The sequence below is a fragment of the Orcinus orca genome, chromosome 13, assembly GCF_937001465.1.
Source record: "Orcinus orca chromosome 13, mOrcOrc1.1, whole genome shotgun sequence".
In the NCBI taxonomy this organism is placed as follows: Eukaryota; Metazoa; Chordata; class Mammalia; order Artiodactyla; family Delphinidae; genus Orcinus; species Orcinus orca.
Genome location: NC_064571.1, coordinates 25077498 through 25142042, shown reverse-complemented (window position 1 = coordinate 25142042; position 64545 = coordinate 25077498). Strand labels below are relative to the sequence as shown.

Genomic DNA, 64545 nt, shown 5'->3' with positions numbered 1-64545 from the left:
AATATCCATGTTTTGTGTAATTTTCTAGAAATTTGTGCAGAGGAAGTACACATAGTTGGAGATCAAGATTTAGCTTTAAGGATACTGGCGACTGTATAACTTAAAATAACAAAATAGGGGAACTCCATACCGTGGGTCTGCCTACCTTGTACCAGGGTCCAGTCAGGAAGACAATCGACTCCAGTTATTTCGAACAGATTTTAACACAAGGACTTGGTTATGCAGGTGATAGGAGAGCTGAGAAGTCCCACAGTATAGAGGAGCAACCCAGAGATTAGCAACATCAAAAAAACCCACTTCTATCCCAACGGCTGGGCCAGATTCCGAAAGCTGGAACCACAGAGCTGGAGTGGGAGGTGGTTAGAAATACCCTGTCTTCTCCCTCCCACCCTCTAGTTTTCTGCAGTGTCTCCCGTTGACTGACCCTACCTGTGAGGCAGGGGAGGGTGGGACCTGGAGCTAAATAATAAGTGAGGTGCATGTACCCTGTAAAACCATTACTGTGTTACTGAAGGATATTTGGTATCATAGAAAATGTTGACAGTATGCTGAAAGTATGTTACAAACAGTATGGGGCCTTAGCCCCATTCCTCAGCAGCCGTCTGTCAGATTTCCCCACCTCTGCGACTTGGGCACTCCTGTGGGGCTCTGGAGCAGGCCACTCTGCTGGGCCTGCCAGCTTCAGCTGCCAGCTGCTCAGGGCAACTTTGGCAGCACCGCCCTCCTTAGGTCGCTGCTGCTCCATCACAGAGCCTCGGAGAAGAGCCCTCCCTTTTCCCAGTGGGGCTCCTGGGTGGACATAGACCCTTACTTCCCCATAGATTATAATACTAGACAAGATGCTCAGAAGGGAGTTTTCTCAGGTTTCTGCGCTCAGAGACCCTGAAAGCCTCTGGGCCACCCATACTCATGGGTTTCCCACAGTCTTCTCCCTACCCAACTCCCACCTCCTCTGTAGGGCTCCTCACCACTGGGAAATCTATTTCCTGCACCCAGGTTGCTTCCAGCTTGGAAATAGCTTTTCCAGCCTCTGCCAGCCTGTCTTACCTTTCACTCCCTTCTTTGTTGCTTTGTTTTCATTTTTGGGGGGCACCAGGGGCAGAAGGCTAGATTACTTCACACCCCGCCCCCCCTCAATTCAAGGCATTTTCTAGTCTTTGCAAGGAGCCTTCTTGCTTTTTTATTTTCTTATTGCCTTTTATCCTCTTGTCCATTCTCCACTCACAAGTGGCAGCCATGTTATTGTATTGATGTGCAGTTTATTTGTGTGTCTTGTGTGCGTGCTTTTTTAAAATTAATTTTTATTGGAGTATAGTTGCTTTACAATGTTGTGTTAATTTCTACTGTACAGCAAAGTGAATCAGTTATACGTATACATATATCCCCTCTATTTTGGATTTCCTTCCCATTTAGGTCACCACAGAGCACTGAGTAGGGTTCCCTGAGTTATACAGTAGGTTCTCATTAGTTATCTATTTTATACATAGTATCAGTAGTGTATATGTCAATCCCAATCTCCCAATTCATCCCACCCCCCTACCGTTCCTCACGTCTCTACAAATGACCCAATTTCTTTCGTGTTTTTTTTTTTTTTTTTTTTTTGCGGTACGTGGGCCTCTCACTGTTGTGGCCTCTCCCGTTGCGGAGCACAGGCTCTGGACGCGCAGGCTCAGCGGCCATGGCTCACGGACCCAGCCACTCCGCGGCATGTGGGATCTTCCCGGACCGGGGCACGAACCCGTGTCCCCTGCATCGGCAGGTGGACTCCCAACCATTGTGCCACCAAGGAAGCCCCAAATCCTTTATTTTTATTATATGTTCTTGTTGATTATTACAAGGATTCTTGGCCTCAGCACTGTTAAGATTTGGGGCTGGATGTGAGGGCTTTGGGGCTTTGTTGTGAGGGCTGTCCTGTGCGGTGTAGGGTGTTAGCACCATTCCTGTCTTACACCATCAGATGCCCATAGCAACCCTTCCCTTCAATGTCTGAAAATGTCTTCAGACATTGCCGAAAGTCCTGTGGGAGTGAGATACCCACATAAAACACTGAACCCAATATTTTGTCCCAATTATTGTATGGGACATGTTTAATTATTTATTTCTTATCTAAAATTCAAATTAAACTGGGTATCCTTTTAAATGTTATTTGTCCAATTTATCAGTCCTACCTGAGAGGCAAAATCACTCCTTGCTGGGAATCACTGGTGTAGAGAAAAGTTAGGAATTTGTGTATGTTGATCTTGTTTCTGATAAACTTGCTCAATTTTATTATTAATTGCAGTAGGTTATTTATTCTGTTGTTTTTTTCTATGTAGATTACCATACTTTTAAATAAATAATTTGTTTTATTTTTCCATTCAGTTGCTAAAACTTTTTGTTTTCTTTTCTTACCACATTGATTAGGATCTCTAGCACTGCTGTACAGTAGCAGTAATAGTACACTTTTTAAAATTTTCTTTTTTATTTACTTATTTATTTTTATTTTTGGATGTGTCGGGTCTTAGTTGTGGCACACGGGATCTTTGCTGCCGCACGCAGGCTCTTTGCTGTAACGCATGGGCTCCTCTCTAGTTGTGGTGAACGGGCTTCTCTCTAGTTGTGGCATGTGGGTTTTCCTTTCTCTAGCTGTGGCACATGGACTGCAGAGTGCGTGGGCTCTGTAGTTTGCAGCAAGCGGGCTCTCTAGTTGAGGCACGCAGACTCAGTAGTTGTGGCGCGCAGGTTTAGTTGCCCTGCGGCACGTGGGATCTTATTCCCCTACCAGGGATGGAACCCCTGTCCCCTGCATTGCGGGGTGGATTCTTTACCGCTGGACCAACAAGGAAGTCCCAGTAGTACATTTTTGTCTCCTTCCCAATCTTAAAAGAAACGTGCCTAAATTTTCTCCATTGAGAAAAATGTTTGATGTCGGTTTTAGGGTACCAATTTAAGGAACTTCTTTTTTCTATTCCTAGTTTGCTAAGATTTTTTTTTATTATAAAATGCAGTAGATTCTTCACAACATTTGGATGCAAGAAATGTCACAGTACTGAAATTAGCTCTGAGCCCTCCCTCATCAAGAGAATGAGATGTCCAATGTCAAGTATTATTGGGGTGCTTTTCCCCTCCTAAGGATGAAGCAGGAATCCCTGGGAGGGGACAGTCCAGTGTCACCTGAGAAAGGCCTCTAGTCTTTAAGCACACTGCTTTCTGAGCCAGCCCAGCCTGTTGGAGAACCCCTGCTACCTGGAGCCTGTCACAGCCCTGTCCAGGAACCCATCCCATCTTGCACCAGATGCTGCCCAGACCCTGCTGAACATATGGCAGCCCTGGAGGACATACTGGCACCCTATGCCTGGGCTGTCAGGAGCTCTGCCTCAGAGACACCCTGTGTGGTTGGCTGTGGGGGCATGTGGGGACTGGCCCCACTGCGGGAACCATCCCACCGTTCTCTTGCTGATGATCCCTGTCCCAAAATTCCTCTTTGGGTCTCTAATTCACTTTCAAGACTGGAAGCTGCTCCAGCCTTAGGCACTGGATGGATATTTTTTATTTAGATTCTCCAAACAAGCAGATTGATTTAAAATTGTGTGTGTTTCCTTTGCTTCCTACATTATAGACAAGATTTCAAAGGAGGAGGGGATGGAGAAGGGGGGAGGGAGGAAGAAGTTGCTAAGAAGGCTTGTCCCCTCCTGGTGAGAGTAGTGAGGTATAGGGAGAATGGGCAGAGGGCTTTGTCTGCCATGTGTGTTCAGGGCACTGTGCAGCTGCTCACTCCACCGTCAACTCTAGTACCTCTGGGTTCCCATTTTGCATATCCCCATCCTGCATAGGTGCTCCCAACAGCACCCATCTACAGCTAGAGAGGACTGAATATCTTAAAGAGATGGCCAGACTTCTCAAGGTAGGTGGTTCACCCTGGACAGTCTAAAAGAAAAGCCACAGTGGTGTACTGTAAATCAATAACAACTCAATAGTCAGTTAGGTTTATTGTAAATCAATAATTTAGATTTCCCACCTGAATGCTGTAGTGGGAGCAGAGAGCAGGCTGGCTCTGAAGAAGTGCACTCTGTGAAACTCGTGCCTGGGTAGCCTAGCCTCTCACTGACGTGCTTGGGGCCTCGCCTGGCTTTGTTTTGAATACAGAGACTTTCAAGTTCTCTTCCCTCTGTGTTTGTGGAAACCCTAGAGTTCTCATTTTTCTCCTGCTCACACTGTTTCTTTCGCCTTTATATCATTGTCTCTTCTGGCTCTCTAGAATAAATTTTTTTTGCTGATGATTCAATGCTGAATCCTTACTTATCTGTAAATTGGATGAGGGATACTTTTGTAGAAGGCTAGGAGAGGACATTTAATCAGAGTGTAGAACGGGGAGAGCTATGTAATATTTCCCACTGGCAACACCTCACTAGGCAGAGTGAGGTCAGGGATCAGTACCACCTCCACCAAAAGCTAAAGGAGAGGCCTCCAGGCCCCTCACTGCACAAGTCCACTGTCGCTGGGCAGAGCCTGCCCCAAATAGGCAGAGCAAAATCTTCTGTCCACTAGCTCCAGCATCCACCCTGCGTAGGGTCAGTGGGAAAACACACCTCACTTGACAACTCTGATTTCATCAGTCAGTGTTTCAAACATTCCTTTCCTAGAGTTCTTTTCTCTTCTATAGCCCCAACATCTTCAGACTGCCCAGAACTTTCTTTCTCTGATCTAATCATTCACTCCTTCCTCCTCTCAACCCTTCCTCTAGGCCCCCTGGAACTCCACAACCAGTAAATTACTCCAGATGGCCAACCTCATATCCAGATGTTCCCTCTCCCTCTTGCCTCAACTCATTCATTCATTCAGTCATTCAACACCCAGGTTAGAGAACCTTCAGGTGATATGCAATGTCTGCATATGAAACTTGATTTAGTAACTCAGTCTCATACCTTGAATGAATGGGCTTTGTGGTAGTTGTGATAATATTATATTTTATAGCTCATGTAATCATCTTTCTAGCCCCTGCCTCTTCTTATGGAGTAAATGAATGCACACAACAGGCATTACTCCTTGCCTTGAGTGTGGGGCTGTGAAACTTTTCAGATGTATGATTCTTGGTTATATAATAATCAAAATACAGTGATATTTTGAAATACTTGGCAAATAATTTCATTTATCCAGGAGGATAGCTGTCACTGATAAGGAAAGCCTTCGGGCAGTCAATACAAATGCAGTAGGGTATCGCTGGAAGCCAGGTACTTTTCATATGCCATATGCCATTCCATTTATTCCTGTCAACCACACTGCCTCCACCCTGTCCCCACACAATTATAGCAGAAGTGATTTGCCTAAGTTGAGCTCTGTTACAGAGGGATGCTCTGTCTGAGGATTCTCTCCAGTCTCTCAGCATGATTTTTAAAAACTGGATAAATGGATACAAGAAAGAATGAAGGACAGATAACAGCCCTATAGCAAATAGAAGGGTGATAAACAAAAGTCAAAAACTCAGGCACATGGACACCACAAAGCAAAGGACTTTAAGACACTTTGGAGGGGAGGGGTGGCAAGCAGCTCCACTTTATATAGCTCACTAGGTTCTGAACTTATCCTTACACTAAATTAGGGTGGAAAATGTGCCACTAAATGATGAAAATTACAAAGAATCAAAAGAAATGAGATGATTATTGATGTACTCTGTTTAAGAAAACAAGAGCATAAAGAAAGAAATCAAGAGCATGAGTTTTGACATTAAGAACATTTTAAAAATGATTATTAAATTAAAGATATTTTACCTTTTAAGCCTCTCAATAAATGTAGCCACCTTCCCCTATATTTAAAAAATAAATATCATTTAATACATGAAAAAATTATATGTCTTATAAATTATATGATAAAGCTACTTTATGAAGAGGAAGATAAAAAGGTTTTGTACAAGCATATTACCTTTATCTAAATGAATATAAAGACTAAATTATAAAACTTCTTGATAGACAGAAATCATACAACTGTATTGAGTTCTATAATGCAGTTTCCCCGTAGCATAATACTAATTAGAGACAATGTATACAATGCATTGTCTGCACCAGACACTCAATTATGGAATATGATCTTCATTCTGAATTCAGCTCCAATGGTAATGCATAATCTCTAATTATTTTATGTTTCATGGACCACTAAGGAAAGTACCAAATTCTGAATTCTAAAATATTCATTTTAGCAATTTTACTTTCTTGAGACAAATCATGATCACTCTTTTCTCTTCATTTTGAAATGAGGTCAAGTCATGTTTATAATAATGGGAATAAAAATATGGAATATAATATGGAATAAAAATAAAGTGAAAATATTTTTAAAAAAAGACCTTACAAATCATTGTCAGGCCGTTGGAACTTGCTCCAAGTGAAATGAGAAGTCATTGGAAATGGTTTTGAGCACAGTAATGCCAAGAGCTGAGTTATGTTTTTAAAAAGAGCACATTTGCTGCCATGTAGAGAATAGGCAGACACAGAAAAAACAGTTACGAGGCTATTGAAATAAATCAGGTGAGAGATGATAGACCAGGCAGGTAGCAGTGCCAGAGGTGAGAAGCTGTCAGAGTCTGGATGCGTTTTGAAGATAAAGTCAATAAACTTGCTAGTAGAATAGATAGGGAATGTGAAAGAAAGAGAGGATCAAAGCTGACTCAAGGATTTTGGCCTAAGTAACAGGAAGAATGGAGTTGTCATCCACTGAGATGGGGAAAGCACTAGGAGAGGGGCAGGTTTTGAGGAGAAAAGAGATCTATTTTGAACCAACTCAGGAGCAACAGTCACCTTAGCACCCAGATTATGGTCTTCAAACATCATGTCCCAGGTTTGCTGATCCCAGATCAGGGGCAGGAAATGCAGATGATCCTGGGGCATCTTGAAACATCAGGTAGCCAGGAAGTTATCAAAGACAATTATGATCCTGGCAGAAGGACTAAACCATTTGCTAAAGGTGGGATAATGGGAGCATCAATAAGGATCAGACTGCAATGGATTTAAACATCATCAAAGATGTTTAAAACAAAGATGTTTATGATGATATGAAAATTGTTCTCTTAACTTGTTTGTGTTGGAAAATGATAGGGGACCAACCCATTATTCTGAAAAGTGGTTAATAAAAGGAAAGAATCAAGCATTTATCCTGCTTTTCCTATATAAACTATACCATAGGGTAACAAAATAGTAGATGAGGGTAAGTTTCTCTTCACAGAAGTATCCCAGCTAATGAATGAAAAAGAATAATAGAATTTGAATATAACCATTTGACAATATTAATGAGGTATTAGGCCCAGGCAACGAGCATAAACTGCTCTGAATATGACAAAAAGAGAGAGAAACAGACATTGTGTGCCTCCTGATGGAAGGCTGAACCTCCATGCCTAGAATCCAAATACCAATTTGCAGGTAATACAGAAGAGTGTGGGACATGTTAAACTAAACCATGGGGTGCATTCAGCAAAATCCAAAATGAGGAAACGTCTGTGGAAGAAATGGCCTTGTTTCAACAAGTAAGTTGAAAAGAAAAAGGACAAGAGGAAGAACCTGTAGATTAAAAAAGACTTAAAATATATATCAAAAAATCACAAGGCAGCCTCAAGATGGCGGAGGAGTGAGACCTGGAGATCCCATTCCTCCCCAGAAATACATCTGAAATACATCTACATGTGGAACAACTCCCACTGAACACCTATTGAACGCTGGCAGAAGACCTCAGACCTCCCAAAAGGGAAGAAACTCCCCACGTACCTGGGTAGGGTAAAAGAAAAAAGAAAAAATAGAGACAAAAGAATAGGGACGGGACCTGCACCAGTGGGAGGGAGCTGTGGAGGAGAAAAGGTTTCCACACAAAAGAAGCCCCTTTGCAGGCGGACAAGGGGTGGGGGCTGGGGGTGGGGGTGGGGTGGTGACGGGGAAGCTTTGGAGCCACGGAGGAGAGCTCAGAAACAGGGGTGCAGAGGGTAAAGCGGAGGGATTGCTGCACAGAGGATCGGTGCCGTCCGGCACTCACCAGCCTGAGAGGCTTGTCTGCTCACCCGCCGGGGCAGGAGGGGGCTGGGAGCTGAGGTTCGGGCTTCGGAGGTCAGACCCCAGGGAGAAGACTGGGGTTGGCTGTGTGAACACAGCCTGAAGGGGGCTAGTGCACCACAGCTAGCCGGGAGGGAGTCCAGGAAAAAGTCTGGAACTAAGAGGCAAGAGACCATTGTTTCGGGGTGCGCGAGGAGAGGAGATTCAGAGCACCGCCTAAACGAGCTCCAGAGACGGGTGCGAGCCACGGCTATCAGCACGGACACCAGAGATGGGCAGGAGACGTTAAGGCTGCTGCTGCAGCCACCAAGAAGGCTGTGTGCAAGCACAGGTCACTATCCACACCTCCCCTGCTGGGAGCCTGTGCAGCCCGCCACTGCCAGGGTCCCATGATCCAGGGATAACTTCCCCGGGAGAACACACGGCACGCCTCAGGCTGTTGCAACGTCAGGCCAGCCTCTGCCTCTGCAGGCTCGCCCCGCATTCTGTACCCCTCCCTCTCCCTGGCCTGAGTGAGCCAGAGCGCCCGAATCCGCTGCTCCGTTAACCCCGTCCTGTCTGAGTGAAAAACAGACACACTCAGGCGACCTACACGCAGAGGCTGGACCAGATCCAAAGCTGAACACTGGGAGCTGTGCGAACAAAGAAGAGAAAGGGAAATCTCTCCCAGCAGCCTCAGGAGCAGTGGATTAAATCTCCACAATCAACTTGATGTACCCTACATGTGTGGAATGCCTGAATAGACAAGGAATCATCCCAAAATTGAGGCGGTGGACTTTGGGAGCAACGATACATATATATTTTTCCTTTTTCTCTTTTTGTGAGTGTGTATGTGTGTGCTTCTTTGTGTGATTTTGTCTGTACAGCTTTGCTTTTACCATTTGTCCTACGGTTCTGTCTGTCCATTTTTTCTTTTTTAGGATAGCTTTTAGACCTTGTTATCATTGGTGGATTTGTTTTCTGGTTTGGTTGCTCTCTTCTTTCTTTCTTCTTTTTCTCTTTTTTTTTATTACTTTAAAATTTTTTATTTGTGATAATTATTTTTTATTTTAATGACTTTATTTCTTTTTATTTTATATTTTTCTTTCCTTCTTTCTTTCTTTTTTTCTCCCTTTTCTTCTGAGCTGTGTGGCTGACAGGGTCTTGGTGCTCTGGCTGGGTATTAGGCCTGTGCCTCTGAGGTGGGAGAGCTGAGATTAGGATATTGGTCCACCAGAGACCTCCTGGCTTCACGGAATATCAAATGGTGAACTCTCCCAGAGATCTCCATCTCAACACTAAGACCCAGCTCCACTCAACGACCAGCAAGCTACAGTGCTGGACACCCTATGCCAAACAACTAGAAAGACAGGAACACAGCTCCATGCATTAGCAGAGAGGCTGCTAAAATCATAATAAGGTCACAGAAACCCCAAAACACACCACCAGAGGCTGTCCTGCCTACCAGAAACACAAGACCCACCCTCATCCACCAGAACACAGGCACCAGTCCACTCCACCTGGAAGCCTACACAACCCACTAAACCAACATTAGCCACTGGGGGCAGACACCAAAAAAAACGGGAACTACAAACCTGCAGCCTGTGAGAAGCAGACCCCAAACACAGTAAGTTAAGCAAAATGAGAAACACACAGCAAATAAAGGAGCAAGGTAAAAACTCACCAGACCAAACAAATGAAGAGGAAATAGGCAGGCTACCTAAAAAAGAATTCAGAGTAATGATAGTAAAGATGATCCAAAATCTTGGAATTAGAATGGAGAAAATACAAGAAACATTTAACAAGGACTAGAGGAACTAAAGAGCAAACAACCAATGATGAACAACACAATAGATGAAATTATATATTCTCTAGAAGGAATCAATAGCAGAATAACTGAGGCAGAAGAACGGATAAGTGACCTGGAAGATAAAATAGTGGAAATAACTACTGCAGAGCAGAATAAAGAATAAAGAATGAAAAGAATTGAGGACAGTCTCAGAGACCTCTGGGACAACATTAAATGCACCAACATTCGAATGATAGGGGTCCCAGAAGAAGAAGAGAAAAAGAAAGGGACAGAGAAAATATTTGAAGAGATTATAGTTGAAAACTTCCCTAATATGGGAAAGGAAAGAGTCAATCAAGTCCAGGAAGCGCAGAGAGTCCCATACAGGATTCATACAAGGAGAAACATGACAAGACAATATTAATCAATCTAACAAAAATTAAATATGAGGAAAAAATATTAAAAGCAGCAAGGGAAAAACAACAAATAACATACAAGGGAATCCACATAAGGTTAACAGCTGCATGCCAGAAGGGAGTGGCAGGTCATATTTAAAGTGATGAAAGAGAAAAACCTACAATCAAGATTACTCTACCCAGCAAAGAGCTCACTCAAATTCGACAGAGAAATTAAAACCTTTACAGACAAGCAAAAGCTAAGAGAATTCAGCACCACCAAACCAGCTTTACAACAAGTGCTAAAGGAAATTCTCTAGGAAGGAAACACAAGAGAAAGAAAAGACCTACAATAACAAAACCAAAACAATTAAGAAAATGGTAATAGGAACATACATATCGATAATTACCTAAAATGTAAATGGATTAAATGCTCCAACCAAAAGACATAGACTGGCTGAATGGATAAAAAAGCATGACCCGTATGTATGCTGTGTACAAGAGACCCACTTCAGACCTAGGGACACATACAGACGGAAAGTGAGGGAATGGAAAAAGATATTCCATGCAAATGGAAATCAAAAGAAACCTGGAGTAGCAATTCTCATATAAGACAAAACAGATTTTAAAACAACGACTATTACAGGAGACAAAGAAGGACACTACATAATGATTAAGGCATCAATCCAAGAGGAAGATATAACAATGGTAAATACTTATGCACCCAGCCTAGGAGCAATAAATAAGGCAAATGCTAACAGCCATAAAAGGGGAAATCGACAGTAACACAATCATAGTAGGGGACTTTAACACCCCACTTTCACCAGTGGACAGATCATCCAAAATGAAAATAAATAAGGAAACTCAAGCTTTAAATGATACATTAAACAAGATGGACTTAATTGGTATTTATAGGACACTCCATCCAAAAACAACAGAATATACTTTCTTCTCAAGTGCTCATGGAACATTCTCCAGGATAGATCATACCTTGAGTCACAAATCAAGTCTTGGTAAATTTAAGAAAATTGAAATCATATCAAGTATCTTTTCTGACCACAACGCTATGATACTAGACATCAATTACAGGAAAAAATCTGTAAAAGATACAAACACATGGAGGCTAAACAATACACTACTTAATAACCAAGAGATCACTGAAGAAATCAAAAGGGAAATCAAAAAATACCTAGAGACAAATGACAATGAAAACACGATGACCCAAAATCTATGGGATGCAGCAAAAGCAGCTCTAAGAGGGAAGTTTATAGCAATACAATCCTACCTCAAGAAACAAGAAACACCTCAAATAAAAAACCTAACCTTACACCTAAAGCAATTAGATAAAGAAGAACAAAAATCCCCCAAAGTTAGCAGAAGGAAAGAAATCATAAAGATCAGATCAAAAATAAATGAAAAAGTAATGAAGGAAATAATAGCAAAGATCAACAAAACTAAAAGCTGGTTCTTTGAGAAGATAAACAAAATTGATAAAGCATTAGCCAGAGTCATAAAGAAAAAAAGGGAGAAGACTGAAATCCATAGAATTAGAAATCAAAATGGAGAAGTAACAACTGACACTGCAGAAATACAAAGGATCATGAGCAATTACTACAAGTAACACTATGCCAATAAAATGGACAACCTGGAAGAAATGGACAAATTGCTAAATTTGAAAATAGAAAATAGAAAAGCAAAACCTCCCAAGACTGAACCAGGAAGAAATAGAAAATATAAACAGATCAATCACAAGCGCTGAAATTGAGACTGTGATTAAAAATCTTCCAACAAACAAAAGCCCAGAACCAGACGGATTCACAGGCAAATTCTATGAAACATTTAGAGAAGAGCTAACACCTATCCTTCTCAAACTCTTCCAAAATATAGCAGATGGAGGAACACTCCCAAACTCATTCTACGAGGCTACCATCACCCTAATACCAAAACCAGACAAAGATGTCACAAAGAAAGAAAACTACAGGCCAATAACACTGATGAACATAGATGCAAAAATCCTCAACAAAATACTAGCACACAGAACCCAACAACACATTAAAAAGATCATACACAGTGATCAAGTGGGATTTAACCCAGGGATGCAAGGATTCTTCAATCTACGCAAATCAATCAATGTGATTCACCATATTAACAAATTGAAGAATAAAAACCATATGATCAACTCAGTAGATGCAGAAAAAGCTTTTGACAAAATTCAACACCCATTTATGATAAATACTCTCCAGAAAGTGGGCATAGAGTGAACCCATCTCAACATAATAAAGGCCATATATGACATACCACAGCAAACATCATTCTCAATGGTTGAAAGCTGAAAACATTTCCTCTAAGATCAAGAAAAGACAAGGATGTCCACTCTTGCCACTATTATTCAAAATAGTTTTGGAAGTCTAGCCACAGCAATCAGAAAAGAAAAAGAAATAAAAGGAGTACAAATTGGAGGAGAAGGAGTAATACTGTCACTGTTTGTATATGACATGATAGTATACATAGAGAGTCATAAAGATGCCACCAGAAAATTACTAGAGCTGATCAATAAATTTGGTAAAGTTGCAGGATACAAATTTAATGCACAGAAATCTCTTGCATTCCTATACACTAATGATGAAAAATCAGAAAGAGAAATTAAGGAAACACTCCCATTTACCATTGCAACTACAACAAAAAAAATAAAATGCCTAGGAATAAACCTACCTAGGGAGATGAAAGACCTTCATTGAGAAATCTATAAGACACTGATGAAAGAAATTAAAGATGTTACAAACAGATGGAGAGATATACCATGTTATTGGATTAGAAGAATCAATATTGTGAAAATAACTATACTATTCAAAGCAATCTACAGATTCAATGCAATCCCTATCAAACTACCAATGGCAATTTTTACAGAAGTACAACTAAAAATTTTAAAATTTATTGGAAACACAAATGACCCTGAGTAGCCAAAGCAATCTTGAGAAAGAAAAACAGAGCTGGGGGAATCGGGCTCCCAGACATCAGACTATACTACAAAGCTACAGTCACCAAAATAGTATGGTACTGACACAAAAACAGGAATATAGATCAATGGAACAGGATAGAAAGCCCAGAGATAAACCCACACACCTATGGTCAACTAATCTATGATGGAGAAAAGACAGCCTCTTCAATAGGTGGTGCTGGGAAAACTGGACAACTACATGTAAAAGAATGAAATTAGAACACTCCCTAACACTACACACAAAAATAAACTCAAAATGCATTAGAGACATAAATGTAAGACTGGACATTATAAAACTCTTAGAGGAAAACATAGGCAGAATGTTCTTTTACATAAATCACAGCAAGATCCTTTTTGACCCACCTCCTAGAGAAATGGAAATTAAAAAAAAATAAACACATGTGTCCTAATGAAATTTAAAAGCTTTTGCACAGCAAAGGAAATCATAAACAGGATGAAAGGACAACCCTCAGAAAGGGAGAAAATATTTACTAATGAATCAATGGACACAGGATTAATCTCCAAAATATATAAACAGCTCTTGCACCTCAATATCTAAAAAACAAACAACCTAATCCAAAAATGGGCAGAAGACCAAAATAGACATTTCTCCAAAGAAGACATACAAATGTCCAAGAAGCACACAAAAAGGTGCTCAACATCACTAATTATTAGAGAAATGCAAATCAAAGCTACAGTGAGGTACCACCTCACACCAGTTAGAATGGGCAACATCAGAAAATCTACAAACAACAAATGCTGGAGAGGGTGTGGAGAAATGGGAACCCTCTTCAACTGTTGATGGGAATGTAAAATGATACAGCCACTTTGGAGAACAGTATGGAGGTTCCTTAAAAACCTAAAAATAGAATTACCATATGACTCAGCAATCCCACTACTGGGCATATACCCAGAGAAAACCATAATTAAAAAATACACATGCACCCCAATGTTCATTGCAGCACTATTAACAATAGCCAGGTCATGGAAGCAACCAAATGCCCATTGACAGAGTAATGCATAAAGAAGATCTGGTACATATATACAATGGAATATTACTCAGCCATAAAAAGGAACGCAATTGGGTAATTTGTAGAGATGTGAATGAATCTCGAGACTGTCCTACAGAGTGAAGTAAGTCAGAAAGAGAAAAACATTATTGTATATTAATGCATGTATGTTGTACATAGAAAAATGGTACAGATGAACTGGTTTGCAGGGCAGAAATTGAGAAACAGATGTAGAGAATATACGTATGGACACCAAGGGAAGAAAGAGGTGGGAGGGGGCTGGTGGTGTGATGAATTGCAAGATTGGGATTGACATATATACACTGATATGTATATAATGGGTAACTAATAAGAACCTGCTGAATAAAATAATAAATAAAATAAAATTCAAAAATTAAAAAAAAAATCAACACTCATTTTTGATAAAAACCCTACAGAAAGTAGGCATAGAGGGAACTTTCCTCAACATAATAAAAGCCATATATGACAAACCCACAGCCGACATCGTTCTCAATGGTGAATAAATGAAACCATTTCCACTAAGATCAGGAACAAGACAAGGTTGCCCACTCTCACCACTATTATTCGCCATAGTTTTGGAAGTATTAGTCACAGCAATCAGAGAAGAAAAAGAAATAAAAGGAATCCAAATCGGAAAAGAAGAAGTAAAACTGTCAGTGTTTCAGATGACATGATACTATACATAGAGAATCCTAAAGATGCTACCAGAAAACTACTAGAGCTAATCAATGAATTTGGTAAAATAGCAGGATACAAAATTAATGCACAGAAATCTCTTGCATTCCTATACACTAATGATGAAAAATCTGAAAGAGAAATTAGGAAACACTCTCCTTTACCATTGTGCGAAAAAGAATAAAATACCTAGGAATAAACCTACCTAAGGAGACAAAAAACCTGTATGCAGAAAACTATAAGACACTGATGAAAGATATTAAAGATGATACAAACAGATGGAAAGATATACCATGTTTTTGGATTGGAAGAATCAACATTGTGAAAATGACTCTACTACCCAAAGCAGTCTACAGATTCAATGCAATCCGTATCAAACTACCAATGGCATTTTTCACAGAACTAGAACAAAAAATTTCACAATTTGTATGGAAACACTAAAGACCCCAAATAGCCAAAGCAATCTTGAGAAAGAAACACGGAGATGGAGGAAGTAGGGTTCCTGACTTCAGAATATACTACAAAGCTACAGTAATCAAGACAGTATGGTACTGGCACAAAAACAGAAATACACATCTATGGAACAGGATAGAAACCCAGAGGTAAACCCATGCACCTATGTTCACCTTATTTTTGATAAAGGAGGCAAGAATATACAATGGAGAAAAGACAGTCTCTTCAAAAAGTGATGTTGGGAAAACTGGACAGTTACATGTAAAAGAATGAAATTAGAATACTCCCTAACACCGTACACAAAAACCAACTCAAAATGGATTAAAGGCCTAAATGTAAGACAAGACAGTATAAAACTCTTAGAGGAAAACATAGGCAAAACACTCTGTGACATAAATCACAGCAAGATACTTTTTGACCCACCTCCTAGAGAAATGGAAATAAAACCAAAAATAAACAAATGGGACCTAACGATACTTAAAAGCTTTTGCACAGCAAAGGAAACCATAAACAAGATGAAAAGACAACCCTCAGAATGGGAGAAAATATTTGCAAATGAAGCAACTGACAAACGATTAATCTTCAAAATTTCCAAGTTGTTCATGCAGCTCAATATCAAAAAAACAAACAACCCAATCGAAATATGGGCAGATGCCCTAATAGACATTTCTCCAAAGAATATATCCAGATAGCAAGCAAAGACATGAAAGAATGCTCAACATTACTAATCATTAGAGAAATGCAAATCAAAACTACAATGAGGGAGCACCTCACCCCAGTCAGAATGGCCATCATCAAAAAATCTACAAACAATAAATGCTGTTGAGGATGTGGAGTAAAGGGAACCCTCTTGCACTGTTGATGGGAATGTAAGTTGATACAGCCACTCTGGAGAACAGTATGAAGGTTCCTTAAAAAACTAAAAATAGAACTACCATATGACCCAGCAATCCCACTACTGGGCATATACCCTGAGAAAACCATAATTCAAAAAGAGTCACATACCACAATGTTCATTGCAGCTCTATTTACAATAGCCAGGACATGGAAGCAATCTAAGTGTCCATGGACAGATGAATGGATAAAGAAGATGTGGCACATATATACAATAGAATTTTGCTCAGCCATAAAAAGAAACGAAATTGAGTTATTTGTAGTGAGGTGGATGGACCTAGAGACTGTCATACAGAGTGAAGTAAGTCAGAAAGAGAAAAACAAATACCATATTATAACACATATATATAGAATCAAAAAAATTGGTTCTGAAGAACCCAGGGGCAGGACAGGAATAAAGACGCAGATGTAGAGAATGGACTTGAGGACACGGGGAGGGGGAAGTGTATGCTGAGACAAAGTGAGAGAGTGGCATAGATTTATTTGTACTACTAAATGTAAAATAGCTAGTGGGAAGCAGCTGCATAGCACAGGGAGATCAGCTCGGTGCTTCGTGACCACCTAGAGGGGTGGGATAGGGAGGGTGGGAGGGAGGGAGATGCGAGAGGGAGGACATGTGGGGATATATGTTTATGCATAGCTGATTCACTTTGTTATAAAGCAGAAACTCTCACACCATTGTAAAGCAATTATACTCCAATAAGGATGTTTAAAAAAATCACACTGTGTAGGTCTTATTTGGATCCTGATTCAAACAAACTTACCAAAAAATTATTAGTCTATTGGAAATGCGAATACTGACTGGCTATGACATTAAGAAATTGTTATTTTCTATGACTGCCTATTGGTAAGATGATCGTGTTTAAAAATGAGGCCTTATCTTTTAGAGATAAACACTGAAAGAAGCACAGTTGAAATGATGCAGTATCTATGTCTGGGATTGGCTTCAAAATAATACAGGGCTGGAGGGAAGATAAACAAGATTGCCCACAAGTTAGTAATGGTTGATCCTCTGTGATGGGTGCATGGGGATTTGTTATACCAGTCTGTCTATCTACTTTTGTGGATGATTGAAATTCCCTATTATTATAAGTAAAGAAAGAAAAGATAAGAAAGAAAGAGAAGAAGGTAGAGAAGAAGGGAAGAGGTAAGGAAGAAAGGGAAGAAAGGAGATAAGTTTTGTTTTGGGCATGTGGAGTTTGAGCTGCTAATTTGATATCCAGACAGAGATGTTGAGTCAGTAGTTGAGTATGTGGGACTGAAGTTCTGGAGACAGTTAAGGTGAGGGACAACAGTTAAGAAGTCCTAAATTAATAAATATATGAAAATCATGGGACTTGATGAGATCACCTTAAAAATGAATAAAACGTGAGAGAAAAAAGATGTTACAGACTAAATTTTAAGAATTTCCAAAGTTGAGAGGCCTGGAAGATGAGGTAGGAAAGGAGCTGCACTGCTGACCATTGCATTTTGCAGAGGGAGGTCATTGCTGATCTGGATGGTCCGCAGCAGTTTGAGGGAGGGTGAGGTGTTTTCCAGAAGGCAGAGAAGGAGACCAGAGGCAGTGAGCATAGTTGAGTCTTTAGAAGAGTTCTGTAAGACAGCAGCAGGGAAATGAGACAGAGAAGTGAGTGGGATATAGGACTGACAGGTTATTTTTCAAGATGGGAAGAATTGCAGCATGTTTTAATTTTTTATTTATTTATTTATTTTTAACATCTTTATTGGAGTATAATTGCTTGACAATGGTGTGTCAGTTTCTGCTTTATAAAAAAGTGAATCAGATATACATATACATATATCCTCATATCTCCTGCCTCTTGCGTCTCCCTCCCACCCTCCCTATCCCACCCCTCTAGGTGGTCGCAAAGCACCGAGCTGATCTCCCTGTGCTATGCAGCTGTTTCCCACTAGTTATCTATTTTACATTTGGTAGAGTATATATGTTCATGCCACTCTCTCACTTCATCCCAGCTTACGTATCTCCCTCCCTGTGTCCTCAAGTCCATTCTCTACATCTGTGTCTTTATTCCTGTCCTGCCTCTAGTTCTTCAGAACATTTTTTTGTTTTTTTAGATTCCATATATATGTGTTAGCATATGGTATTTGTTTTTCTCTTTCTGACTTACTTCACTCTGTATGACAGACTCTAGGTCCATCCACCTCACTACACATAACTCAATTTCCTTTCTTTTTATGGCTGAGTAACATTCCATTGTATATATGTGCCACATCTTCTTTATCCATTCATCTGTTGATGGACACTTAGGTTGCTTCCATGTCCTGGCTATTGTAAATAGAGCTGTAGCATGTTTTTAATATGATGAGAATGACCCAGTAGAGACAGAGAGTGAATAAATAATGATGGAGGAGGGAAGGGAAATTGCTAGCTGGGGGTCTTGGATCTTCCATGTGAGCCCAAAACAGGTTCATGATCAGGTTAATTACGACGCATTTGGTGTTAGGACTCATGGATCAGCAGAGTGTGCCTTTGTGAGGTTCTGTGACAGCCCAGTTTGAGCTCATTTTGGAGAGTGAACTGACTCAAGTGTGTTGAATGCTGCTGACAGTTCACCTAAGATGAAAACTCTCAATGGGGAGTGATTATTGATCACAAGAAAAGCAATTTTGGTGGAGTTGTGGGAATGAAATTGATGAAATGGATTCAAGAAAAAATAAGAGGAGAGAAAGTGGAGTCTGAGTAAAATAGAGTGGTGATGGTGGGGTGAGATTTTGGGGTCAGGAAGTTTGTTTGTTTTAGGATGGGGGAAATTATAGTGGGCGTATGTTTTGGGATATGATTCAGTAGAAAAATAAAAAATTATTCAGGTGGTCTGAGATGAGCCAATGGATGAAGTGGTGGCCGTGAGTAGGCACAAGGTTGGGATCCAATGGAGGCCTGCATTTGGGAACTGCAGCCTCATCCTTCCTGGGCAGGGTGGGGGGAGGCAGAAATATAGGTACAGATGCATGGGGGTTGATGCAGTGCCGGGAGCATGGGTAGAACAGGGGGTTGTTCTGGATGACCAATTAGTTTTTTCAGGTCTAAAAATTATCTCAAAAACAAACTTTTTATTAGAGTCTCATTGTCAGCTCTTTCCTAGTCTTCATCTTGCAGATCTGACAATCATTAAATACTGTTGGTTCCACCTACCAAGCAGGCCTTGACTCTACTCTTACCCACTGCAATGCTGCCCCTTTCACCAGCACCCCTGGCTTTGCTCATCCGCTGAAGAGCTCAGGCTCCACAGCTGGCTGACTTTGAACTTAGCTTGAATCTAGTGGGCATTTGATGGCTGCCTGTTTTATCCATTGGTAAATTGGAATAATGATAGTTCTTAACCAATAGACCAATTTAGAGGATTAAAAATAAAACTGGATATCAAGCGCTCTCTCTGCATGTCTCTGGCACATATAGGTTTGAGCTGTTAGCTTTCTCTCCCATCTTCACTTCTGCATTTCGGAGTGAGCTTTCTATTGCACAGAGCTCTGCTTTAGAACCTCCCTGCTGCCCTTTGGATCAGGTTTGAACATTTTCACCTGTCAAACCAAGCCCTTCAGGACCTGACCACACCTCCTTTTCCAGTCCCAGGTCCAGCACTACTTCTCTTCTGTGTTTCTTTTCTTCAGACACAGAAACTTGCCTCTCTCCAACCCATATCCTATCTTTTTGCTTCCACAATTTTACAGAAGATACTCCTCCCCCACCTCCCAACCTGGCAAAATCCTGCCCATTCTTTAAGACTGGAAAATTGGAAAATTTCCCTGACCTCCCTCTGGACACCTCTAATTCCTTCTTAGCTCTGTCCCTTGCAACCAAGTCCAAGCTCCTACTGCTCACTACACAACAGGCCAATAAATTGAGAGACAAGGTGTTGGGGCAAGGAATCATGACTTTATTCGGAAAGCCAGGAGTCCAAAAAGACGGTGGACTGTGACATTACTGAAGAATCATCTTGCCAGGGTCTCGATTCTAGTTTCTTTTATAGAACAAAGTGGGGAGATGAGGAGGTACAGTGAAAAGGCCATAAATTGTTGCAACTATTTCCTGGTTTTGGCCAGACTCCAGGAGGGGATGTATTAATTTCTTCTTCCCTGCAGCCATTCACAGGTGGGAAGGGTCAGGAAGTTTTCTGTGAGCTGAACAAAGATATTTTAGTTTAACATTCAGGCATGGGGGCAGGATTCCAGAGATGGACCATATGTATACTTTAAGGTATAGACAACATCCCTTTAGTGATTAACTTGTAGCAAAACCATCAGAAAACAAAGATTAAAGTAAAAAAAAAAAAGATCTAATATGGAGTCAGATTTGCTGTTTCCTATTACACCTTACCTCTAAATTTGCTTGTCTGTCCTCCACACAATGAGCTCCCTGGGAGCAGGAGCACTGTTTCGTTCCTTTCTTTATTTTTATTGCCTTGGACTGTCTCTGGCACCAATAAACTTCTCGGGGAATGACCGTGTTAGCTATTCCTTCCTTTATATCTGTCTCTTTTCCAGCCCTTGGTATTGCACATTTGTTGAGGGTTTGTCTTCTCCATCATGCCATGAATGCCGTGGGAGAAGAGACGTTATCTTTACTTCTGCCTACATTGCCAGAGCTTAACACACAGCAGTGGCTTAATAAATGATTTAGAGGATGAAATAGAATGAAAGGACCTTGCCACCACCCGAAGTGCACGTGGCATCCCCGCAGATTCTGAGGTGGCCTCCAGATGGCGCCCGGTGCTCACAGGTGGTCCTGGGCAGTAGTCCCCGTTGCGCCGGCGGGGCGCACAGCCGGCGTCAGGCAGGTCCCTGGCAAGAGAGCAGCCTGGGCCCCAGTGGACGCACTGCCATCTCTGGGACAAAACATAGCTGTGGCAGGGGGACTTCGCCTCCCCGAGCTCTTGGGCCTCCTTGCAGATAGCTCTGGAATGTTAGTTGGGGAGGGAGAAGGGGACTGCTGCCTTGCGGTGCCTCTTGGGTGATATCTAAGCCTCTCATGCCAACAGGTGAAGGAGTCACACGTCTGCTGATGGCTGACAGTTGCAACACGCCCACACACAAAATGTTATTTATCTGTGTGGACTAAGAATGCCACCTACATATCAGTAAATAAAGGATGTTGCAGCCATCAAGCCATCAGCCACTGTAGCCACCCCTGAAGGTGAGCCCTGAGGGAACTCAGGATGGAAACAAACAGGCTGCCCAGTGGTCACACACTGCAGCCACCCCCAGTGGTGCACACCGAGGGGACTCAGATTGGGAAAGCACAGGGTGCTGGCCCCAGATAGCTAAGGTGGGGCCTTAGCTATTATTCAAAGGAATGATTTCCATGAGCCCAGACTCTAGTATTTTCCCATACATAGAAAGCACTAAATTTCTTAACTTGAGATGTCTGATTTTCTTTAATTAACAGTAATCTTTTGATGTTCTGACTCCCTGGTCTTTGTTTCAAAAAGCCTTAGATAACCTGGCTCCTCCCTTACCTCTTTGCAGCAGTCCTTCAGAGCTGAAAGGCTGCTTCCTGGGCTTGAGTCCTCAGAAAGTCTGCCAGATAAAACACAGCTCTCAACTTTTAGGTTGTGCATTTTTTTTTTTCAGTTGACATCTATCATAATAACGATACCAGCAAGTGCGTGGCTTTTCCAGCACACTTACTAGGTGTCAAGAATTGTTCTAAGTAGTTTATCCACATTACCTCAAAGGTACATAATAAAATAATTTTTAAAATATAAATTTCTGTTTTATAGTGAAGAAACCCAGGTACAGAGGTCTAAGATTGCTCATTTAGAAAGTAGCAGAGGTAGGGCTAGAACCCAGGCAGTCTGGCGCCAGCATCTGCAGGCTCCCAACTTGGCAACCCTGTTTCCCTCTGTTGAGCTGAGCAGTGTGGGGGAGGGGGAAATTTCTCCCTCCGCCCCTCCTGAGTCCTTGTGGCTGGCCAATAATAACACTGACACAGACAGATTAACAGGAGAAAAATAAATAAAGTTTAATTAATGTTCATGGAGGTCTCACTGAAATGGGACCTAAGAAGTGGCCAAAGCAGGCAGCTTTAATACTTTTAGACAAAGAAAGAATACATTTGTGAGGAATTGACAAGACAAAAAAAGTTAGGTTTTGGGTGCCCAATTAGTGAAAAATCTCTATACAGAGTTTGGGCTTGGGGTAGTAAATTAAAGAAGTAATAAGTGTCAACTGAAAAAGTGCACAACCTAAAAGTTACGAAATATGTTTTATTTGGCAGGCAAAACTGAGGACTTCAGCCTGGGTCTCAGCCTCTCAGATGTCTCTGAGGGACTGACCTGAAGAGGTGAGGGAGGAGCCAGGATACACAGGAGATCTGCAACAAAGACCAGGTAGTCGGGACATCAAAAGATTACTGTTAATTAAAGAAAATCAGACATCTCAAGTTAAGGAATTCAGCAATTTTCTATGTATGGGAAGATGCAAGAATCTGGGCTCACTGAAATCATTCCTTTGATATGGACCTCAGCTATCTGGGGCCAGTATCCTGTGTGTCTCATCCTGCATCTCCTCAGGATGCACACTTGTGGGGTGGCTGCAGTGGCTGATGGCTTGATGGCGGGCATCCTGTTTCTATTCTGAGTTCCCTCAGGGTTCACCATCAGGGTGACTGTAAGGTCACGGCTTGATGGCTGCAATATCCTTTGTCTACTGATATGGCAGGCAACACTTTTTCACTCATACAAGGTTTGTTTATACAGGCTTCTGGGCCTAAATTCCCTGTCTCTGGAGATAAGGAACTTTACCTTCAGAGGCAGGAGTGCACCTTTATTTCCTGCCCTCAGGGAGACAGAAGGGAGGGACAGAGTGTCCCTCTTACACTGGGCATTTCTTAAGTAACTTTAATTCAAAATAACCAATAGGACATTGAGGCACATTTTGCAGTAGACTGCCCTGTATTCCAACAATGGCCAGGTAGTGCCCAGCAAACCATTTCTCAAGCACCTACTATTTACCAAGTACCTTGTTTGCATTGCGGATGAGCAGGTGAAGGAGAAACTGTCTCCCTTTCAGGAGCCTCCAGGCTGTGAAGGGAGACAAAAGTGTTGGGAGTGAGTATGCCAGGAAGGTTCCCAGGAGAGAAGGGAGGAAAATGAACTTGGCTGTTCTCTGACAGTGCTTTCTTATTCAAACCTCCCCTTTCCCTCTGGTTGGGAAGGAACAGGAGAGGATTCTGTCCCCTCTGCTCAGTGCTGGTTCATGGTCCCATGCTCCCTGGGCATCTCCTACCATTTTTTCCCCCATTTGAACCTTTAGCACTCACCTGGTCTGGGCCACAGCCAGGTCCACTGTTGTCCTGTCTCACATTGTGCTCCTGCCAGGGTCCCTCCCAAAGCACCACAAGCGATATTTAGGAGACAAGGAAATGAGAACACTGAATGGATATTTGATGATATTAAAGAATTTTTATCTTCCTTAATAGAGGCATTGAGGTAATTTTTTAAAAGAATCAATTTAAAGAGATATACACTGAAATATTAAATGATGAAACCAAATGATACTTGAGATTGCCTCAAAATAACACAGGAGGGGAGAAATAGATGGGATTTTGGATAGAACAAGTTTGGGGTGATGGGTACATATGGGTTCATTGTACTCTTCTATCTACTTTTACCTTTCACTGAATTTCTCCATATGAAAAGTTTAAAAAAGATATATTAGGCACTAAAATGAAGGGTTGTAAATGCAAGAACTCTGAACCTTAAGAGAGTATGGTGGTGGTGGGCAGAACTGGGAAAAGACTTAAAACTGACAAGCACAACAAAGTGAAGAAACATCATATTTCTGCTTTTCTAGAGTTAGTTTGTAAGCAGCTACCACTTCACCTTCCCCCTGCCCCCACCATCAGCCAGCAAACCATCTGTGGAGAGCCCACCTCCTTCACATGTCATGCTGGGATCCTGGAGGTCTTACATAAGACAATGTAAGAAGTTCTCCGTAATGTGCAAAGAACTAAGTAAACATGGGTGATTTCCATCAGTGAAAGAGAAGGTGTGGGTATTCGTGGCCTGGGTGTTCTATCTTGTCATCTACTGTGATCCTTTTGTTCAGAATCCTGTGCTGGTTATGAAGCTAATGTCTCTCAGCTCAGACCCACCCTTTTACACTCTACTCTGTGACACTGGGGCTGTGACTTTAAAAACCACAATTCTCTGTGGCCAGCTAGCTCCAGGTTAGGCTCTGTCAACAAGGTGGGTTACGAGGCTGGAGGAGGGAGCAGGGAATCGCTCCTTCCTCACTGCTTCTTGCTCCCATGAGCATAACTCTAGCAATGACTGTTCTTTCTAATAGCAATGTGTTCCAGTTTCCAATTTTTTCTACACTCCCAGCACCAGCCTCACAGATGCTAGGCAGTTGCCCCTCCTTGGAGGTCCAGCTCTGCAGGGCCCATCTGCCAAACTCCTAAAGGATTAGGACCCCAATCTCTTCCCCTTGCTCTGCAGTCCCAGAGATGGAGCTGCCTGATGCAGCTACTGCCTCTGTGTTTATCTTGAAATTCGTTTTTTACCTTTTCAGCCTCCAGTACTTGTATCACCTATTGCCTAGGTTAAATTCTTTCTGTCAAAATAACTGGTGTGGTTTCTGTTTTCCTATTGAGACCTGATTGGTACACACCACTGAGAGGCATTGCTTGGGGGAACAGATGAGGGTGTAGCCTTGCCTGGCTGGGCTGCTTTGAGGAACCCAACCTCAGAAAACCTGCCAGCAACCCCAACTAGTCAACATCTATGGTAAAGGAACTCTCTTGTCACAGGAAAATCCCCTAATCTAATGCAACATCTATAAACAAACTCACTCCAGGAGGGAGGGTTTAATTTAAGAAAGCCGGTAGGAACCCTAAATCTTTTCATTCCAATCAAAGCTGTCAGAGTCAGTTAGCTTCAAAGCTAGTCAGGTGGTCCCAAAGCCACCATCTGCCCAGCAGCTGTCCTGTCACCAAGGAAACCACAAGTTGGAGTGGAAAGCAATGAACAGGGCCCCCAGGAACCAGCCTGAAACTCAATCATCTGAGGTTTGTCATTATCAGCTCTGCCAAAGTGAAGCATCTCTTGCAAGAATGATTCTCTGAAATTCTTCTGCCTCAGTCCACCTGTCTTCTGTTTTCCAAATTGGGAATATGCCACCTCTGAGAAAGACATGTGCTGGCAGGCATAACAAATAACAAGGAGAGTCACTTGTTTCCTCAATAACAGATAAGGCAGACTGTCTGCTACATCGACACCAGGACTAGTGTCTTTGGGGCTCCCTCTCTACTTCCCAGGCCCTAGTGACTTCTAGTTATCTAGGCCCCTGAGTGGTGGCCATCAAGTCTGCCCACCCTGCCCATGCAGCAGCACCAGGAGAGCATGCTCTGTAACTCCCCTTCCCTCTATCTGAGTTGATGTTTGATGTTACCACCCTGCAAATGATTAAACAAACTTCCATCTTATTAATGACTGATAGCTTCAAATGTGACAAGAGTATTCACTCACTTAATCGATCATTCCACAAATATTCACTGAGCACCTCCTATGTGCCAGGCACTAGGCTGGGCATTGAAGTTAATAATAATGATTAATCATTTATTAGTGGTGGATGGAATCAGCAGACACTTAGATAGGATGGTCAGGGAGGGCAGTTCTGAGAAGGGGACATATCGGCTGTATTCCAGACATCTATTGCTATGCAACAAATGACCCCAAAACTTAGCAGCTTAAAACAATGGTAGCTGTTATTTTGCTCACAAATCTGTTATTTAGGTGGGGCTTGGTAGAGCATGTCTCTGTTCTACCTAGCATCAACTGGGGCAGCTTGGAGGATGGGGACTGGACTCATCTGAAATCTTCCTCATTTACATGTCTAGTAGTTGATGTTGGCTGTTGCTAGGGACCTGAACTGGGCGGTCAGCTAAGACACATGCATGTGGCCTCTCCATGTGGCTCCTTTCATGGTGGCTGGGTTCCAAGGGTGAGTCTCCCGAGAGAGAACCAAGTTGGAAGCTGTATCACCTTTTTTGACCTAGTTTTAGAAGTCAAGAGTCACTTTAAACAGGGTCACTTCTGCAGCATTTTATTCATTGGAAGCAAGGGGAGGGAAAATCAGATTCGACCTTTTGATAGGTTAAAGCCCAAGAATTTGTAGATGTGTTTAAAACCATGACAAGCTATGACCTAAAGAAGAAATTAGTAGAAGAATATTCCAGGAAGAGGTCTTAGTATGTGAAGTCCCTGCGGGTAGAAAAAGCTTGGTGTGTTCAAGGCAATGATAGGCCAGCAATACTGGAGCACAGTGAGCAAGAGGGGATGTATGAGATGAGGTTAGAGGTGACAGAGCCATCTGAAGCAGTAATGAGTTTGGAATTTATTGTGGGTAAGTGGGAATCATTGGATGATTTAAGATTTAAATTCACACCTTGAAAGAATCCTCCAGTTGCTACACAGAGCATGGATTGAGGTGATATTGGAACAGGGAAAACCAGTTAGAACACTACTGGAGTGGTCCAGAGGAGATATAGATGATGATGGCTTGGATAAGAATGTTATTGGAGATTAAGCGAAATAGATGTACTTGAAAGAAGGTGGGAAGAATGGAAATAATTTATTAACAGACTGGATGTGAGACTGAGGGAAAAGAAAGTAAGTAAGAATAAGGATTCTGGGGTTTCAGGCTTTGGTATCTACATGGATTGTGGAGTCATTTCCTTTGATTGGAATACTAAGGGAGGAACTCATTGATATGTGTGGAAGGTAAACTCTAGAGTCCATTTTTAAGCATTTCAAGTTTGAGACGTTTGAGAGATATACTAGTGGCAAGGAATAGACAGTTGGATATATGAGCTTGAAACTTCTTGGAGAGAGTGGGGCTGGAAATATAAATTTGGGAATCATTAGCATATAGATGGTATTTAAAGCCATGGGCCTGGATGAGCTCACCTAGGGATCTAGAGTGAGCAGAAGAGTATGAAGGTTTACCTCTGGAAAAAGTAGCCTGCAAAGGAGACTGAGAAAGAGTGACTAGAAAGATAGGAGGGAAACTAGGGTATTGGATGCTATGGAAACCAAGAAAGGAGTCTTAGAAAGAGGGAATTCAGAAACAAAGAATTGATCTGAATGACCCTAAAGCTCCTCCAGATCTGACTGTCTATGATTTTATGAATGTCTCAAATCCCTTCAAGCTTGGAAATTCTGTGACTCTATAGCATATTTGGAAAAAACAAACTTCCTAATGAATCATTGGGTATCTCCAAAGATTATAAAAATTAATTCTTCACAATGAGGAATTTTTAAAAATTTTTATTCTTTTTTGCGGTACACGGGCCTCTCGCTGTTGTGGCCTCTCCCATTGCGGAGCACAGGCTCGGACGTGCAGGCTCAGCAGCCATGGCTCACGGGCCTAGCCGCTCCGCGGCATGTGGGATCTTCCTGGACCGGGGCACGAACCTGTGTCCCCTGCATCGGCAGGTGGACTCTCAACCACTGCGCCACCAGGGAAACCCCACAATGAGGAATTTTATATCTAGGCCTTAAAGTGATCAAGGGTAAGGTCAAGTCTTGAACAAAAATGAGGATCCCTGGAGAGAAGCTTGGGCAACAATGCAAGTGGAAAAATATAAATGGGGTTATCTGATCTCCTCTTCTAGTAGGGCTCACTTAGTCATGGTAGACCCCAGGGGTTGGGGACAAATGACAGCCCCTGTCTTTAGACAGGAACATGTGCGGACCCCAATCCTTGGTTTCTCTCACTGTGGGGGCACTCTCTCAACCTCTACTCCACTTGTAGGGTTGACCTGTTGTCTTGAGGAACCCCAAGATTTGTGCCAATAGGGTCCTCTGAGGACTCTTGGCTGGGCCCTGGTCTGGGAGGGCAGCCTGGCAACTAAATTGCTCCTACTGGCTGATATGGAATTGTGTGCGATTGAGTCACCAGAATGGAACTGACACACTGATTTAGGGTGCCTCTCACATCAGACACAGGGCACTGGGCTACTAATGATCCACTGCCAATACTCAGACTTGAGCTGCATGTGTGGGCCCATACCTCAGCTGTCACCCATCTGTGTTCCAACCATAGTGTCATCTCTGATTTAGAGCACTCAAAGGTGTGGGACGGTGGCAGGCATTCTTTACCCTGTATACCCCCTTGCCACTGTGTGTTGTTATCCCATGCCCTCCTCAGGCTTTGTACCATACATCAGAAAGTCCTCCTGGGGTGGATGTGCATACCTCCTCTGAAGGCTTTTAAGACTATTGCGTTGCAATGCCAACAGGCTCTTCCAACCAATGTCCTCTCTTGCCTCCAAATGATATGGTGATAGTGTGCTTTCCCAGGTCAGTCTTAAGCTATGCCCAACAAGGAATAAACATTTCTTGTTTTACCAGGACTGTTTTTCTTGCTCTATTCATGTCTCCTTACCTCTCCTCCCTGTTGATGGTAGTGTTTGGAAGCAGAACTGCAGGCAACACTAAAAATGATTACATTTTAAAAATGCAGTGATTACAGCCTAAAGAATTCAAGAGAATATGTGGTTTGAAGATGTGTTGTTCTATGCTAACATTATAAAATTTCAAGCAGAAAATTTAACATAATCAGAAAATTGATTATCATTCATACTTTCATGCATACAAGGCTTGGTAAGGCTTGCATTTTCTGGTCATCATCAATGAAGCACAGAGACACCCTTTGAGAGAGTCTGCACAGGTGCCATGATCCATGTTGCAGTGTCATGAGTAATGATACAACCAGAATTAAATAAATGGGATTAGAGGACTGAAGAGGCACAAAAAACAAACAAAAAACCTAAACCCATAACCATACTGTTTCAATACAAACAGGTTTCAAAGAGCTCTGGCATTGTGAGCAATTACTATCGCTATTGTGTTGCTGCCTTTTTCTCACTGTGAGAGATGTAACATAAGCCAAAAGAGCATAAAAAGATGTTTCCTGCACCTGAACAGGAATAATTGGTGCCTGGACTCTATGAAGAGTCTTCATGTGCAGTCTTAATACAATGAACAAATATGTAAATACCTCTATTGATGATTCTAAATCTTCATTGATTAAATATCAACACTTCACATGGGCCCATAAACTTTGAAATACATTTTAAAATCAAATTGTTTAGCTAGACAAGAGCCCTTAAAAAATATCTTTCCGAGTTCCTGCACATCAGGGGTGGCCCTGTCATTGGTGATCTTGAAAATGCAGCCTCAGTGGACTGGTGGTGATAAATACCTCACTGGAATAAGTGCAAAAGGGAGCAAAAGGGAAAAATTGGGGACAATGAATATAGATAAGTTTGCAAAAGACTTTTGTTGCAAATAAGAGCAAAGAAATGAGGCAGAAGGGCACAGTGGTTAAGAATCCACCTGCCAGTGCAGGGGACACAGGTTTAAGCCCTGGTCCAGGAAGATCCCACATGCCGTGGAGCAACTAAGCCTGTGTGCCACAACTACTGAGCCCATGTGCCACAACTACTGAAGCCCACATGCCTAGAGCCCATGCTCCGCAACAAGATAAGCCACCGCAATGAGAAGCCCGCACACCACAATGAAGAGTAACTCCCACTCGCTGCAATTAGAGAAAGCCTGCACACAGCAAGAAGACCCAACACAGCCAAAAATAAAAATAAATAAATAAAAATTTTAAAAATGTTTTCAAAATAAAAATAAAGTAATGAAGCAGAAGCTGCAGGAGTGTGTAGAATCAAGAGCGAATTTTTTGTAAAGATGTATGCTGCCCTAACACCATACACAAAAATAAACTCAAAATGGATTAAAGACTTAAATGTAAAGCCAGACACTACAAAACTCTTAGAGGAAAACATAGGCAGAACACTCTATGACATAAATCACAGCAAGACCCTTTCTGACCCACTTCCTAGAGAAATGGAAATAAAAACAAAGTAAACAAATGGGACCTAATGAAACTTAAAAGCTCTTGCACAGCAAAGGAAACCATAAACAAGACGAAAAGACAACCCTCAGAATGAGAGAAAATATTTGCAAATGAAGCAACTGACAAAGAATTAATCTCCAAAATATACAAACAGCTCATGCAACTCAATATCAAAAAAACAAACAATCCAATCCAAAAATGAGCAGAAGACCTAAATAGACATTTCTCCAGAGAAGATATACAGATTGCCAACAAACACATGAAAGGATGCTCAACATCACTAATCATTAGAGAAATGCAAATCAAAACTACAATGAGGTAGCACCTCACCCCAGTCAGAATGGCCATCATCAAAAAATCTACAAACAATAAATGCTGTTGAGGGTGTGGAGAAAAGGGAACCCTCTTGCACTGTTGGTGGGAATGTAAACTGATACAGCCACTATGGAGAACAGTATGGATGTTCCTTAAAAAACTATAAATAGAACTACCATACGACCCAGCAATCCCACTTCTGGGCATATACCCTGAGAAAACCATAATTCGAAAAGAGTCATGTACCACAATGTTCATTGCAGCTCTATTTACAATAGCCAGGAAATGGAAGCAATCTAAGTGTCCATCGACAGATGAACGGATAAAGAAGGTGTGGCACATATATACAATGGAATATTACTCAGCCATAAAATGGAACGAAATTGAGTTATTTGTAGTGAGGTGGATGGACCTAGAGTCTGTCATACAGAGTGAAGTAAGTCAGAAAGTGAAAAACAAATACTGTATGCTGACACATATATATGGAATCTTAAAAAAAAAAATGGTTCTGAAGAACCTAGGGGCAGGACAAGAATAAAGACGCAGACCTACTAGAGAATGGACTTGAAGACATGGGGAGGGGGAAGGGTAAGCTGGGAAGAAGTGAGAGAGTGGCATGGACATATATACACTACCAAACGTAAGGTAGATAGCTAGGGGAAGCAGCTGCATAGCACAGGGAGATCAGCTCAGTGCTTTGTGACCACCTAGAGGGGTGGGATAGGGAGGGTTGGAGGGAGATGCAAGAGGGAGGGGATATGGGGATATATGTATACGTACAGCTGATTCACTTTGTTATACAGCAGCAACTAACACAACAATGTAAAGCAATTATACTCCAATAAAGATGTAAATTAAAAAAAATACTGGACCCACCACTACTCAAAAAGGACAAATAGATTATAAGGAGTCATGGAAAATTCATTTATGTTATATCAAGCAAGTAGAAGACTAACTAGAACTTCTCCCATTAAGTACAGGCAACATTTTTAAAAATAACAAAAGAGTATGGCTAATGTACAAATATGCTAAAGTAAAATATTAAAAGAATGGAAGGTGGTATACAAAAGACAGTTGAAGAACCCCATCTGGAAGAAAACATGCTCTATGAAACAGGAAAATTGCCCACAAGTGCTTCATGTGATTTAAAATTTTAATAAGACTTAAAACAAGAACCTAGACGGCAAATGATGAAAAAACAGAATGAGACTAAATTGCTGTTTATATAGCTATGGAAGCAAATTAAGAGCCGAGATGCCATTATTATAAAACTGATAAGTAAATTAGAAACAAAAGAAAGCAGATAAACACAGGTATAAAATGAATTACTGACATGAAACAAAGGCTTAACGTAACCACAATGAATGAAAAAAGAACAAAATCAAAACAATTACAAGGCAATCAACATGGAGGACAAAGATGATCTAACTTGGGGATAACTAGTATCCCTGAAAAGATATTCAACTATTAAAAACACCATAGGGACTTCCCTGGTGGTGCAGTGGTTAGGACTCCACGCTCCCAATGCAAGGGGCCCGGGTTCTATCCCTGTTTGGGGAACTAGATCCTGCATACATGTTGCAACTAAGGGTTCACATGCTGCAACTAAGACCTGGCACAACCAAATAAATAAAATAAATAAATAAATAAAATTTAACCCCCCCCCAAAACCCACAAAAAACCCTATCATAAAAACAAAAATTATTCCTTAAATGATGAAGTAAGTCTGTATACTGAAAAAACACACAATAGTAAAACAAAAATTGATGCATACATATCAAAACCCACGTGTTAATGTAAATGTGTATATGCATATATGTACAATAGTATGTAAAATATATATTACATTACATGTAATGTTATGTAATACATGTAATATACTTTCTACATTTTTTCTTCTATAAGGCAAAAAAAAAATCAAGCTCATCTAACAGTTCTCCCCAGCAACATCCATTGCCAGAAGCTAATAAAGGGGTATATACAAAGTTCTAAAAAAAAAAAAAAAAAGATGTATGCTGATAGGAATGGTTCAGCAGAGGGAGAGAAAGACAGCAAGGGAGCAAAAGCAAGAGAGAGAAAAGAGATGCCAGAGTGATTTCCTTGAGAAGGTAAGAAGGGTTAGGAATCTAATGGACAAACGTGGAGGGGATGGCTTTGGAGAGGAGCAATGACATTTCAGTCCAGTGGCAGGTGGGAAGGCAGAGCACCTGGGTGTAGGTACTGTTAGGTGTATAGGCATAGTGATGAGAGTCGGCGGAAGCTCCATTCTCAGTGCTTCTATTTTCTCTGTGAAATAGCAACCGATATCATCAGCAGAGAGAGCCAAGTGGATTGAGGAGAAGGTGTCAAATAATCATCTGGTGAGTAGGCAAGTGAGCAGAATGTGGTGGGATTGTTGGTTGCCTTCATTTTCACTTGAGACTGAGGACAAGACTGGTAAGACCAGTCAGTTTGGTTTTTGTTGTTGACGTTTTCTGTTGTTGCCTCTATCCACATACAGCTGCATGGGTGTCACTGTAGTATAGGCATAGGATTTGATTTAACCTGGTGTGGTGTGCTGCTATCAGCTTATTGTGTCTTAGCACCAGGTCCATCTTCATTGCTTGCTGGTGTTGTCAGAACGTTTCTCCTCAGCCAGATGATTATGATGTTAGGATGTTATGCTGTATCAGTAGAGAGCACTAGAGGACAAAAAGGGGCATTTCCTGGTCCCAGTGTGTTTTGGGAGCAGGTTTTTGTAGTGCACAGTGGCCACCAGTGTGCAGCACCTCTCCTTAGGCATCTTTCCAAAGCACCCCAGGAGAGTGAATTGCCCATGAGTCTTGCCAGCGGGCACTTCAGTGAGTCGTGGCTGGCCCTCTGCAACAAGATCTTGATCTCAGTTCTGCTGGGAGGGGGTGCTCTCCCATGTTCATTCCATCCTTGGGTTTTCTACCCCAGTCCCGGGAACATACATGCAATTCCTCTATTCTTTAGACTTTTCTTTGCCCCTTAATAGTCAATTCCCTGTTAAAGGTAGGAATTTTTATATTAAACTTTCTTGTTCAAATTACTTTCCCTGCTCAAACCCTGTGCAGTTTCTTTCTCTTAATTGGACCCTAACTGATATAGATGAGGTTTTGTCACGAGAAAGAGGGAAGAATTGTTGAAATGATGTCCATAACTTGTTTCTTTTCCCTCCTACATTTAAAAAAAATTAATTAATTAATTAATTAATTTTTGGCTGTGTTGGGTCTTCGTTTACTGTGCGAGCGCTTTCTGTAGTTGCGGCAAGCGGGGGCCACTCTTCATCGCGGTGCGCGGGCCTCTCACTGTCACGGCCTCTTTTGTGGCAGAGCACAGGATCCAGACGCGCAGGCTCAGTAGTTGTGGCTCACGGGACCAGTTGCTCCGCGGCATGTGGGATCTTCCCAGACCCCGGCTCGAACCCGTGTCCCCTACATTGGCAGGCAGATTCTCAACCACTAGCGCCACCAGGGTAAGCCCCCCTCCTATATGTTTATTGCTCTACTTTACTGTCTCTTCCAGTAGCACGTAAACTTGTTCAAGTTTCTCCTGTATATATTTCTATTACTGCTGTGTTTACTTTTACAATCAAATTTCTCAAAAGAAGTCTCAACTAGGCAGGATGGCGCGTCAGAGTCATCTGTGACGGCAAGACAGGCCACCAGGCCCCCAGCGGCTCTGCGAGTGGCAAAAAGTCTGGCGCCCCGCCGCGTGAGGGGCGGAGTCACGCGCCCGTAGGGGGCGTGGCTTCCAGCGCGCGCGAGAAGGGGGCCGGCACCGCTTGCGTGCACACAGTCGGCGGCTGCGCGCGCAGCAGGCTCGGGGCGTGGATGGCGGCTGTGGCGACTGGAAACGGGGCTTTCCAGGAGGAGGAGGGCACCGGTGGGGACGCAGCGGCTCCGCAGCCCCATGCCCCGACGAGTGCGCCCGGGGCTCGTCTCTCGAGGCTGCCTCTGGCGCGAGTGAAGGCCTTGGTGAAGGCGGACCCCGACGTGACGCTCGCAGGACAGGAAGCCATCTTCATTCTGGCACGAGCCGCGGTGCGGCCGGGGCACAATGGGGTGGCGGGGGTGCCTGGCGAGGGGCGGGGCTCGGGGCCTTTCCGAAGGGCGGGGCTTAGCGAGCCTTTGGTCCAGGTTTGGGGAACGCGGGGAGCCAGAAGAGGATCTGGGGCGGGGTGTGCTGAGCGCCGGGAGGTGAGAGGTTCTGGGGCCGGATTCTGAGGTGTGAGCATAGGAAGGGAGGACGGAAAAAGCGTCGCGTAAAGTGGTTGTACTGGTTTGCTAACATACCTACCTCTTCTTGAGGGCCTGAACACGACTTTAATTTGCATCTCCAGTCTAACACTGAACTTGTAGGAACCTCAAGTAAATGAGTGTGGTGGATCTACAAGTGAGGGAGGGACGGATGTGTCATGGGCGACTGCGGGAGGGGGAAGGGGACTAGACTTTTATGAAGTCCAGGAGAACCTTCAGCTTCCCTGAGAACCTCTCTTTCACCCCTGTCCGTTCCCCCACCGCCAACAGAAGCACGCACAAGAATTGTACTAGAATTCATCCATACAACTCTGCTTGGTTGTTTTGTTTTTTCAATTTTGGTTTGTTTATTATAACTTTTATTGTTTTTGAAATTTTTTTTCTGCTTTTCTTCACAGGAACTGTTTGTGGAAACCATTGCAAAAGATGCCTACTGTTGTGCTCAACAGGGGAAGAGGAAAACCCTTCAGAGGAGAGATTTGGGTAGAGTGTCACTTTGGTATCTTGGATCTGGGGGCAGACAAGAGAGGGCTGGTTGAGGTTTTCCCTTACACTGTTTAAGACAGCATCACTGTAAGATGAGCGGTGCCACAGGTCTCTTCCTACGATGTTTTCTCTTGGGCTGCCACAGTGCCAGAAAACCCTACCTTTTGAAAATCTGCTTTGGGTGGCTGGAGAGGTGCTGGGACAGAGAACCGAAGGAGTCTAGATGTTGCCAAAGCTAACTAGACCCCTTTATACCTTCTGCCATATTGTACCAGGCTTGACTGTTTTTTATTCACCTAGAAAGTAGAGGTTTGATTTCTGACTCTACTTTTTAGCTGGTAACCCTAGAACATCTGTAAGCTTTCATATACCATAATCTCGCTTTCCCTTCTGTATAGGCAACACTTCTCTGATGACTTTCAGAGCAAAGATGTTCCCCTCAGTGAGCAGTATTTAACCAGGCTTTTCTTATTTTCTTACTCTCAGAGAGACAGCTGATACGTAAGATTTGGTGGTGGAGTAGATATGGATCTCAAGATAGCAAGGGACAAATTTTATAAATGCCCTAATTTGCATAAAGCCTCATGCCCTTCACTGTGGGTTGTGCTTTTGTAAGAGGTTGATGCCCAAATAACCGGAGTTAGTCAGGTGTCCCTTTACCTTGTGTTTCAGATAATGCAATAGAAGCTGTGGATGAATTTGCTTTCCTGGAAGGTGAGTTCTCTATCACGGGGTAATCATTTCCACCTGTCTTTCCCATGCTAACGATCTGACTTCAAAACCTTATAAAACCGATGGCCTGGTTCTTCCTTGTTCATGTAGGAATAATTTTCTCCCCATTTCCTATTAAGATAGGAAAAACAAATTCTAATTCAAATTCCCTGGGTAGTTAGAACTTCTTCCTGAAAACTGCTTAACCATAAAAAAATGGAAGGGACTATAAAGACCCCAGTGTAGTTAGGTGGATTCAGAAGTTTGATTCTTACTTTGATCTCCATTCTTAGATATAAATCTTACCCCTCATCATAATGCTAGGGATCAGAAATGATTGCCAACATTTAAAGGGTTGCTTCTTGTTCTTTTTTCTTCTTCAGCAGTCTGTGTAAAGTGATTATTTTGCTGCAGTGAGATTCTATTCTGGCCTGTATCTATTTGTTCTTAGGAATTTTAGATTAATTCTTGTATACTAACTAAATCTTGTCATTGAAATAGAAAATATTTGAGATACCTCATTTTAACTAACTTCTCTTAGAGCTCTCTCTCCTACTTAATTCCTAAATCTGATCAGCTTACTATTCCCTACATATATTCTGATTGAAGAGCTTTGCGAAAGCCGTGCACCTTCAGTTCATTCTCACCTTTATCACACCAGGATGTTCTCAACTATCTCCCTGAAGCCTCATTACTTTCAGAAATCTTTTCTTGAATTATTTATTTCACTATTTTTACTCCTTTGTTCTGCATCTGTAATCAACCTAGGCCCCTGGCCCTGTTGATATATTCTTTTAAATGTCTTTTAAGATATATTCCCATGGCTAGCTTTGAGCCTAGATTATTGAGTATTCTCTTAATTTGTAGATCTTTTTTAAGTCTCTTTTCTGATTACTCATTTCTCTTAAAAATAACTTGTTAGCTGCCTACCTAAGGCAGACAATTTCTTGTGACTGACATCCTATCAGTTCCTCAATCAAAAATGTTTGGAGCCTAACTCTACCTGTTTTTTTTTTTTTTTTTTTTTTGCGTTACGCGGGACCCTCACTGTTGTGGCCTCTCCTATTGCGGAGCACAGGCTCCGGACGCGCAGGCTCAGCGGCCATGGCTCACGGGCCTAGCCGCTTCGCGGCATGTGGGATCTTCCCGGACCAGGGCACGCACCCGCGTTCCCTGCATCGGCAGGCGGACTCTCAATCACTGTGCCACCAGGGAAGCCCCTACCTGTTTATTTTTATTTTTAAATATGGAATACTTCATGAATTTGTGTGTCATCCTTGCACAGGGACCATGCTAACCTTCCCTGTATCGTTACAATTTTAGTAAGTGTACTGCTGAAGTGAGCACTCCTACCTGTTTATTTTTAAGTACCATCTTTTCAAAGAGATGAGCAATGGGATCAAATTTCTGTTTAAAGACATAAAACTGCCAACTTCTGGTGCCAGGATGATAAATTGGAGGGTGCTAGGAATAGAAGTGGAGAGAACTTAACAAAGTTTTCCACTTTAGCCTATACCATGCATAGTGCTTGGCTTGGATTTTTAATAAATGGCCATTTAATGAGTGGTGGATGTGTTCATTTTCATCTTTGGATTCAATAATCTGAGTAGTTGAATCCCTCTGCTCTATTCTACATTAGTAGATCTGAATTTTGGTCATTTTAGCCCCCTTGGATTTAGTCAGTATTATATTATTTTGTACCTGGTAAAATAAATGTTCTTAGGTCCTTAGATGTGTATGTTCTAAGTGAAATTTTTTTTCTTTTTAATTGAGTCAGTATATATTCCTGTTTAAAAGTGAAATAGTTACCTAACGACTTATAATGAAATGGCCCTCATCCTTTTATTATTTCTGTTTTTAGCTTTTCAGATGGTTTCTTATATTTCTGAATAATATGCTTTGTTGTTCATTTATCAACTGTAGATCTTATGTTTTGACTTCCTGCTATGATAAACGAAGGTTTGGCTAACCTATACTACCCTCTCCGTCCCTTCCCTCCTTTCTCATTTTTTGTAGTTTTATCATTATTTTTAGTTCCTTTGTTACCTTTACAATTTATATAACATACTAAAATATGTGTTTTTTTTGTTGGCTCCTCACTTTGTAAGGTATGACTGTTAGTTCTCTTATTCCTTCCTTTCCCATTTTTAGCTCACTTCTAGCTCTCACTTTGTGTCAAGGCTGAAAACATACCTCCTTATCATAATTAGATCTTCCATGCTATATAGGTTGAGTGTAGAAGTTGAAAAACGGTATTGTGAACAGTCTTCCTCTACCCTCTCTGTCCTTTAATCCCTTATATAGGTCCCCTCCCTTCACGTAGCAGTTATTAGTCTCTTGTGTAATCTTCTGGGTATTTTAATGCAAATATGTATGTGTATATATATATTCTTTTTTAAGCCTTTCCTTATGAAATGAGTATGGCATAGAATATGTATATCTTTTTTGGATACTGCCAAACATCTTGTATACCTGATTCACATCTCTATCAGCAGTGTATGACAGTTCCCATTGTTCCTCATTCTCACCAACACTTGGTATTATCAGGGTTTGATTTTTGCCAGTCTGGTAGGAACAACATTGATGAGTGTTTTTATCATAAAAGGGTGTAGGATTTTGTTAAATGTTTTTTCTGCATCTATTAAGATGGTCATGTGGTTTTTGTCTTTCCTTTTGTTAATGTGGTGTATCACATTGATTGATTTGTGAATATTGAATTATCCTTGCATCCCTGGAATAAATTCTACTTGATCATGTTGTATGATCCTTTTTAAATATATTATTGGATTTGGTTTGCTAGTATTTTGTTGAGGGTGTTTGCATTTATATTCATCAGTGATAATTGGCCTGTAATTTTTTTGTTTGTAGTTTCTTTGTCTGGTTTTGGTATCAGGGTAATGGTGGTCTTTAGGATGAATTTGGGAGTGTTTCATCCTCCAGGTTTTTGGAATAGTTTGAGAAGGATAGGTACTAGCTCTTCTTTATATGTTTGGTAGAACTTCTCTGTGAAGCCATCTGGTCCTGGAGTTTTGTTTGCTGGGTGTTTTTTGATTAATAGTTCAGTTTCACTACTGGTGGTCCAGCTGTTCAGATTATCTATTTCTTTCTCATTCAGTCTTGGAATGTTGTCTGTTTCTAGAAATGTATCCCTTTCTTCTGGATTGCCCAATTTGTTGGCATATAACTGTTGGTAGTAGCCTCTTATGACTTTTTTGTATCTCTTATTTTGTTTATTTGGATCCTCATGTTTTCTTGATGAGTTGACTGAAGACTTCAATTTTGTTTATCTTTTCAAAAAACCAGCTCTTGGTTTCATTGATCTTTCTATCGTTTTATGTTTCTCTGTTTCATTTTTTTCCTCTCTGATCTTTATTGTTACCTTTGTTCTGCTGACTTTCGGCTTTGTCCTTTTTCTTCTAATTCTTTTAGGTGGTAGGTTACGTTGTTTGAGATTTTTCTCATTTCTCAAGGTAGGCCTCTGTTGCTCCAAACTTTTCTCTTAGAACTGCTTTTGCTGCATCCCATAGATTTTGGAAAATTGTGTTTCCATTTTTATTTGTCTTGAGGTAGTTTCTGATTTTCTCTTGGATTTCTTCAGTGACCCATTGGTTTTTTAGTAGCATATGTTTAGTCTCCGCATGTTTGTATTTTCCCCATTTTTCATCCTGTGATTGGTTTCTGGTTTCACACCATTGTGGTGGGAAAAAATGCTTGATATAATTTCTACCCTCTTAAATTTGTTGAGACTTGTTTAGTTAACTGGCATGTGATCTGTCCTGGAGAACATTCTTTGTGCATTTGAAAAGAATGTGTATTCTGTTGTTTTTGGGTGGAATATCCTGTAGGTATCTTTTAAGTTAACTGGTCTAATATGTCATTTATGACCACAGTTTCCTTATTGACTTTGTATCTGGATGATCTGTCCATTGATGTAAGTGGGGTGTCAAAGTCCCCTACTACTATTACTCTCAATTTCTCCCTTTATGTCTGTTACTGTTTGCTTTATGTACTAGGTACTCCTATATTAGGTGCATATGTTATTGAATGTTACATCCTATCTTTGTATTGATCCCTTTATCATTATATAATGCCCTTCTTTGTCTTTTGTTATAGACTTTGTTTTAAAGGCTATTTTGTCTGAGAGGACTATTGCTACCCCAGCTTGCTTGTTATTTCCGTTTGCATGAAATATCTTTTTCCATCCCCACACTTTCAGTCTGTGTATGTCTGAAGCTTTGAGGTGGGTCTCTTGTAAGCAGCATAATAGATAGGTATTGTTTTTTCATCCAGTCAGCCACCCTATGCTTATGATTGGAGCATTTAGTCCATTGACATTTAAGGTCACTATTTTTTTTTTTTAACATCTTTATTGGGGTATAATTACTTTACAATGGTGTGTTAGTTTCTGCTTTATAACAGAGTGAATCAGTCATACATAAACATATGTTCCCATATGTCTTCCCTCTTGCGTCTCCCTCCGTCCCACCCTCCCTATCCCACCCCTCCAGGCTGTCACAAAGCACCGAGCCAATATCCCTGTGCCATGCGGCTGCTTCCCACTAGCTATCTACCTTACTACGTTTGTTAGTGTGTATATGTCCATGACTCTCTCTCGCCCTGTCACCGCTAACCCTTCCCCCTCCCCATAACCTCAAGTCCGTTCTCTAGGAGGTCTGCGTCTTTATTCCTGCCTTACCGCTAGGTTCTTCATGACATTTTTTTTTTCTTAAATTCCATATATATGTGTTAGCATACGGTATTTGTCTTTTTCTTTCTGACTTACTTCACTCTGTATGACAGACTCTAGGTCTATCCACCTCATTACAAATAGCTCAATTTCGTTTCTTTTCATGGCTGAGTAATATTCCATTGTATATATGTGCCACATCTTCTTTATCCATTCATCCGATGATGGGCACTTAGGTTGTTTCCATCTCCGGGCTATTGTAAGTAGAGCTGCAATGAACATTTTGGTACATGACTCTTTTTGAATTTTGGTTTTCTCAGGGTATATGCCCAGTAGTGGGATTGCTGGGTCATATGGTAGTTCTATTTTTAGTTTTTTGAGGAACCTCCATACTGTTCTCCACAGTGGCTGTATCAATTTACATTCCCACCAACAGTGCAAGAGGGTTCCCTTTTCTCCACACCCTCTCCAGCATTTATTGTTTCTAGATTTTTTGATGATGACCATTCTGACAGGTGTGAGATGATATCTCATTGTAGTTTTGATTTGCATTTCTCTAATGATTAATGAAGTTGAGCATTCTTTCATGTGTTTGTTGGCAGTCTGTATATCTTCTTTGGAGAAATGTCTGTTTAGGTCTTCTGCCCATTTTTGGATTGAGTTGTTTGTTTTTTTGTTATTGGGCTGCATGAGCTGCTTATAAATTTTGGAGATTAATCCATTGTCAGTTGCTTCATTTGCAAATATTTTCTCCCATTCTGAGGGTTGTCTTTTGGTCTTGTTTACGGTTTCCTTTGCTGTGCAAAAGCTGTGAAGTTTCATTAGGTCCCATTTGTTTATTTTTATTTTTATTTTTTTATTTCCATTTCTCTAGGAGGTGGCTCAAAAAGGATCTTGCTGTGATTTATGTCATAGAGTATTCTGCCTATGTTTTCCTCTAAGAGTTTGATAGTTTCTGGCCTTACATTTAGGTCTGTAATCCATTTTGAGCTTATTTTTGTATACGGTGTTAGGGAGTGATCTAATCTCATACTTTTACATGTAGCTGTCCAGTTTTCCCAGCACAACTTATTGAAGAGGCTGTCCTTTCTCCACTGTACATTCCTGACTCCTTTATCAAGGATAAGGTGACCATATGTGCTTGGGTTTATCTCTGGGCTTTCTATCCTGTTCCATTGATTTATCTTTCTGTTTTTGTGCCAGTACCATACTATCTTGATTACTGTAGCTTTGTAGTATAGTCTGAGGTCAGGGAGCCTGTTTCCTCCAGCTCCGTTTTTCATTCTCAAGATTGCTTTGGCTATTCGGGGTCTTTTGTGTTTCCATACAAATTGTGAAATTTTTTGTTCTAGTTCTGTGAAAAATGCCATTGGTAGTTTGATAGGGATTGCATTGAATCTGTAGATTGCTTTGGGTAGTAGAGTCATTTTCACAATGTTGATTCTTCCAATCCACGAACATGGTATATCTCTCCATCTATTTGTATCATCTTTAATTTCTTTCATCAGTGTCTTATAATTTTCTGCATACAGGTCTTTTGTCTCCTTAACTAGGTTTATCCTAGATATTTTATTTTTTGTTGCAATGGTAAATGGGAGTGTTTTCTTGATTTCACTTTCAGATTATTCATCCTTAGTGTATACGAATGCCAGAGATTTCGTGCATTAATTTTGTATTCTGCTACTTTACCAAATTAATTGATTAGCTCTAGTAGTTTTCTGGTAGCATCTTAGGATTCTCCATGTATAGTATCATGTCATCTGAAAACAGTGACATCTTTACTTCTTCTTTTCCGATTTGAATTCATTTTATTTCCTTTTCTTCTCTGATTGCTGTGGCTAAAACTTCCAAAACTATGTTGAATAAGAGTGGTGAGAGTGGGCAACCTTGTCTTGTTCCTGAGCTTAGTGGAAATGCTTTCAGTTTTTCACCATTGAGAACAGTGTTGGCTGTGGGTTTGTCATATATGGCCTTTATTATGTTGAGGAAAGTTCCCTCTATGCGTACTTTCTGCAGGGTTTTTATCATAAATGGGTGTTGAATTTTGTCAAAAGCTTTCTCTGCATCTATTGAGATGATCATATGGTGTTTCTCCTTCAGTTTGTTAATATGGTGTATCACGTTGATTGATTTGCGTATATTGAAGAATCCTTGCATTCCTGGAATAAACCCCACTTGATCATGGTGTATGATCCTTTTAATGTGCTGTTGGATTCTGTTTGCTAGTATTTTGTTGAGGATTTTTGCATCTATGTTCATCAGTGATATTGGCCTGTAGTTTTCTTTCTTTGTGACATCCTTGTCTGGTTTTGGTATCAGGGTGATGGTGGCCTCGTAGAATGAGTTTGGGAGTGCCCTCTGCTATATTTTGGAAGAATTTGAGAAGGATGTGTGTTAGCTCTTCTCTAAATGTTTGATAGAATTTGCCTGTGAAGCCATTTGGTCCTGGGCTTTTGTTTGTTGGAAGATTTTTATTCACAGTTTCAATTTCAGTGCTTGTGTTTGGTCTGTTCATATTATCTATTTCTTCCTGATTCTGACTTGGCAGGTTGTGCATTTCTAAGAATTTGTCCATTTCTTCCAGATTGTCCATTTTATTGGCATAGAGTTGCTTGTAGTAATCTCTCATGATCTTTTGTATTTCTGCAGTGTCAGTTGTTACTTCTCCTTTTTCATTTCTAATTCTATTGATTTGAGTCTTCTCCCTTTTTTTCTTGATGAGTCTGACTAATGGTTTATCAATTTTGTTTATCTTCTCAAAGAACCAGCTTTTAATTTTATTGATATTTGCTCTCATTTCCTTCATTTCTTTTTCATTTATTTCTGATCTGATTTTTATGATTTCTTTCCTTCTGCTAACTTTGGGTTTTTTTTGTTCTTCTTTACCCTAATTGCTTTAGGTGCAAGGTTATGTTGTTTATTCGAGATGTTTCCTGTTTCTTAAGTTAGGATTGTATTGCTATAAACTTCTCTCTTAGAACTGCTTTTGCTGCATCCCATAGATTTTGGGTTGTTATGTCTCCATTGTCATTTGTTTCTGGGTATTTTTTGATTTCCTATTCGATGTCTTCAGTGATCACTTCGTTATTAAGTAGTGTATTGTTTAGCCTCCATGTGTTTGTATTTTTTACAGATCTTTTCCTGTAATTGATATCTAGTCTCATAACGTTGTGGTCGGAAAAGATACTTGAAACAATTTCAGTTTTCTTAAATTTACCAAGGCTTGACTTGTGATCCAAGATATGATCTATCCTGGAGAATGTTCCATGAGCACTTGAGAAAAATGTGTATTCTGTTGTTTTTGGATGGAATGTCCTATAAATATCAATTAAGTTCATCTTGTTTAATGTATCATTTAAAGCTTGTGTTTCCTTATTTATTTTCATTTTGGATGATCTGTCCATTGGTGAAAGTGAGGTGTTAAAGTCCCCTAGTATGAATGTGTTACTGTCGATTTCCCCTTTTATGGCTGTTAGTATTTGCCTTATGTATTGAGGTGCTCCTATGTTGGGGCATAAATATTTACAATTGTTATATCTTCTTCTTGGATCGATTCCTTGATCATTATATAGTGTCCTTCTTTGTCTCTTCTAATAGTCTTTATTTTAAAGTCTATTTTGTCTGGTATGAGAATTGCTACTCCAGCTTTCTTTTGGTTTTCATTAGCATGAAATACCTTTTTCCATCCCCTTTCAGTCTGTATGTATCTCTAGGTCTGAAGTGGGTCTCTTGTAGACAGCAAATATATGGGTCTTGTTTTTGTATGCATTCAGCCAATCTGTGTCTTTGGTGGGAGCATTTAATCCATTAACATTTAAGGTAATTATCGATATGTATGTTCCTATTCCCATTTTCTTAATTGTTTTGGGTTCGTCATTGTAGGTCTTTTCCTTCTCTTGTGTTTCTTGCCTAGAGAAGTTCCTTTAGCAGTTGTAAAGCTGGTTTGGTGGTGCTGAACGCTCTCAGGTTTTGCTTGTCTGTAAAGATTTTAATTTCTCCATCAAATCTGCATGAGATCTTTGCTGGGTAGAGTAATCTTGGTTGCAGGTTTTTCTCCATCATCACTTTAAATATGTCCTGCCAGTCCCTTCTGGCTTGCAGAGTTTCTGCTGAAAGATCAGCTGTTAACCTTATTGGGATTCCCTTGTGTGTTATTTGTTGTTTTTCCCTTGCTGCTTTTAATTGTTTTCTTTGTATTTAATTTTTGACAGTTTGATTAATATGTGTCTTGGTGTATTTCTCCTTGGATTTATCCTATATGGGACTCTCTGTGCTTTCTGGACTTGATTAACTATTTCCTTTCCCATATTAGGGAAGTTTTCAACAGTAATCTCTTGAAATATTTTCTCAGTCCTTTTCTTTTTCTCTTCTTATTCTGGAACCCCTATAATTCGAATGTTGGTGTGTTTAATGTTGTCCCAGAGGTCTCTGAGACTGTCCTCAGTTCTTTTCATTCTTTTTTCTTTATTCTGCTCTGCAGTAGTTATTTCCACTATTTTATCTTCCAGGTTACTTATCCGTTCTTCTGCCTCAGTTATTCTGCTATTGATCCCTTCTAGAGTATTTTTAATTTCATTTATTGTGTTGTTCATCATTGCTTGTTGCATCTTTAGTTCTTCTAGGTCCTTGTTAAATGTTTCTTGCATTTTGTCCATTCTGTTTCCAAGATTTTGGATCATCTTTACTATCATTATTCTGAATTCTTTTTCTGGTAGACTGCCTATTTCCTCTTCATTTTTTAGGCCTTGTGGGTTTTTATCTTGCTCCTTCATCTGCTGTGTGTTTTTCTGTCTTCTCATTTTGCTTATCTTACTGTGTTTGGGGTCTCCTTTTTGCAGGCTGCAGGTTCGTAGTTCCCGTTGTGTTTGGTGTCTGTCCCCAGTGGCTAAGTTTGTTTCAGTGGGTTGTGAAGGCTTCCTGGTGGAGGGGACTAGTGCCTGTGTTCTGGTGATGAGGCTGGATCTTGTCTTTCTTGTGGGCAGGTCCACGTCTGGTGGTGTGTTTTGGGGTGTCTGTGGACTTATTATGATTTTAGGCAGCCTCTCTGCTAATGGGTGGGGTTGTGTTCCTATCTTGCTAGTTGTTTGCCATAGGATGTCCAGCACTGTAGCTTGCTGGTCGTTGAGTGAAGCTGGGTGCTGGTGTTGAGATGGAGATCTCTGGGAGATTTTCGCCGTTCGTTATTATGTGGAGCTGGGAGGTCTGTTGTGGACCAGCGTCCTGAGGGTGGCTCTCCCACCTCAGAGGCACAGCACTGACTCCTGGCTGCAGCACCAAGAACCTTTCATCCAAATGACTTAGAATAAAAGGGAGAAGAAGTAGAAAGAAAGAAAGAAAGAAGGGAGAGAGGGAGGGAGGGAGGAAGGAAGGAGGGAAGGAAGGAAAAAAAGAAACATAAAGTAAAATAAAATAAGATAAAATATAATAAAGTTATTAAAATAAAAAAATAATTATTAAGGAAAAAAAATTAAAAATAAACAAAAACAACAGACGGATAGAACCCTAAGACAAATGGTGGAAGCAAAGCTATACAGACAATATCTCACACAGAAGCATACACATACACATTCAGAAAAAGAGGAAAAGGGGAAAAAATCTTAAGTCTTGCTCTCAAAGTCCACCTCCTCAATTTGGTTATGATTCGTTGTCTATTCATGTATTCCACAGATACAGGGTACATCAAGTTGATTGTGGAGCTTTAATCCGCTGCTTCTGAGGCTGCTGGGAGAGATTTCCCTTTCTCTTCTTTGTTCTCACAGCTCCCAGGGGCTCAGCTTTGGATTTGGCCCCGCCTCTGCGTGTAGGTCACTGGAGGGCATCTGTTCTTCGCTCAGACAGGACGGGGTTAAAGGAGTCGCTGAATCGGGGGCTCTGGCTCACTCAGGCTGGGGGGAGGGAGGGGAATGGAATGTGGGGCGAGCCTGCAGGGGCAGAGGCCGGCGTGACGTTGCACCAGCCTGAGGTGCGCCATGCGTTCTCCCGGGGGAGTTGTCCCTGCATCCCGGGACCCTGGCAGTGGCGGGCTGCACAGGCTCCCCGGAAGGGGGTTGTGGATAATAACCTGTGTTCACACACAGGCTTCTTGGTGGCGGCAGCAAGTGCTTAGGCTTTTTAAATCTATGGATTGATGTCTTTCATCTGTCCTGGAGAAGTCTCTTTGTCTCTCCTTTCTGTTTTTCTTTCTCCTTTCTCTCTGGGATTCACATTAAATGTATGCTAAAAGTCAACCATCATTTTGCCACTCCATGATGTATTATATGTAATTTTTCTGACCTTCCATTTTATTAATTCTCTGTTCAGTAGTCTTGTCTCCTTTAAACTTTCCTGTTGATTTATTAGTTTCAGTTCTTGTTTTTGTATTTTTCATTTTCTGTGAATTCCATTTAGTTGTTTTTCAAATATATTTTGTTAGTTTGTATTTGCTGCAGATGTTTTGAAACTTGTCTTTTATTTCACTAAATGTAGTATGTACAATTGTTTATAGTCTGTGTCCAATCTAATATCCAAAGCCTTTTAAGCCTGGCTTATTTATTTACTTTTCTGTCTATTGTTTTTGTTGGTACTGTCTCATGGTCTTTTTCTATTTGCTTAGTTATCTTAGTGTATATATATATATTGTTGCAGTACGCGGGCCTCTCACTGTTGTGACCTCTCCCGTTGCGGAGCACAGGCTCTAGACGTGTAGGCTCAGTAGCCATGGCTCACGTGCCTAGCCGCTCCGCGGCATATGGGATCTTCCCGGACTGGGGCACGAACCTGTGTCCCCTGCATTGGCAGGCAGACTCTCAACCACTGCGCCACCAGGGAAGCCCTATCTTGGTATATTTGTCATTGTATTAATATTTGAAAAAATAATTTGTTGGATAATTATTTGAGGCCAGTATAATGAGACCTTTCTTCAAAGATTTTCATTTGCTTCTGCAAGACACCTAGGGGCATGTATCAGTGCAGAACCTCCTTTTTGAATCTAAGACTTGAGGATTCCTTGATCACTGTGGTGATATCAACTGTGATGGCAGGTCTGTGAGGGGACTGATCTAATTCTAGTTCAGCCTTACTCTGAGGGTGTAGCCTTTTGGGAATCCAGCTTTTAGAAAGGGGGAAATTATCAAACCTTTCCACTTGGGCAGATTCTCAGATTTGACCCTTCATTTGCTTAGCCAAAATCGCATATGTTTTTCAGCTCTCTTTTAGATTGGCAGATTCCCCTGAGGTAAAAGCAGTTTTGGAGGCTGGGTTTTCTTTGTGTTTTTGCCTTCTCTAGATTTTGGGTTTGCCTTTTCTTGAGGCCTATTTAATGCCTGAAGGATTTTCTTTTTAAAAATAGATTAATCAGTTCTATCAGTTGGTATCAGCAGAAATTTGACATTATCAAAAGCAGAGGCTATTAAAAAAATTTTGAAGTTTTTTTGCTTTGTTTTGTTCTTTTCTTATGTGTTCTTTTCCCTGAATTATTCTTTCAAATCTTTCCTTTTACTGGATAGGCTTTCTTCAAATGCCATGTAATTTTTATTCTATTTTAGAATGAGGGAATAAGAAAGCTCTTTGGAACCTGTGTATGTATGTGTATGGAGGGTGGTTATTGCCTTGCAGTTTTACTTTAGTGTGGGTAGCGGGTGGGACCAGATGTTATGTTGGGGGCCTCCAAAGGCCAGAATTGCAGAAAACTTGACTGTGGGAAGCTGGAATTTTCAGAAGCCGCTTGTTCTCCAGATAATTCATTTAGTTCTTTAGAAGAGAGCCTGCTGATTTTTTTTCAAGTTAGATTTAGTTTAAATGCTTGTTTTCTGGTAGTGCTGCACACTGGGAGGGTTGTGAGGAGATGTGGTCAACTGTTTCTCATATAGACCCTCGAGTCATTACCCATGTTAGCCTTGCATCTCTTTCTGTCATTTTTGGTGTCAGTCTAGATCCTCCCCATGAGTTTTCTAGTTAGATGGGTTCCCACCTCTGCTGCACCCCCCTCTGTTTATTGTAGGCTTATTTTCCTCTGCCCTATTTATAAACACACTTCAGTCAGATTTCTGTCAGTCAATTTTTTGTTTCAACCAAATCTCTTTGTTGTAGATTTATATACCTGTGAAAAGATTTTTTTCCTTTCACGTGGAATCTTGCATGGGAGGGCATACAAACTTGAGGGTCCAGTTTCCCATCTTTTTTTAAAGTTTAAAAAAAATTTTATTTTTGGCTGCATTGGGTCTTCATTGCTTCGTGCAGGCTTTCTCTAGTTGCGGCGAGTGGAGGCTACTCTTTGTTGTGGTGCGCAGGCTTCTCATGGTGGTGGCTTGTCTTGTTGCGGAGCGTGGGATCTGGCATGTGGGATTCAGTAGTTGCAGCATATGGGCTCAGTAGTTGTGGCTCTCAGGTTCTAGAGTGCAGGCTTAGTAGTTGTGGCACACGGGCTTATTTGCTCCATGGCATGTGGGATCTTCCCAGACCAGGTATCGAACCCATGTCCTCTACAATGGCAGGAGGATTCTTAACCACTGTGCCACCAGGGAAGTCCCCAGTTTCCCATCTTGACCTGGAACTTTTTCAAAGATTATACACTCTGCTTAGAAAACTTATTTATTTTGTATCACTCACCCCTTGTTGTAGTCTCCACAGATGCTCATTAACCAACACAATTTCTTAGCCCTTTTCCCACATCTAAATTGAACTCTCCAGACCCAACTGCCCAGCCTCTGTAATGACATGTTCTTCCCCAAGGATCTTTTGGATGGATATTCCTCAAAATGAGCATTTTGGTCTTAGAAGAACTGCCAGTACCAAAGCAGCTGCCACTTAACTTTGCCCAGTTTGCTACATTCATCCAGCTCTTGAGGCACCTTGCTTTCAACATTGCTCTTTGTGTTTTTAGGTACTTTGGATTGATTGCTGAGCCTGGGCAGTTTTGTGAGCGTGCACCTGCATCCTTCAGCTAGGCCCTCTGCAGGTCTCAGCTTTGAAGAAGAGTCTTTGAAATACTGGACTTACACACTTTTCCTGTTCTGCCTTCACCTAAGCCTGGATAAGCAGAGATCTCACCGGTTAGCTTTTCTTTATAAGGTCTTCCACTACTTGTGTCTTCCATTTCTGGCCTGGATGCAGCTGCTGCTGCTTGTGGTAGAGATATCAAAAATGATTTTGTAGGTTGCTTAATAAATGATAAGGACCAAATAAAAGTTTCTGATCAACCTCAATCTAGTGTGTTTTATCATCTTGCCTTTGTTCTTGCGTCATGACTGGAGAGCCACCATGCCTAGCCACAGATTTTTCTGATCTTCCCTGCTAGCCATTGTAAACCCCAGTCTTTCATTTATTTGTTCATTTTTTTAGCACATCAGCAGAGTGTGGCTCCAGAATTTATAGGATGTCACTTAAGGTCTTCAGAGGTCAAATAAATGTGATCCTAGATTTAAAACCAGTTAAAATATTTCAGTAGCTTTATTGAGATATAATTCACCTACCATACAATTTACCCATTTAAAGTGTACATTTCAGTAGTTTTTAATATATTCACAGATACGTAAAACTGTTGCTATAGTCAATTTTGGAGCATTGTTAAGGGAATTACATAATAGGTGGTATTTTGTGTCTGCCTTCTTTCACTTAAGGTAATGTTTTGTAAGGTTTATCTATGTTATAGCATGTATCAGTACCCATTCCTTTATTTTTAAAATTGTAAAATATACATAACATAAAATGTATCATTTTAACCACTTTTAAGTGTACAGTTCTGTGGCATTTATTCCCATTGTTATCACCATCACCCATCTCCAGAATATTTTTCATCTTCCCACACTGAAACTGAACCCATTAGAAAATAATTCCGCATTCTTCCCTTCCCCAGGCCCTAGTTAAATCTTGTTTTTTGAGAAGGTGTGGGTGACATAGGAGGAAGGAGGCAGAGTACTTAGAAAGTAGTGGTTAAGGAAAGCAGTAGGAAGCCTTGGACAGTGGGACTTAAATATTTTTGGATCATGAATAGGAGGTATAAAGTCTATAAATCTCCCTAGAAGGATGTGCAGATGCTCAATCTTGTAATGTTTTATAAGTAAATTTTCTTTTAGAATAATACTGATTTACAGAAAAGCTGCAAAGACAGTACAGAGTTCTTGTATACTCCTCACCTAGTTCCCCATTGTTAACATCTTACATTGCCAGGTACATTTGTCAAACCTAAGAAACTGACATTTATATCACTATTAACTAAACTCCAGACTTTTTGGATTTCTCATTTTCCCATTAATATCCTTTTTCTGTTCTAAGATCCAATCCAGTACATTATATTTACTTGTCATGTCTCCTAGTCTCCTCTGGTCTGTTTTCTCTTTTCATGACCATGATAGCCTTCAGTAGCACTGGGGAGGTATCCGGCAGACTGTCCCCGACATGGGTTTGTCTGTTTTTCTTAGGATTAGTTAGTACCAGAACTTTGCATATAATTTCAGGGGTTACCCAGGCCCCTGAGGCCCTTCCATGGGCCTTGTATTATTGCAGATTGGAATTTAAAAGGGAATGCAGGCCTTTTTTCACGATAAACTTAGAGGTTGCAGCCCATTAATAGGACATGAAATCAATGTACTATGTTGCCACTGTCATTTTAAAATAATAAAAGCAGTGAAGTGTTGAACTGAGTGAAAGGTAAGTTTGTTTCATTTATATGTGTGTATATTACATCATTGTGGAAAATCTATGTGGTGGGCACAGTTTTGGCCCCCGTGACCTTTGCCCCTGGTGTCATGCTTGTGAATATATTACATGGCAAGAGAGAATGTTGCATATGTAATTAAGGTTACTAATCAGTAGACTTTAAAATAGATGATCCTGGATTGTCTGGCCAGCCCCAAAGTAATCACATGAACTCTTAAAAGCAGAGCTTTCTCCTGGCTGAGGGTAAGAAGTTATAGAGATGTGGCAGAAGAGGACATCAGAAAGATTCAAAGCATGAAAAGGACATGATCTATTGTTGCTGGCTTTGAAGATGGAGAGGGTCATGAGCCAAGGAATGTGGCAGCCTTTAGAAGATGATAACTGCTGGCTGACAGCCAGCAAGGAAATGACCTCAGTCCCATAACTGCATTGAACTGAATTCTGCCGGTAACTTGCCTGGTCTTGGAAATGGGTTGTCCCTTAGAGCCTCCAGAAAAAGCCCAGGTCAGCTGACACCTTCACTTTGGCCTGGTGAGACCCAGAGCAGATAATCTGGTCACACTGTGCCAGACTTCTAACTTGCAGAACTGTAAGATAATAAATGAGTGTTGGTTTAAGCTGCCAACTTTGTGGTAATGTTGTGTGTTTCTTACTGGGGGTCAAGGTAAAACAGCATTGGAAAATATTGCTGTAGTAGAAAGGATCCTGGACGGGTCAAGAGACTTTGGTTCTCATCTCACTACTCCTACTACCTTAGATAAAACTGTTAATCACTTACCCTTCCTGAGTTTTCCCTCTTATCAGTTGAGTGGGTTATTCTAAAGTTTCTTCCATATGACATGTTTTTCTTTTATGAACTGCCCTTTTTTTTTCAGCAAAATTCACCCCTTTTAGTGTATAGTTTTATGAGTTTTGATAAATGCATTTAATGACCATCTCAATCAAAGATTAGAAAAGTTACACCACCACAAAAATTCCCTCGTTGCTGCCTCTTTATAGTCCTCTCCCACCCAACCAGTGTGCCAGCTCCTGGCAACCACTGATCTATTTATTGTCAACATAGTTTGCCTTCATAAATGGAATCATACAGTTTGTAGACTTTTGACCCTGGCTTCCTTAATAATGCATTTGAGATTCATTTATGTTGCGTGTATCAGTAGTTTGTTTCTTTTTATTTCTGTGAAGTATTCCATTGTATGGAATGTACGTACCACATTTTGTTTATCCATTCCCCAGTTGAGGGATATTTGCCAGTGTTTGGTGATTATGAATAAAGGTGCTGTAAATATTTGCATGTAGGTTTTTGTGTGAACATTAACTTTTCATGTCTCTTGGGTAAATACGTAGGAGTGGGAATGCTGGATCTTGTAAACATATGTTTACTTTTTAAAGAATCTGCCAAACTGTTTTCCAAAGTACCAGTACCATTTTGCATTTATACCAGCAGTGTTTGAGAATTTCAGTTGTTCTGCATCCTTGCTAGCAAGTATATTGCTATAAACTTCCCTCTTAGAACTGCTTTTGCTGCATCTCATAGGTTTTGGATAGTCGTGTTTTTCTTTTCATTTGTCTCTAGGTATGTTTTTGATTTCCTCTTTGATTTCTTCAGTGATCCATTAGTTGTTTCATAGCATATTGTTTAGCCTCCCTTGTTTGTATTTTTTGCAGTTTTTTTCTTGTAGTTGATTTCAATCTCATACGTTGTGGTGAGAAAAGATGCTTGACGTGATTTCAATTTTCTTAAATTTACTGAGGCTTGACTTATGGCCCAAATTGTGATCTATCCTGAAGAATGTTCCCTGTGCATTTGAAAAGAAAGTGTATTCTGCTGCTTTCGGATGGAATGTTCTATAGATATCAATTAAATTCATCTGGTCTAATGTGTCATTTAAGGCCTTTGTTTCCTTATTGATTTTCTGTCTGGGTGATCTGTCCATTGATAAAAGTAGGTTGTTAGAGTCCCCCACTATTATTGTGTTACTGTCGATTTCCTCTTTTATAGCTGTTAGCATTTGCCTTATGTACTGAGGTGCTCCTATGTTGGGTGCATATATATTTATAATTGTTGTATCTTCTTCTTGGATTGATTCTTTGATCATTATGTAGTGTCCTTCCTTGTCTCTTGTATCACTCTTTATTTTAAAGTCTATTTTTTCTGATACAAGTATTGCTACTCTAGCTTTCTTTTGATTTCCATTTGCATGGAATATCTTTTTCCATCCTATCACTTTCATTCTATATGTGTGCCTAGATTTGAAGTGGGTCTCTGATAGATAGCATATATACGGGTCTTGTTTTTGTATCCATTCAGCCAGTCTGTGTCTTTTGGTTGGAGCATTTAATCCATTTACATTTAAGGTAATTACTGATATGTATATTCTTATTGCCATTTTATTAATTGTTTTGGGTTTGTTTTTTTAGGTGTTTTTTCTTCCCTTCCTCTTTTGTTCTCTTGTGGTTTGATGACCATCTTTAGTGTTGTGTTTGGGCTGCTTTTTCTTTTTTGTGTGTGTAGCTATTGTAGTTTTTTGGTTTGCATTTCCCTTGAAGTTTTGATAAAGCAGTCTATATGTGTACAAAGTTGTTTAAGTTGCTAGTCTCTTAATTTCAAATGCAATTCCCATTTCCTACCTTTGTACTCTCCTCTCATCATGGTTGCTGGTTTTGATATCATATTTGTGTGTGGATAATTTCCTGCTTTTATTGTATGTTTGCCTTTACCAGTGGGCTTTCCCATTTGTGATTTTCTTATTTCTAGTTGTGTCCTCTCCCCCCAACCCCTTTACTTAGAGAAGTTCCTTTAGCGTTTGTTGTAAAGCTGGTTTGGTGGTGCTAAATTCTCTTAGCTTTTGCTTGTCTCTAAAGCTTTTGATTTCTCCTTCGAATCTGAATGAGAGCCCTGCTGGGTAGAGTATTCTTCGTTGTACGTTTTTCCCTTTCATCACTTTGAATTTATCGTGTCACTCCCTTCTGGCCTGCAGAGTTTCTGCTGAAAAATCAGCTGATAACCTTCTGGGAATTCCCTTGTATGCCATTTGTTGCTTTTCCCTAGTTGCTTTTAATATTTTCTCTTTGTCTTTAATTTTTGTCAATTTGATTAATATTTATCTTGGTGTGTTCCTCCTTGGGTTTACCCTGTATGAGGCTCTGTGCTTCCTGAACTTTGGTGACTGTTTCCTTTCCCACATTAGGGAAGTTTTCAGCTATTATCTCTTCAAATATTTTCTCAGGCCCTTTCTCTCCCTCTTCTTCTGGGACCCCTATAATGCAAATGTTTGTGCATTTGACCTTGTCAAAATGGCAGCCTCCAGGACAGCTCATGCCAGTGAGTACTCCCCAGTACCTCTGCCACCAGTGTTCTTGTCCCCACAGTGAACCACAGTTGCCCCCCACCTCCCCAGGTGACCCTCCAAGATAAGCAAGTTGGTCTGGCCCAGGCTTCTATGAAGTCACTGTTTTTCCCCTGGGTCCTGGTGGGCCCTAGACCTTGTGTATGCCCTCAAAGAGTGGCGTTTCTGTTTCCCCTAGTCCAGTGGAGTTCCTGTGATCAAGCCCCACTGGCCCTCAAAGCCAAATGCTTTGGGGGCTCCTCCTCCCAGTGCCAGACCCCCAGACTGGGAAGGCTGACATGAGGCTCAGAACTCTCACTCCTATGGGACAAACTGTGATATAATTATTTTCCAGTTTGTGGATCACCCACCTGGTGGGTGTGGGATTTGATTGTATCACGGATGTGTCCCTCATCCTACCCATTTTTCTCTCATGGAAAAATGCCTAGGGTGATTTTCTACCTAATGTTAATGGTTATTTCTTGGTGGTGGAAAATTTTTTTTTAAAGCTTTCATCTCTGTTCTTTTCTGCATTGCATATTATGTGATGCAAGTTGTTATGATGTGAGGAGGGACCAGAACTAGGAGGAGATTGATGTAAGGAGGGACCAGAACTAGGAGCTTTATGATACTGGGTTGGAACTAACCACTAAAATCTCTGGGCTGGGCTTGAAATTGCTTGGCCCAGTATTGCCTAATGGTTTCCTAAGAGTGATAAAATATCCCAATTTTCTGGAAGACAGATTACATTTTGTCTTATCTGTGTTGCACAAAAAAGTAATACTGTATAATTCCATTTATATAAAGCTCTAGAACAGGTCAAATTAACTATGGTGGAAAAAAATAAGAGCATTGTTGTCTCTGAGGGATGGAGGTGAGAATTGCCTGGGAAGAGGCTTGAGGGAATTTTCTATGTTCTATGTCTCTGTAGGTGTGTGGATCATATGGAGGTTTGTGTTTGTCAACATTCAGCAAATGGTACATTTAAGATTATTGCAGTTCACCGTATGTAAATTTTACCTTAAAAAATTCCCATAGACAAATTTTGTATTCTAGTTGATGTGCATACTGAAGTGTTTAAAGGCAGTATGTAATGGTATCTACAACTTACTTTGAAATGCATCAGAAATAAGATGGATTGATAGATGAAGAAATATGTGATAAAACAGATTATATATAACAATTATATAATCTGGGTGGTGAGTCAACTTTTCCTTTTAAAATTTTTCAAAATAAAATGTTGGGAAAATAAAGACCATTGCAATCCCATGAGAGACCAAGTGAAAATGAAAGAGATAGGAGGCATCCAAAAGTCCAGTCCACAAAACATTTTTTTTGTGCAGCACAGGTGCTGAGATGAATAGATCCATTCTGGTCCTGCAGGACATGGGAATGTGGAAGGAGAACCACTCGGGAGTAAATTTCTGTAATCCAAGTGAATATTTTAGTGATGCATTAATAGAGACTCAAAAGTGATTAGTGTGAGAAAGGAAAGTTACATCCCAACCAGAAGAAATTAAGATAAACTATCTCCCCACCCAAGGCAAGGACAGTCATCTCCCAGACCTTGAGGATTTCTACCCCCAAAACTCCCATTGCTTCCATTGCTTCCGGAAGAGGTGACTGATGCTGTGTCTTCAAACCCCACTGTGGAACAGCTATGATATAGATGTGTTGCTATCAACACATTCACAAGTGACTTGTTACTAACAATAGTTGACTTTAAAATAAATTTATTAGAGTTGATTTAAGGCCTTTCCTAGTTAAAACCATTCTCATGTACACTGTAGTGTATTTCTCAATGGGAGCTTACGGGTACAGTTAGTGCTGGCATGGTAAGACTTGCACATAACTAAGGCTGTATCCTTCAGAGTGTCACAAGAGTGAGCAGCCCCTGCTATGTGTCTCTTGATGGGAATTCAGTTTGGAAATTACTGTTCTGAAGACTAGTTCCAAAACTTGACTATGGATCAGATTCTTCTGCAGCATTTGTTAAAAATGCCAATTTCTGGACCATACCACCCCCCAGACCTAATGAATCAGAACCTCAAGGTTGGAGCTCCAAGAGTCTCTCTTGCACTCTCTCTTTATTAAAAACAAATTCCCCAGGTAATTTTTTTCCCTGGCACTGATCCACAGACTTCTGGTCTACAGGAAAATGTAAATCCGAAGGGCAGGGCATGGGTCCTTCATCATGTCTGTTGAACTGATTCATCATTAATAAAGCAGTCACTCTCATAGTAAGAAGTGGTCCTGAAATGCTAGCATAAAGCTGGCAGGTGGCTTAGGAATTTAGGGACTCCCACATTCCTGGGCCATAACCAGCAGAGGGAGACTGGCTCCCCAAGCCTTTGGTGAAGGTGGCCACCCCTAGACCACCCCCTGGTGGACGTGATTTCTTCTGCCAAATCAGGTTAAGGCTGTGACAATTTTAGGAATTTCCTCTGTGTTTTCTGAGAAATGACAATTATATTTTTTCTATGGATTCTGGCCCGGAAGCCTCCCAGACTCTCTCCAAGCAGTATATCGAGTGCACTATCCAGAGTTTTTTTTTTTTTTTTTTTTTTCTGCGGTACGCGGGCCTCTCACTGCTGTGGCCTCTCACGTTGCGGAGCACAGGCTCCGGACGCGCAGGCTCAGCGGCCATGGCTCACGGGCCCAGCCGGTCCGCGGCATGTGGGATCCTCCCAGACCGGGGCACAAACCCGTGTCCCCCGCATTGGCAGGCAGACTCTGAACCACTGCGCCACCGGGGAAGCCCTATCCAGAGTTTTTACTTCCGTTTCACTGTAGGCTATCTGAACCTCAGAAATGTATTATCCCTGCTGTTAAGATTTCATACAGTCCAGAGGAAACAAATGTGAGGCTCTGCTCGGAATCCCATGATCAAAGCCCTTTGCTTATGATAATATGCTCTAGTATATGAGCTATGGCGTGTTTTTCCCAAGAATTTGGAAATAAGGGGTAGGAAGATTGCCCTCGGAAAGCGGAACCTCAAAGTCAAGCTGAGTTCAGAGGCTGAGTTGCTCCCAGATTCAGCTAGGCCTGATCAAATATATCTAGAAGAATGTGTCAATCAGTAGGGGGCACTGTTCAGTCGTGAAAGTGAGGAAGGAGTCCCAGAGATATGTTGGTGGGCCCCATCCTCCACTAGGTAGGGTAGCTTGAGCCAGTGCCTCTGAGTATTGTGGTCCCATTGACCAGGCATGACAGCCTGTCCTATTCAGGTGCCTTCAACCAGTGGAATTGTATATTGAGCTCCATTTGTTCTGAACCCACATTCCCTAAGCAACAATTTGGTGCTGACCTGCCTTCACAGGTAGCTCTGCCCCAGGTAGAGAAGGCGCTGATCATGGGAATGTGTTCTCTTTCCATTCACCGTGACAGTGATTTCTCTTTATGAATGAATAGGGCCATTTCCAGCTATGAGTTGTCTGTCCATGTTGCATCATTACAGGGAAACAAGAGGATTGGCGGCCTTATGCATAGGGAATATTTCACTCCTTGTAAGAGTTTTTCCGCATTGTAGATTACTGACTTGCCAAGCAAGGGACGTATTGGAAAATTGCATACAGTCAGAATACACACATATTAGAAGTAAACTTCCTATAGGAAATGATACAGGAGAGAATTGAGGTGTTTTGGTCACATTTGGGAGAATCTGCAGGCTGCATTATGCCCATATTTATAGAGTTCTATAAATATTTCAATGTATCAGATGGTAACAACATCCAACAGGTGGAGGAAGAGAGAGGATATGCTGTAGAATGAGGAGAAGGTGATCTGCACAGGTCAAAATTGTGGGACATCACGGACCAGATCTAAAATAATCAAAACACAAATGTCCAGTCTCTAGGCAGTGGAAACCATGGGGCAGGTGAGAAAGACCCACCACTCACTGGCTGTTGTGCTGGATTACCTGGCAGTGACACCCCTAGTTTTCTGTATTAGGGTAAAAACAAATTTGCTGTAACAAATATCCCCCAAAACACACTGGCTTAAATCAAGTAGAAGTTTATTTCGCCTCCATCTAACAATTCAACTGGTGTAGACTAGCAGAGCAGCTCTGTTCTATGGGGTCATTTGGAATCCAGGATCCTTCCATCTCATTGCTTTGTGGTTACCAACTGTATAGTACTGCCCAGTAGAACTTTCTGTGATGATGGAAATGTTCTACATCTGTGGTGTACAATGATAGTCACCAGCCATATGTGGCTAGCAGTTGAAATGTGGCTGAGGAGCTAAATTTTTAATTTTGCTTAATTTTAGTTAATTTAAATTTAAATGGCCACAGGTGTCTAGTGGTTACTGTATTTGACAGAGTAACGCTAGATCAAAGCTGGGTGATCTCCAAGTCCAGTTCCAGTTCACAGGAAAGGAAAGAGAGTGTTAGCAGGACAAGGGACTCATCTTTTAAGTTGGAGAGGACTAAGAAGTCGTATACATTACTTCAGTTCAAATCTCATTTATCCATACTTAGCCAAGTAGCAACATCTAGTTGCAAGGACAGTGAGGAAATAGTTTCTGCCTAGGGGGCCATGTGCCCAGCCACAACTCTATTGTTATGGTCAAGTGATGGACAGATTTTGGTGGACATCTAGAAGTCTCAGCCACAGCATCTCATTTTTGTAACTCTTACCTGTGGGATTGTGGGTATATTAACATTTCTAAGCCTCGGTGATAATAACAATCACTACTCCATAAGGTTATTGTGAGGGTCACAATGAGATAATGCTAGTAAAGCCCTCAGTACCATGCTGGGAACACAGTGTTGACTCAACACTGGGTACTGCTACTACAGCTTTTGTCCACTTCAGTGTCAGCTTTCAGTAATACTTACTGAGCATTGAAACCCTTTCTATTCTGAATGTGGCTTGTCTATGATAATAAAAGCTCTAAATAAGAAATGAGGGCTTTGCCAAACACACATAAGGGAAACAGCATAAATGGAGACATGTCTGCACATCAGACATTGGGCTTGGTTAATGAGAGTTTGCTTCTGAGAAAAGGTTCGTTTTGATGTGCTGACAACCCCAGGTTTCTTAGTCTGAGACATACTGAGATTATTAATGTCACTGTAAAGGACCTCTTTGGGGATGCTGGAGAGCTTTTACCCAAGACAGACAACATGTTCCTTTTGCTCCCCACTGCCAAATAGAGTCTAATACAGTGAACAGAGAAAGACATGCTTTTAAAAAGATGTCTATGCCTGTCAGTTCACAGTGTTTTCTTGATGAGCTGACAATGAGCACATCTCTACCTTATTGAAGAAGGTAAATAGAGACTGACCATTCACCTGTTGAATGAAGCAACTTGGGTTGCTTCCATATCTTGGCAATTGTAAATAGTGCTGCTATGAACGTTGGGGTACATGTATCTTTTCTAATTATTGTTTTTTTTCTGGATATATACCCAGAAGTGGAATTTCTGTGTCATATGGTAGTTCTATTTTTAGGTTTCTGAGGAACCTCCATACCGTTTTCTATAGGGGCTGCACCAATTTACATTCCTGCCAACAGTATACTGAGCCATAGAAAAAGAATGAAATTCTGCCATTTATAGAATATTATTCTTACTGAAATAAGTCAGACAAAGCCAAATACTGTATGATATCACTTATATGTGGAATCTAAAAAATAATACAAACTAATGTATATGCAAAACAGAAACAGACTCACAGATATAGAAAACAAACTAGTGGTTACAGGAGGGGACAGGGAAGGGGGAGGGGCAAATTAGGGGTATGGGATTAACATATACAAACCACTATGTATAAAATAGGTAAACAACAAGGGTATATTGTATAGCACAGGGAATCATAGCCACTATTTTGTAATAACTTTTTTTTTGTAATAACTTTTAATGGAGTATATAATCTGTGAAAATACTGAATCACTATGCTGTATACCTGAAACTAATATAATATTTAAATCGACTATACTTCAAAAAAATAGAGACTGACCAGGGAGCAGCAGGGCAGTGAGAGTTGTAGAAGTCATCTGTCCTATCTCAGGAATGTCACATCAGATTGTCATGAAGCAAAGGTCAATGTTTGGCTTCTAAAATTACACAAAGATAGTGAATTTACTAAAGACCCTCAGTTTGTTTTAAAGAAATGTGTGATTTCTGAATAAACAACTGTGAAACTATATTTCAAAACAATGGGTGATAGTATTTCTTATTTGCCTTTTGTGCTTTGAGATAGCAAAATACCAGGTGAATGCTGAATGAAAAATCTTAGGGATAATTTCTGGATTATTCTCTTGTCATGCTAAAAGCAAGAAGCTAAATTGGTTTTCTCCTAATTTTCATTCCTAATTACGAGTGACATGAATCACAGTGATTTCACAAAGCAGTTTGTAAAAGTGAAAATGTCTATAAGTCAGAATATGTGTCCTAATAGAGAAAAATATCAGACATTACAGAAGCGGAGAGAAAATTCCCAACAGAGTTCATTGTCATGGGAAACACTCAAGCTCAGAGCTTAAGAGATGGACTGTGGCCTTAAAGCAGATGTTTGGGCACAAGATAAGAGGAAACCTTAAGCAAAGGTGGCAGTGGGAGGCAGGAAGGGGAGAGTGATGGTGCCAGCAGATGCCAGCAGATTAATGTCTGTGGCAAGGACGGGTTGAGGTGTTAATTGTGGTATGTGCCAATGTTCGAGAACGCAGCCTGGGCCCCATGGGGCCTAGAATGGCTAAACAGACCTGTCCATGGATTTCACCAGGAGATTCTTCCACACTAAAGTTGTAGAAAGGGCTTTTTTTTTTTCTTTCTGGGTTTGATTCTCATTGTATTATATAGCTAGTAGTTTAGGAATGGTGGTGTAGTTGGCCCTAGGGAAAAGTGTCTGTTAAAGTTGGCAATAAGAGCCAGGAGTTATAAGCTGGGGACAGATGGATGGATGGTCTTCCTTCAGATGACACTAGGAAAACACTACCCAGTGTTCTAAAAGATGAGAAAACTTCGCAGTTGTAAGACAATGAAGGTAAGAATGCCATGCTTCACAGCTGATATAGTCTGGAGGAGGAGATGCTGATTAACTGATCATGCTAAAGGGTGGGTCCATCAGCCTTTCTGCTTCAGGCCCTCTCTGAATACCTATTTGCTTCTAGGATAAAGTCCAACCTGCTTCAAAAGACCTTACAAGGTCTTTCTTTACAAGGTTTCTGATGGGACCTTGCCTACCTCTCTATGCTTGTTTCTCCTCCCCCCTCTCCTTGAACTCTAGCCACTCTGGATTTCCTTAGGGAGCCATGGTCTCTGGCTTTGCAGATGCTGTTCCTTCTGCCTGTTGTACTTTTCTGCTCATTCTCCTTTCCCCCATTTGCCTCCTGACTTCTACTCTTTTTTATGTCTAAGGCTTGAGAAAATTTCCAGGCCACCTGCTAGGTGAGGGTAGGTGCCCTCGCTCTGTGCTCCCACATGCCCTTTCTCTCCTCATCACAGGGCTCACCACACTCTTGAACCAGTGCTTGTTTCCCTGTCCCTGTTTCCCAGGAGACTGCCAGCTTCATGAGGCTGGGGACAGGGTCCGCCTGCTTCATGGTACCCCCAATTGGGCTCTGGTGTAAAACAAGTAAAAGACTTGTTTGAAAAAAATTGTGTTAAAATATTTATATTTATTAAAAGCAGTCCATGAATCTATGATAACTTAAAATATTTAAATAACATAGAAGATAGATTAAAATGTGGAAGTTCCCTAGAGTCAAGGTCCATCATTAAGCTCTCCGTCCCCATAGTAACCACTGTTAGCAGTTTGCTATATTAGCCTTCAACATTTTGTATGTGTTTTTCAGATTTATACATGTATAATTTTTTAAACATCTTTATTGGAGTATAATTGCTTTATGATGGTGTGTTAGTTGCTGCTGTATAACAAAGTGAATCAGCTATACATAAACATTTATCCCTATATCTCCTCCCTCTTGCATCTCCCTCCCATCCTCCCTATTCCACCCCTCTAGGTGGACACAAAGCACCGAGCTGATCTCCCTGTGCTATGTGGCTGCTTCCCGCTACCTATCTATTTTACATTTGGTAGTGTATATAAGTCCATGCCACTCTCTCACTTCGCCCCAGTTTACCCTTCCCCCTCCCCATGTCCTCAAGTCCATTCTCTACGTCAATGTCTTTATACCTGTTCCTGCCCCTAGGTTCTTCAGAACCAATTTTTTCTTTTCTTTTTTTTTTAGATTCCATATACATGTGTTAGCAAACAGTATTTTTTTTCTATTTCTGTCTTACTTCACTCTGTATGACAGTCTCTATGTCGATCCACCTTACTACAAATAGCTCAATTTCATTTCTTTTTATGGCTGAGTAATATTACATTGTGTATATGTGCCACATCTTCTTTATCCATTCATCTGTCGATGGACATTTAGGTTGCTTCCATGTCCTGGCTGTTGTAAATAGTGCTGCAATGAACATTGTGGTACATGACTTTTTAAATTATGGTTTTCTCAGGGTATGTGCCCAGCCCAGTAGTGGGATTGCTGGGTTGTATTTTTAGGTTTTAAAGCAACCTCCATACTGTTCTCCATCGTGGCTGTATCAATTTACATTCCCACCAACAGTGCAAGAGGGTTCCCTGTTCTCCACAACCTCTCCAGCATTTATTGTTTGTAGCTTTTTAAATGATGGCCATTCGGACTGGTGTGAGGTGATACCTCATTGTAGTTTTGATTTGCATTTCTCTAATGATTACTGATGTTGAGCATTCTTTCATGTGTTTGTTAGCAATCTGTATATCTTCTTTGGATAAATGTCTATTTAGATCTTTGGCCCATTTTTTGATTGGGTTGCTTGTTTTTTGATAGTGAGCTGTGTGAGCTGCCTGTATATTTTGGAGATTAATCCTTTGTCAGTTTATAAATATTTTCTCCCATTCTGAGGGTAGTCTTTTTATCCTGTTTATGGTTTCCTTTGCTGTGCAAAAACTTTTAAGTTTCATTAGGTCCCATTTATTTGTTTTTATTTCCATTTCTCTAGGTGTTGGGTCAAAAACAATCTTGCTGTGATTTATGTCATAGAGTGATCTGCCTATGTTTTCCTCTAAGTGTTTTATAGTGTCTGGACTTACATTTAGGTGTTTAATCCATTTTGAGTTTATTTTTGTGTATGGTGTTAGGGAGTGTTCTAATTTCATTCTTTTACATGTTGCTGTCCAGTTTTCCCAGCACCACTTATTGAAGAGACTGTCTTTTCTGCATTGTATACCTTTGCCTCCTTTGTCATAGATTAGTTGACCATAGGTGCGTGGGTTTATCTCTGGGATTTCTATCTTGTTCCACTGATCTATGTTTCTGTTTTTGTGCCAGTACCATATTGTCTTGATTACTGTAGCTTTGTAGTATGGTCTGAATTCAGGGAGTCTTATTCCTCCAGCTCCGTTTTTGTCCCTCAAGACTGCTATGGCTATTCGAGGTCTTTTGTGTCTCCGTACAAATTTTAAGATTTTTTGTTCTAGTTCCCTAAAAAATGCCATTGGTAATTTGATAGGGATTGCATTGAATCTGTAGATTGCTTTGGGTAGCATAATCATTTTCACAATAGTGATTCTTCCAATCTAAGAACATGGTATATCTCTCCATCTGTTGGTATCACCTTTAATTTCTTTCATCAGTGTCTTACAGTTTTCTGCACACAAGTCTTTTGTCTCCCTAGGTAGGTTTATTCCTAGGTATTTTATTCCTTTTGTTGCAATGGTAAATGGGAGTGTTTCCTTAATTTCTCTTTCAGATTTTTCATCATTGGTGTATAGGAATGCAGGAGATTTCTGTGCATTAACTTTGTATCCGGCAACTTTACCAAATTCATTGATTAGCTCTAGTAGTTTTCTGGTAGCATCTTTAGGATTCTCTATGTATAGTATCATGTCATCTGCAAACAGTGACAGTTTTACTTCTTCTTTTAAATTTGTATTGCTTTTATTTCTTTTTCTTCTGTGATTGCCGTGGCTAGGACTTCCAAAACTATGTTGAATAATAGTCGTGAGAGTGGACATC

At 40.9% G+C, this 64545-nt stretch overlaps 1 protein-coding gene and 1 non-coding gene across 2 annotated transcripts; one reads left to right on the top strand and one right to left on the bottom strand.

Moving 5' to 3' along the window:
• Positions 1-34210: 34210 nt before the first annotated feature.
• POLE4 (DNA polymerase epsilon 4, accessory subunit) lies at positions 34211-49753 on the top strand. The gene is made up of 4 exons (XM_004277123.3): positions 34211-34471; positions 35086-35170; positions 35846-35887; positions 49432-49753. Exons 1-4 carry the CDS (start codon positions 34262-34264, stop codon positions 49443-49445), a joined length of 351 nt encoding a protein of 116 aa, XP_004277171.1. The 5' UTR covers positions 34211-34261; the 3' UTR covers positions 49446-49753.
• LOC117195613 (U6 spliceosomal RNA) lies at positions 37125-37231 on the bottom strand. The gene has a single exon (XR_004475370.1). It is a non-coding gene; the product is annotated as a U6 spliceosomal RNA (small nuclear RNA).
• Positions 49754-64545: the final 14792 nt, after the last annotated feature.

Bases quoted from the DNA above. Each gene is read 5' to 3' on its own strand.
- POLE4 (XM_004277123.3), top strand. From the start codon at position 34,262: ATGGCGGCTGTGGCGACTGGAAACGGGGCTTTCCAGGAGGAGGAGGGC. The intron at 34,472-35,085 runs GTGCGGCCGGGG...TTTTCTTCACAG, and splicing joins TCATTCTGGCACGAGCCGCG to GAACTGTTTGTGGAAACCAT. The intron at 35,171-35,845 runs GTAGAGTGTCAC...CTTGTGTTTCAG, and splicing joins CCTTCAGAGGAGAGATTTGG to ATAATGCAATAGAAGCTGTG.